Here is a 60,948-nt window from a genome sequence, read left to right as displayed (position 1 = left end):
ATAAACATTTATTTATCTTGTTGTTGTGGCTTCATTGAGTTAGCTCACATGGGAGAAACAGCGCCCCCCTGTGTTGAAACGGCTGGTAAATGTTAGTTTCTGTGTGGTCAAACATGGAACTGCAGCCTGAACTGACTAAATGATCATGACCCCACATGAGAAAGTTACTGACTCACTGTTTGAATGAAAGTATGAAAGGATAAAAAAGAAAAGAGGGAAAAAGAAAAAGAGCAAATAGGAAGGGGGGGGGGCAGATTGAAAACAAGTTTGAGAAACTTTTTTGAGGTTTTTGTTTAAAATAATAGAACTGAGAGAAATCCTCCAGAGAAGAAGAAACAGAGGAGACCAGAATGCACTGGGGCATCTCCTGCCCCCTCTTTGGTTTTCAGTGAAAGGCATTCTGGGAAGCAGAGGGACTCTTTAAGGAGGCATCCTGCAAGGATTTCCTGTCACATCACTCCTTTCCTCCCTCCTTGTGCGGCACCTCCACAGACAGCATCTCCTCGCCTTCCTGTCGCGGCGTCATCCTGATGACCACGGAGCTGTCAGCTGTCTCCGCCACCGCGTCCTCTTCGTCCTTAACCAGGAAGTGAGGGACCGGAGAGCGGTGGCGCGTCGGAGAGGGAGGTGGGAGTGGAGAGATGGAGGAGGACGCCTGGGAGGGACAAAGAGGAGGAGCAGAGGGATTTGTATGTTTCTTTCTTATGTCTCTCCTTCCGTCATGATAACCACCTACCTTCAAAATGTTTTAATATTGTTATTAGATTGTTTTTATGATTGATTTTTATATTTTGTGACAATGTCCTCGGAAATATTGAAGCTGCAGCTGGTTAGCTTTGCTTAGCTTAGCATAAAGACTGTGGGCACTTTAAGTTTGAGTTCTGACTTTATATTTGCTCACGTAAGTGGTGGAAAAACAAAGAAGCTGTAGAGCAACTGGTTTGTCTCTGGCTGCTGTGGTGCGACCACTGTGGCCATAGACGTTGCCACTGGGTCTCACAGGTTACTTGCTTTTCAGCTTGGCTCAGTCTCTCAGAGTGTCTTCGTGTCCCACGTGTGTGTCCTCGTGTCTCCCTCTGGCAGCTCTGTAGGTCATCAGCTAACAGCCCTCTGCACTAATTAATCCTCTGGTGCAGGTGGAGGTGATCTCCTACCACCTCCGTGCACTCAGTTATATAATCTACAATCCAGCACCTCGGAAAATCACTTCTTCACGTTTATATTTGATTTATGTGCAAAACAATATGTTGTCGTTTCTATACTTTATTAAAAATCTAAAGAAATAAATGTTTATTTATTAAAATGTATTGTTATCACTGAAGCAAAACATATAAATAAAAAGGAATAAAGACTAAAACGTCCCTTTAAGTGAACTAAAAACCCAACTGGTGCAGCGTGTGGTACCTCTGTGGTCAGAGATGCTTTGTAGGACTTCTTCAGTTTGACGAAGGTTCCCTCTATTCCCGCCTGCTCCGCCACCTTCAGCGCCGCCTTGAACATCTGGGGGGTGTCCGGTCGGGGTGGGATGACCTCCACCGCCCCTTTACCTCCCTCCTTCTCATCCGGCTTCGTGTCCTTCGTCAACATCTTCCTGCACAGACGCAGAGAAACAATGTTAGAGGAACAGCACAGAGTTCACTGACACGTTTTTCAACACAAACAGATGAACAACCACGAATAAAAAAAAAAGAAGCTGACCTACAAACATTAAATCTAGCGAGACGTCATACCAACACCTACAGCACCTCCAGCACATCCAGCCGCTCTGCTGCAGCACCATGATCTGACTGAGGACATGAAGCTGAGCGGCAGGACGGCTGCACTGATCCGACCGATTCCCCGACTGTCTGCACCAAGAAGTAGAACCATGAGCAGCTTAGAGACTAATCCTGTTCAGGACAGAGGAGACAGATCAGGTGGACGACGGCCGGGGAGGCGGAGACGGACGGTGAGCAGAGGGCGGAGCCTCAGCCAAACGTGAAGCAGTGAACTGACTTTATTATCATTTATATTCAATAATATTAGAAGCCAAAATTCTGCTGCTAATCCGTCCCAGTGGTAACTCCTGGTACTGCAGCCAAAACTATACAAAAAAAAACATTCACTGGCCTTTGAATTTTTTTATCCATGAACGTTTTATGTAAACAAAACCTATAGATTGAGGATCTGCAGCTGGACCAATCAACTCATTAAGATGGTGCATTGATCATCTATATAAACAGTCACTGATGGTGTTTGATGTTATGTCTGATTGTTGATCATCCCTGGGACGGGGCGTCGTCTCACTTCGCCTTCTTGCGGAGCAGCTTCTGGGACTCTGGGTAGTGAACCAGGATCTCCGCCAGGTCTTTCTTATCCAGGATGAAGAGGTTAGCGAATCCGTGAGCTTTCACGTTGGCCGTTCGTCTGTTCCCTCCACCTCCCGCCAACAGACTGACCAATGAGAGAGAGAATAAGTTATTGTGTATATATAAACTATCTGTCTATATGTACAGATAGTACATTTGCAACCTGACGTCTCAAATTTTTATTTAAACTCAAACTCCTGATAAAGTCAAGGTTTAGATGTTTGCTGGTTCATCACCATGTTACTATGTTTCACCACAACTCATTAGAATTAAGTTAAACTAGGTGCAGATACACATTTTTGTTAAACACATCATTGACTTGAATGAAGCACCTGACGCTGTCCCACAGGAAGATAAGTGGTTAATAGGATGACAGGTGACAGGAAGCAGCTCTGACCTGATCTCTCCGAACACCGAGCCGGCTCTGATGGTGACAAACACAATCTCTAGGTCAGGACCGCCCACCACCTGGACCTCCCCCTGTTTAATGATGTACATCTCCCTGCCGATCTCCCCCTGCAACACACACACACACACACACACACACACACACACACACACACAGTCAGCTCAATCACAGGGTTACCCCCCCCCCTCACCTGGCCCAGGTGTCTTCTCACCTTTTTACAGACAAAGTCTCCGGGCAGGTAAACGACAGACTTGAGCCTCGTCAGCATGTCGAACACCATCTGCCTGTCACAGCCCTGAGAGACACACAACAGACAAACAGCAAGAGATAAGCAACAAAAAGACACACAACAACAGATACACAGAGGTGAAGACACAAACTAATAGAGACACACAAAAACAGAGACGAAAACCTAGGCTCACAGCAAGAGACACACAACCACAGAGACCATTTTTCACCTTAAGTATTAGACAAATTGCTAAACATCTACATTCTGAGCTGAATGTTTAAGTGTGTTGTTTGTGTTTATGTTTGTGTGTTGGTGTGTGTTGTGTGTCTGACCTGAAAAAGGGCGACTTTACTGACGATGGCATAGTTGACGTCCACAGCGATGTCCATTCTCATCTTAGTAGGAAGTTGAATCAACAGCTCCTGTTCGTCTTTAAAGAGACAGAACACGTGTTTCATTATCTCATCACAAACACTTTAATTAACTTAAACTAGTTCAACTTTGTTCTAATGAGTTGTAGTGACTCAGTCACATTGTGGTCACCCAACAAACACTTCAAAGTTGAAAAAAAGTTTAAATCGCATCTAAAGATTGACAGGTTGAAACTAAAATGAACATTTAACTGACATCAAGTCACAACATCAATATTTCCTCAACGTGCATTAAATTTCACTCAACAACTGATGTCCTGAAGCATATGTATATATCTCTTACATCTCTAACACAACTGAGCTCAACCTCTACTGGGAAGATGCAGAGAAACTTTAACTTCCACTGATGGAAAAAGAGGAAATCAAGTAACTTATTTGGTTTTATTCCTCCACCAACCAGAGCTGGTCAGTCTACATACATTTGACCTTCCATTGAAGTGTTCTTGAGATATCGTGTTGACAAGGATGGGACAGAACCTAAAAACACAATCCATGAATTAGCAGACTTCCCAGCATGCACTCTGCATCGACGTCTCTTCTGTATGTCTTCTCACGACGGTCTTTTCAGTGTTGGTTGTTGGTTACAGATTTAAAGCCACACAGCTGCGTCCAGCGCCTCTTCCTTACCCAGCATGCCCTGGATCTTCCAGGTGTAGTCGTACCAGGTCTTGATGCGGTTCTGGACCTCTCGGGGGATGTGGTACGAGTTCATATACTGAACGGTGCTGTCCATACAGGCCCGGTAATAGTTCTCACCGGCCGTCGCTGCTCCCACCACGTCTCTCATCTGAGTCCACAAACACCAACAAGGTCAAGTTAGTTAGCTAGTTTGTGAGAGTGTTCGTTAGTAAGTTTGTAAGTCGACCAAACTATATGTTTTTAACTCACCTGACCGATCATGATAGAAAAAGCAAAGACGCCAACAAAGTAGTTAATGAGCTGGAAGCAGATCTCGAAGACGGTGGTGGGGTCGGGCAGACCTCCGATGGTGATCAGCGTCTTCACGGCAAAGTAGTAACAACGGATGTACCTGGAAACAAATATATAAACACATGTCGGAGGTCTGCTGTAAGTTAAGGCCAGTTTTGAATTATTTTGTACGAGGTAGAAGAATTTCAGAATGCAAAGATATCGGATATATTCGAGTATGGTCAGAGTGTCGGACGTATTTCTTACGCATTTCCTTTTCCATTATAAACCCATTTGGTGGATCCCAATCCCTCGTAGTCCGAGCCCCAGTAGAAGAGACAGGCGTTTATGTGCAGAGAGTACAACAGGTACATGGAGGTTCGGATCACCCTGACACACACACATACACACACACATACACACACACACACACACAAACACAACTGTTAAAATATTATCAAGTGGGATTCCTCAGGGATCAATTCTAGGACCACCTTGTTTTTTTAAATCCTGTTTTCAGATGTTTCCTGTTTCTTGATATAGAAAGTGCACACAACTTTCTAAACTTCCACCAGATTGAAACAAAAAATGGATCATTGATTCAAATCCTATGAGAGAGAACGTTTTCCCATCTCTGCTGGTGCCCGTGCGCTAATGTGCGCCCAGGCAATGCGCTAATTTTGTTCATTGTAAAACTTTAGCACAAAGCATATCTTGACGTTTTGGTATATTAAGCGGTTTTCATAAAGTCTGAGGACGGACGTGTGGTCACGAGCAAACGTTGCCACCGCTGGTAGCTACTCTGACGTCCTCACCTGTAGATGTAGGCTTTCTTCATCACAGCTTCCATTCTGTCGTTGAACTCAAAGAAAACCATGTACTGAGAGAAAAAACACAAAGAGCCGGTTTCAGAAACGTTCAGCAGCACCAACGAAAGTCTGAGGGGAAAACGTCCTGACCTTCAACAGACGAGGGAACCTCAGCAGAGAGTTCACGCCTGTGAAGTAGTAAAATATCTCCATAGGAAACAGACTGATGACGTCCATCTGTAACACAACACACATTGTAACACAATGTTAAACACAATAAGCAGAAAAACGATAGAAACCCAGATGGTTCATTACAAAGTCTTTTCTCTTCCTCTCCGATCGCTTCTCACCTTAAATCTTTCGGTCGTCATGTAGTTTTCTCTCATGTCCTTTTTATCACACTGTAAAGAATAATATTCAACGGTATTTTTTTTCCGATGTACTGAGTTAAACATTTTAAATATATTATTTATTCTCTGATGACATCACTGACCACGATGTCTCCTCCACGGACGAACTGCAGTCTGGGCTGGAACACGAGGATGTCTGTGATGTAGATGAGGTCGCAGGTGTAGTCGACCAGCAGCCACAGGTGGATGTTCTCGGGGGTTTGGTAGGGGAACGCCCAGCGGACTGGAATCAGCCACATGTTCCAGTTCCACGCTGCCACCACGAAGAACAGCCAGATCACATAGATCAGGTCTGAGGAGACACAGAACAGCTTCATTCAGTTTATCACTTACGACAGAACATCGATTTTATTATTCTCTAAGATCTCAGAATTTGTATTTGTCGCCAGTCAAATCAGAGGAAAGGTTCCCCCCCCCCAAAATTGGGGCGGGGTCATAATCTCATCTCCAGTTGAGCTGTTTCTAAACCCACCGGTGAACTGGTCAATGCTGGAGGGGAAGCGGTACTCCACGATGGCTCGGAGCCAGTAAGGCATCGGGGGAAGTTTGAGCAATTTGGGAATTTGTACTGGGAGTCCCAGAAGTTTAAACTGGAACAATGCCTCTTCTTCTTCTTCGTCTTCTTCTTCTTCTTTTTCTGGTGCCCCTTCTTCCTTCTTCTCCTCTGCTGGAGGAGGGGGAGGTGGAGCTTTGCTCGGGGCTGCAGAGATCAGACAAACGTTATCAGATGATTCGGTCCATGGTTCTATACCAGAACCCAAACCACACAAAGGTACAACCAGTATTCAGTGCTGTTAAATGTCTCTACTCAAATTGTCCATGGATTTTACTTTGTCTTTAAGACACCTCGTCCACGCTGGACTCAAAGCTGAGCTCCGCAACAAATACGTTGACCTTTAGACATGATTGGTTCTCAAATTAAATTTTCTGTAAACATTTGTTAATTTAATTGAATCAACATTTTTTTAATAATTTTGAAAGGGAACAATTTGAGTTGTTTGATTCCCCGAGGTACATTTTGGTAGTTTTTGTAGAAGACTTTTACAAATACAGACATAATGAACGCAGAGTACAGCTTCGTCTTTTTTCATATAGTATCTAACATTGAGCATAAATGAGCAATATGCTGTTTAAAATCAGATTATTGATTATTCTGAGTATAATGTTATTCAATTTAAGTTAATCCTAAAATGCTGTTTATATGACAGTGTCTTATTCAGGTTAATATCTGAATGTCTGCTATGCCTCTAATTCATTTGTGTCTAAAACTTGACCACGTGACAAAAACCCTGACATAAAAGATAAAAGATAAAAACTGTTCAGGAGCAGAAGCGTCTGAAACCAGGGGGCGGCTCTTACAGGCTGTTGGACTTTCTCCCTCCGACTCGTCCTGGTCCACCAGTCGCTCTTTCTGATGCTCGGTTCGACCTCTGAATAGCTTGACAAGTTCGCTCAGACGATCCTGGATCACGACGCTGCCGACGCTGGCAGCTGACAGAGGACGCATCCTGATGGACAACAACAACAGGACAGTAAACGAGGGCAAGGACAGGGGTCGAGGACAGAGAGGGAGGACGGACTGTTTGTGTCACTTCTCTCACTCGTCATCTGCGGTCAGTAGATCGCCCTGACCGGGCCAGGTCCTGAGATCAGTCCTCATCAGCTCATCATCATTCTCATCTGCAGAACTGAGAGGACACAGCAGAAAGACACAAGGACATGAGACGGAGACAAAAGATAAAACATGAGGGAAACATGAGGCAATAACTTAAGTCCGGACATGTTCCTGAAATGTTCTGGAGGTTCTGTATGTGAGAACACAAATGTCAGTTTGTTGTTCTGGACATTTCCCAGAACTTTTTCTAGCCTCCGAGTTAAATGTTAGAAAATTTGAAAAAATAAGGAAAATGTTGAGTAGACGTGTTGATGAGGTTTCTTACACGTAACCGACGTGAAACTGGAACAACACAAATATCTCAGGATGAAAAAAGAGGATCATGCCTCCAAGGTTTTAAGGTGTTGAAATATCTATGGCGCCACCACTGGGTCAGTGATCAGTAGTGTAGATGGTTTACGAGGACTCTGTTACCTGAGGTTGGACAGGGGCACGTTGGGGACACTCAGAGCAGTGGACTCTGGTTCTAGGGTTGTCATAATATGGGGGATGTTCAGGCCTTTTCCCTGCCTCACATCCTGATCCACATCCTCCACTTCCAGCGTCGGGGCTTCACCCAAACCGTGACCACGGACCAGAAGACAAGTGCAGAAACACAACTGTGTGATGTTTGTCAACTAATTCTAACAAACACTTAAATTTAACCAGAGGAAGAAACACAGCAAAGGAGCAAAGGGTCCACAGCACATGGGTCCACGTCTCTTAAGATCACCTGGAGTGTGGTTAGCTGTAGAGCTGTGGAGCATCATGGAAGTGATGTCAGGGAGGGGGGAGGATGTTAGGGGACACCTCCAGACACAAAGGTTTGTTTGGCACTGTCATGGTTTGGATCTACACAAAATTAAACATCTAAGAGGTTTCTCTACATGTCTGCAGGAGGAGGGTGGGGCTTAAGGCTGCGGAGGATGCTGGGAGAAAACGCGGCTGAGGTGGCTGACGATGAACTGTTGCGCCTCCTTGCGGAATTGCGACAGCTCCTGGGTCAGCTGGGCGAGCTCCGGCGGTGGGGTCGGCATGGATAGCTTAGGAAGGAGGAGGTAATTGTCATGCATCAGCTTTCTGCAGCTCCTCAGACACTCGGCAGCGCGAGGGATTCGAAGCAGTAAGCTCTGTACTGGAGAGCAAAGGTCAGGAACTGGGCGGAGAAACAGGGACAAGATGAAAACTTCACAAGATCCTGGTGGATCTGATTATAATGGAATTACAGAGATCGTTTCTAGAAATAAGATTAAAGAGTTTTATTTCTTATTTTATACATTGATTTATGTTGCTCATTCCGTTGATGCTCAAATTAACTTAAAACATTTTCAGCTCTCACCTCCACACCCCCCTTCGTCTGCTGCTGCTGCTGCTTGGCTGCCCTGAAAGAAGAAGTAAGTTCTTAGTGATGTCTAATCGTCATAGAACTTTATTGTATATATTCTAATACTTTTTCAATCCTCAATCCTGGGCAACCAGTATCATTTATGAACCAACGATTTTTGTTACAAGCCTTTGAGAAGATGACATCATTTAGGACAGAGTTTAATATCAAATGGAACTTTACCTGAGGAGCTTGTGGCTGTGGCTGCTGGGTGACTGGCTGTGGGACAGGACTCTCCAGGTCTCTCCTCTTCGATGCTGGTTCCACATCTGTCGATGATGGAGTCTTTTCCTCCGGTAGTTTGTATTCGGTGGGCGGTTGGATTGTCTTTGCAGCAGCCTCAGCTTTGTCCAGTGCAGTCGTAGCCTCAGCATCATCTTGAGCTGGACAGACGACCATCATGCACCTGGTGAAGAAGGTCAAGGTGTCATGAACGGCCAGGAAGCAAGAAGATCCGTACACTGGTCAGTTCACAGGTGGAGACACATTTGAATTCCCTGTTTAAATGTTAGTGACTGTTCACACAAACAGAGGATGTGCAAATTCATGCTAAGTCATGAAGAAGATGAAGCTGGAAGTCAACACGGGATCAAAAAGACAGGGGATACATTTCTCAAAACTCAATTAACATCATATCTGTAATAATTTAAGAGCAATAATTAGATTAAGATGCAGTTATTTGTCCCAAACACATGCACAGACACACTCATGCAGGTAGGGAAATTTAACCTCTGCTTTTAACCCATCTGGTGAAGGACACACAGAGCAGTGAGCGACCATGTACGGCGCCCGGGGAGCAGATGTTGGGGGAGTAAGGTGCCTTGCTCAGGGGCACTAGACAGGGTAGGGAGAATCCTCTTGGATTTTTGGACAGATCAATCCAGGTTCGTCTTTTGTTGTTTCTCCGTGGAGTCGAACCAGAGATGAACCAGAGACCTTTCTGACCATAGTCCAAGTTTCTGCCACTAGTCCACCGCCTCTCAAGTGGACTGCCACGTTTCTACAGTAACCCAGAAGAGAGAAATCAAACACAGACTCTGGAGAAGAACTTGTATTTTTATGTATTTATTTTTGCAAACTTTGGGCCAATCCATCAAAATATATCTCCAGATAATTGAAAACATTGAACTACCATAAGCATAGAAGAAGAGTATCACCAGTCCGTACAATTTTCCTATTGGAGGCATTACAATCTACGGAATCTCTACGAATTCATTTCTAGATTTGTCAAGATATTTATGGTGTTGGTCAATGTGGTAGAGCGACTGAGGACTGAGGCTAAACATTATAGCCCCACCGTGGGAAAAATTGCTATTGAACAGGATTTGGTGAAATTATATTCTGTCTGGAGAGGACGTTGTTACCGATCGTAAATTTCCAACCAACCTTTTGATGTCTGTCCTGATTCACAGAGGAAATAATGCCATCACGATGAAACACTTTGGATATAAAAGTCCTGCCCTGGCTAAACCAAAGTTAAGAGAGCAAAGCGAGGATAATGGAATTCTGAGGCAGAGCTGGACAATGAAATTGAATCACTCTGCAGACCCAGACCACCTCTTTTGGGCGTTTTTCATACCTGTTATTTGAGTTCAGACTTCAGAACAAAGTCCAAAGGTCCGGCCCAAACAAGGTGGTCTGGATAGGGTCCTTAGAGTTCGGTACAGATCTTTACAAAAGGTCTGAGGGATAGCTCATCTAACTCATAAATGCTATTGGAGACCACCACCATCATCTAGCTTGGACAGACCTAAACATGCCTGAGCTTACTCATCAGGTTTTTTCTCTTCCTCAGCAGTGTCTCTGATAAATTCCTCCATTACTTTAATTTCCACAGGACTCCTATTGTTTATGCTGTCGTCACTTTCCTCCTGCAGGTTCTGCAACCTGAACATGCAGCACAGGACAAACAAGACAGAGACCCCCTGTCAGACAAATCTGATTGCTTTCCACGGAGAAATTTAGTTGCTGGAGCATCAGCAGCAGAGCTTGACGTGAGGCTGATGTAAAGCAGTAGAAGGTCCAGATGTTCAGCTCTAACTTTGCAGCAGAGGATGCTCACACTCAGAAAGTGCAGTGGAAGATGCAGTGAATGGGAGTTTCACAGCAAATCACTAAAAGATGGACTTACTCAGGGTCTTCCTCATTTTCCTCCTCCAGGATGTTGGGCAGTCTGTTGAGAGCAAACAGCACAACAGTTACTGAAGAACATCTCAGGTCAGGTTGTGCTGTTTGTCTGTGGGAACCTTTGAAGCATCTGTTTTTATAACTAGTACAAACACTGTGCTTCTTAAAGAATTTGTTCCATCTAAGTGTGTGAGGAGATCCTGTTCCTGACAGTTTGGTGATGCCGGACTTTGACTGAAGAGAGTTCACATTTAAACACATGCTGTGAGGTTTTATGTGACTTACTCGTTGGACTCTGGCAGGGTTTCTATCAGAATCTTAGCTGAATGCTCCACCTCCAGCTGGCGGACTGCCTCCTCCGCTGCCTTCCTGGCGATGTCCTCTGCGACCCGGGCCACCTCCAGACGCTCCTGCTGCACTCTGTTCAACAAGAAAGAGCTCAGACATTCAGGATGAATGTACAATGCAAGTACAGAAGCCCTGCTCGTGTCCTGTAGATGCTGCAGAGATGAGACGGCTGACTCTGGACCAAAGGGTTGGACAGAGAGACAGTTGCAGTGAGAGTTGCTGCTAACCTTTCATCCATGTGAGCGAGAACTGCTTCTCCTGCCTCCTCCTTGATGCTGGAAGTTGGTTGATCCACCTGCTTCTCTACATCCTCTTTCTGCAGCCAATCACATGGAATAATAATAATATCACAACACAATTATCACCATGGTCTTAGTGGACGAATGGCGGAGTCTCGGTAGCCTCACCAAGGAGATTAATATATGACTAACATATTACACAAACAAGTCTAACTGTGGTTAAACCATAGTAACCATTGATGCACCACGGTTCCTTCTCTAGTTAGCAGTTTACCATACATGCTAACAGCAGTTAGATATACAAACGCTACCATTAGCATGTTTGCAAATCCTTGCAGGCACCAAAGTAGAGGAGCTACTACCACAGACTGTATAAAAACACAGACATGTTAGCTTGTACAAGTAAAGCGAAAGTGTCTTGATCGCCACCTGATGGCTGGGTGCAGAACAGGTCATAAAACCTGCTTCCTCCATGTTAGCAGATGGTAGATGTTAAATAAATGTTTCTCAAATGTGTTTTCAAGTGTTTCTGATCAGTTTGGTTTTAAATAGTTATTTGATGATTTAAAAACGGTCTGATACGTCATGATTGACAGCTGAGACCAACTCGTTAACGTTCAACCCCATGTGTGGGCGGGACCTAGAAATTGCACAGACTCTGACTGCATACCGCAGAGTTCGTATCTGAGGCTTTTGGCTTCATTTCTGGACAGTGGGAGGAAGCTGAGACACGTCCGTGGTTAGTTCAACAAGATGATTGAGACTCACCTTCGTCTTCTCTTCGTTCTTCGCCTCTGCGTCCTCGTCTTGTCCTACGTCCTCCAGCACCAGGTCTGTCCTCTGCTGCACGATGCTAACTGAACATCACGAGGGAGAAGAGCAGGGCTGAGGATTATCTGTGTATAGTTCTTTATGTGTCTTATATGTTTGGACAGTAACTGTTTGAGAGACCCTTGATTGATTGATTGATTGATTGATTGATTGATTGATTGATTGATTGATTGATTGATTGATTGATTGATTCCTACTCCTTGCACTGTCAAGTTTGCAAACCGATGTAAGAAACAAAACGCGGAGGCACTTTTTTAAAATGAAAGTCTTTATTTTCACAAATACAGAGCAAAATGCTTTAATCAGCTGCAATGTCTGCACGGAGGTAGCTGCCTTTGTATCATCACCAAAAGCTTTTAAACTGCAATAAACTGAACTATTGATGGTCGCCATTCTAGATCTAATGTTAAGAGCTTATGTGATTTTCCATTATGAAGAAGCACCAGTGGCAGAGTAATAAGCTGAGCTGTTACCAGTTAGTTTTTTTATGCATTGTAGATGTGCAATAACTGGAACATGTCACTGTCCAAAAAACTGTGTGTGTGTGTGTGTGTGTGTGTGTGTGTGTGTGTGTGTGATTGTGTGTTCGTGGTTCAATCAGTTAAAGTGAGTCTGCTGCTGTCAGTGTCAGGGTGAGCGACTCTGTCCCTCTCGTCCTTCTCCTTTTATTTTAAAGGGCTCTCGCTGCCTTTCCCCCCTGAAACAGAAGGAGAAGAGCAGCCGGGTTAGAGTCCGCCTCGTCACTGACACCTGCCCCTGCCAATCAATCAACCGACCAATCAACCAATCAATCAACCGATCAATCAACCGATCAATCAACCGATCAATCAACCGATCAATCAACCGATCAACCAACCGATCAACCAACCGCTCAATCAACCGATCAACCAACCGATCAATCAACCGATCAACCAACCGATCAATCAACCGACCAACCAACCGATCAACCAACCGATCAACCAACCGATCAACCAACCGATCAATCAACCGACCAATCAACCAATCAATCAACCGGTCAACCAACCGATCAACCAACCGATCAATCAACCGGTCAACCAACCGGTCAACCAACCGATCAACCAACCGATCAACCAACCGATCAACCAACCGATCAATCAACCGATCAACCAACCGATCAACCAACCGATCAATCAACCGATCAATCAACCGATCAACCAACCGATCAACCAACCGATCAATCAACCGATCAACCAACCGGTCAACCAACCGATCAACCAACCGATCAACCAACCGATCAATCAACCGATCAATCAACCAATCAATCAACCGGTCAACCAACCGATCAACCAACCGATCAACCAACCGATCAATCAACCGATCAACCAACCGGTCAACCAACCGATCAACCAACCGATCAACCAACCGATCAATCAACCGATCAACCAACCGATCAACCAACCGATCAATCAACCGATCAATCAACCGATCAACCAACCGATCAACCAACCGATCAATCAACCGATCAACCAACCGGTCAACCAACCGATCAACCAACCGATCAACCAACCGATCAATCAACCGATCAACCAACCGATCAATCAACCGATCAATCAACCTATCAACCAACCGATCAACCAACCGATCAACCAGCCGATCAACCAACCGATCAACCAACCGATCAACCAACCGATCAACCAACCGGTCAACCAACCGATCAACCAACCGATCAACCAACCGATCAATCAACCGATCAACCAACCGATCAACCAACCGATCAATCAACCGATCAATCAACCGATCAACCAACCGATCAACCAACCGATCAACCAGCCGATCAACCAACCGATCAACCAACCGATCAACCAACCGATCAACCAACCGATCAATCAATGCATTTTGTTGAGTAACTCAGCGCCAGTCTGAAAATTGTCCTTTAACAGAAGTTTCCCCTGTGACCTCAGTCATGGTGGACTAGCTTATCAGCTGCTCTTTAACCACTAGAGGTCAGCAAACTCAAGTCATGTCACTGTTATTTTTTAAGATTCTGCTTCTTATCCAAGTTGAAGAACTTGACCAGACATACAAACCAACAAAGTCAGTCGTCAACTTTAAAGTCTTCTCTCGTAAAAATGAAACAAAGTTTACAAGCACATCTGATGAAGCAGATTCCAGTCACTATTATTAGATTACATTGACATTGACAGTTGGTTAGTTTGGAACCCGGAGTTTTCAAACTAAAACAAGGACTCTGGCTTCACATGACGTCACCTCTCACGCAGATCGTGAGAGGAAGTGGAGACGTGTCGTCCCTTTTTATTTGCATTCATTCATCTAAACGTAATCTGATGAATCTGATCTGATTGTCCCTTCTTATTCCGACCAGATCCATTTTCAGTCCGCACGCGACAGTGACGTGTATCCTGGTGTCATGTATGTAACATGACGTTGTTATGTTACTAAACGTTTGCTATCAGAAGCTGACAACTGTGTGGAATTAGCCCTAAAACACCCCGGCAGTGTGATGTGATTGTAGCGTGTTCATGTGTTCACAAGTGGTGCTGTGGACATTGTGTACTCACTGTTCTGCACTTCACAGCCTGTGTCCTGCGAGAGGAGAACACATATGGAAACTATGACGCACTGCTGCTTTCACTGGGATTTATATTCATGAGGGATCATAAATATAACTCACTGCTCAACTCACCTGCTTCTGTACAGGCTGAGGAATCATGCGACCGATGCCACTGAAGATCCAGCCCATCATACTGTCAACACACAAACAACACGTCATAAACGCTATAAAAACACTGGTGGCCCTTGAGATAACTGCAGGCCACAGGAGGAGAGCACATGACGTTAGCTAGCATTGCACACTGGAGTAAACGTCAACATCCTTTTTGGAGGGTTTTTCCTTCACATGAGATGTCGATACAGACAACTGAAGAATTCTTGGGAGGCTTTATTTGTTAAGTTAAAAAAACAACACAAAAGTTTAAAGTTATAATCTGTTCACACTTTAAAAAAACGTGAAAACGTGACTAAATGTGAACTGTTTATCAGGCTAACATTTAAAATACATATACATAAGTATCAAAGTAAAAGTTGGTTCTGCGGTAAATATTTTCTGTACATAACATGACGACTAGTAGATCAGATTTTTTTAGGCTGTGAGCTCTGATGCTAACATGATCTTCCACCTACTTAGGCTGCTGCTCTGCTTCTTTGGACGACCTGAGAGGACAGAAGAAAACAGAGTTGACCCCAGTCACTTGATCCAGTACAATAATCTACTTCCTGTAGTTAGCGCCTGTGTGTGATGACTTTAGCTCGAGGTGTGATACGCAACACTGATACATGGTGTTTGAGACAGAGGCTGAAAAGGGGAGCTGCAGCAATGGACAGTCTGAGGACAGTGATTTGTGAACCTTAGAGCATGAAAACATTTTCAAGTATTGAAAAACGTTTCCACCTACTCAGGCTGCTGCTCTGCTTCTTTGGACGACCTGAGTGGACAAAAGAAAACAGTGTTTAACTAGTAGTTTACTGGTTATGTCCTTTACTAGGTCCATTATATAGATTCCTGCCTATAGGGGTCGTCTCGATCAAAACAACAAGTAAAGACAGAGGTTGGTGTCACGTTGAAGATCATGGAAGTTGTCGTCAGATAGATTTTACTCACTTTGCAGTGTCAACTGGTGGTTTTGAGGGAGGTGGTGGTTCTTGAGGTGGAGCTTCAGGTGTTTGAAGGTGTAGGAGATACTCAGATTAGTAATATAATAATAATAATATTAAACAAATGTGTTATGGTGATTTAAGGTTAACCTTTACATCTGAAGGTACCTTCAGTGGAAGCAGGAGCTTCAGTCTTGAGGTTGCTGTCTGTCTTTGAGTAAACACTGATCTCTGGCTGAGGAACCACCTTCTCTATACCCTGTTTTATCCAGTCCATCATACTGTCAGTCGCACAAACACAAGATGGAAAATATTAAAATATCACACATGGATTATTGACAAATCTATCACACACACACACACACACACACACACACACACACACACACACACACACACACACACACCTAGGTGGGAAAGGCTTGTTGTCAGTTGTGTCGTCTCTGTCTTGTCGCACATCAACCTGAAGCTCTGCTGCAGAAAGAGGAGAAAACGATAGAGTCACGTCTGAGCTGAGCTGATCTTTGTTAACAGGAACATTCAGGTGTGTCCTCACCTGGAGCAGCTGCTGCCTGATGCACCTGAGGACAAACAGACGTAGAGGTCATGCATCAGAGGTCACAGAGATTCTAAGGGAGTACGTTTTGCTGTAACGTGGGCAGGCCAGACGCTCGGTGCTGGTGTCAAAACAGCACCAACCAATCACCAATCTGTCATGGCCGACTTTGTAAAGAGCTTTGTGCACAAGCTGATTGTTTCCCAGTGAAAATAGGATCCTCCACCACAATAATCTACATCTCCTGCATGATGATGTTTAATATCTTTGTGTGAGTGACGGACATTAAAGGAGCATCACAACGTTTTGTACAGCTCAGCCTGTGGAAACAGTTTGTAACGTGTGGTCACAGCAGGATCTGGTCTCATGTGGTCCGGCCCACATTGCTAAATAGTCTTGGCCCAGATTTGGCCGACACACACAGCCGCAGTGTCATCCAGCCCACATACAGTGTTGAATGATGGAATTAGGGAGGTCCACTCCTATTATCCAGACCTGGGCCACAAAATAAGCCAAAGCAACACCTAACATCAACCACAGTTGGCCATATTCACTATTTAGCACGTGGATCACTTTGTGTTCACAACCAGATTTCACCTTGCCGACAGCACCGCATGTTTACCAAAAAAGATCTGTGTCTGTTTTGGGATATTTGTGCCAGAAGTGGCCCACATCTGTATCAGTCCCGGGTCCAACACTGTGGATCGGGTGAAGTTAGGCCAGGGTTCCATTGGATGAGAATTGCAACCAAGAATGAAGACAATTAAGATTCTAATCAGTTCACTGAGGACAGAGAAGTGGTTGCTCTGGCTTTGGATCTGTCTGCAGGAGGCTGGTATGGGTTCAGCTCAGGAGGACATCTGGACTATTAATCTGCTAAGGGACGTCCTGTAGAAACTGTCCTACCTCAGCAGAGTCTTTGTTCTTCAAATCAGGCTGAGGAACAACTTTCTCCAAACCCTGAGCGAACCACGCCAACATCCCCTTCCTGCCAGAAAACAACAACAGTGAATATGAAGTCAGAGTCTTTTTAAAATGGAAGTTCACAAGTTTCAGGTTCATGTTTCCAGCAGCAACATCTGCACACAGAATTAAAGAAAGAGGTGAGCTCACTATTTGGCACCTGCTTATAGGTTGACGTATAAAGCAGCTCAGTATTTGGCAATGAGCCTGTTTTGCAAATATATACAACAGCTCAGTATTTGGCAGCAGGCCTGTTAGTGGATGTATAAAGCAGCCCAGTTTTTGGCAGTAGGCCTGTTAGTGGATGTGTACAGAAGCTCAGTATTTGGCAGCAGGCCCGTTAGTGGATCTATAAAGCAGCTCAGTATTTGGCAGTAGGCCTTTTAGTGGATGTATGAAGCAGCTCAGTTTTTGGCAGTCGGAGCTTCCTGTCATTGTTACTCACTCATCGTCAGGTTTACTGTCGTCCACAGAGCAGAGAGAACACAGAGAGAACATCAGGTAATTTGACTCTGACACACACACACACACAGAGACACACACACACACACAAACACACACACACTGTATTTACCTGGCTGTTGGGTTTTCCTCCTGTAAATAGATGAAAAGGAACCAAACAGGAAACATTATTACAACATGAAGACGAGTTGAACTGAGACTCAGAGTTTCTCTGTTAGAACCTGAGCCTCACCGTGGCAGGGGGTGTGGTGGAGGTCGTGGTGGAGGTCGTGGTGTCCTGGCTCAGTTTAGGTGAGGCTGCAGGTTGAGGCAGAGCTCCACTGATCCACGTCAACACGCCGGGCTGAGAGCTAGACGCCATGATGACATTTTGCTGGGTCATCAAGTGAAACTGAAAAATACTATATTCCCCTAGTAAACAAAACTAAATATAATGAATTAGTTTTAATGTGGAGACAATAGAGAATGAAATTTATACTGTAATAACTGGTTCTCGTCGTATCTCAGTTGTTGTCACGTGTGATGTCACGTGTGATGTCACGTGTGATGTCACCTGTGATGTCACCTGTGATGTCACCTGTGATGTCACCTGTGATGTCACGTGTGATGTCACGTGTGATGTCGTTACTCACCCGTTGCCCTCGGCCGTCTCTGCTTCCTGTTTGGATTTACTCTCATCCTGAAACGTCACTTTCTTCTCCTGTTCAAAGCACAAATTCACGTCATCTTACACAAACGGAATATTTACAAAGAATACACAGGAAAACAATATTACATTCATGCTTTATTAATTTCTTTAGATAACATATTTGCGTGTCCGTAAACTTTAAATAACTAATAAAAAAACTACTGCAAACAGAAATGGGCGTGGCTTACTGGTGCAGGTCTTGTAGATACAGCAGGAGGAGGAGCTGTGACTTGGGGAGGGGCCTGTACTGGGGGCGGGGCTGCGGCTGGTTCCTCCTCCTTCTTCTCATAGACTTTTTTGGAAGGAGGCTCAGGCGGCTGCGGAACGACTTTAACCACCCAGCTCAACATCCTCCACACACACAAACACACACACACACACACACACACACACACACACATACACACACACCATTATTACCTCAACCAAGTAGGTTGTGTGTTCGACTACGTTTCTTAGTTTGCAAGACTACACGAAAACTAGTGAACCAATTTTCATGAACTTTGGTGACATGAAGAGCCCATTCAATTTTGGAGCAGATAAATGAGTGGATTTCTTTTCTCTTTGCAGTGTTTCAGAATCAATTCCATTTATGGCAGTAGCGGGGGGGGGGGGGCATGTATGTGCAAGAAGGTAACTCTCATGCACAGATTCTGAGTGACAGGTACTATGACGTCTGAATGTTTGGATGGACACTAAAAACTTTACGGATGAAAGTGCTGCACAGAGCTATACAAAGCAGTAAGGGAGCAAAACACCAAGATCTCTTCAGTTATTATGAGAAGTTGACAAATTAGAATATGGCTACGGCCAAAGTCTGGATAATTAATTAGAAAAACTGCGTTGCCTTGGAGTGATAATATATCAGCCTTGGTGACGCCCTTCTATTTCTATATTAAGTTTCTGTATTGTTTTTATTTTGAAATGACTATGATAATCTTTCTTTTTACTTCATTTCCCCCCAAAATATATCCTGTCGATATTTAACAAAGCAGCTTCACACATTTCATTAGCACATTAGTAACTTTAAGGAACACGTCATGAAACATTTGTCAAATTTTCTGAAATACTGAAATTTAAATTCCAGTGAATTTGCCGAGTAAAATCTTGAAATAATCCTTTGGGAGGAAATTAATCCGAAGTCTCAACCTCAAAATAATAAGACATGTTGACTCCTGGGTTTAAATAATAATTATCTGTGTCTCCTCTGAGTTCAGTACCGACCAGCTTCCCTCTGCTCTGTGCTTAATGGTGTTTGGATTATGTCTGGCTGAGTGTCGGCCTCAATTAGAGCTGACTGATCACGACCCTAATCCGCCGCTGGAGGCCTGGCAGCAGGAAACAGCTCCAGCCGCCGTTTCAATGGGGTCCAGCTCCTCACTTACACTTTCCAGGAAGGGATTTAAGCATTTAGTCTGTTTTCCAGTGTTCAGGCAGGTAACTAACTAGGAAGTTTATGGTCAGCCAATCAGCAGGTTAGCGCTGGTTAGATGGACAGATAGATAGAGAGATAGAGGGTTATAGATAGTTAACAAATCAACCCGCTGTATGATGGTTAGCTTGTTGTTAGGTTGACTAGTTTAACCAGTTAGCCAGGCAGTTCTTTGGCCAGTTAGCTAGTTAGTGAATGAACCACTTAGTTAACCAGTGCAGCCAGTTGTGAGTGTCGGCACACTTGGCTTGTTCCACTAGCGCAGGACCAAACATGATCTGTCGCTGGCCCGTATACTGCATACTGTATAATACTAGCGCCCCCTAGCTGCAGTTTAAATAAAGGGTTAACTCGTGTGTTGTTCTGTGTTTAAGCATCAGGATGACTGGTTTCTTGGGGATGATTGGATCCAGGTGCTGGAGGTTCTATCATGTGCCCGTCCGGTCTCCACTCAAGATAATGCAATTTGCCTCTGAGACGTAAAGAGCTTGGTTAGTCTGTGACTTGGCGAGGTCGTTACCGTCGGCCTCGTGTCTCTGATGTTTCCTGGTGGACATCAGATGTTGTCGGACACAGACTAAACTGCTCACATCGATCGTCTGGGCTGAGATTTGATAACTCGGAGCAGTTGGTGAGGTTTTGTTTTCATCTTCGTTTTCTTTTTATTTACAGCTTCATATCTCTGTTTTTCCTCTTTGGTTATATTTGTTTCTTTGTTTTAATTTTATCTATTTTATTTGTTCCCACACTCAGATACGGTTGAAGAAGCTCACAAAAACCACATCGTTTCAGTTTCCTGTAAATCAATGAACAAACCTGTTTCCTAGACTGGAAGTGAGTTACATTAGTGAAATTGATTTTGCTGCTAAGAATATTCAACGTCTACATTGTTTTGTTAACGTCTTGTTTAGGCAACCAAAAGATTCCGGATGAGGCATCGACAGCAACTGCTCAGTTCTTCACAAGAACATGAAGAACCACAATTAAATATGTGAATCTGACTCAGCTCATCTCTTTAAATCAATCAGTTTAACTTAAACACAACATATTAGTCACTGCACATTTTAAATGAACCAGATAAAATGAGGCTGGACTAATAATTCAGCTCAGAACCAAACACAGAGTGAGGGTGAGTGGTCTATCTGCTGGGGGGGTCTCGTCCTACCTGAGTCGTTCAAACGGGTCCAGCAGTTTCCCCGAGAGCTGTGCTGAAGAGGCTGTGAAGACCTGCAGGGATCTGAGCTCTGAGGGAGGATTAGAACAGAGAAACTCTGCTAACAGGATTACAGAGTTAGACAGGAACAGACCAGAGCAGAGAGGGACAGAGCGGGACAGACCAGGACAGACAAGGACAGACCAGGACAGACTGGGACAAACAAGGACAGACCAGGAAAGACAAGGACAGATTGGAACCGACCAGGACAGACCAGGACAGACAATGACAGAACAGGACAGACTGGGACAAACCAAGTGAGACCAGGAGTGGGGCTCAAAACCTGATAACACAAAACTCTCTCAGATCAAATCGGTTTTCTCCAGAGTCAGTGAGATGATGGACTAACACTCAAATTGATTCTGGAAGCTTTGATTTGATGTTTTGTTCTTTCAGCAGTGACAATAATCACACACAACACTGACATCATCACCTTTTCAAGTTGATATTGTCGAACAGCTGATTGTTTCCACGTCATCGGTCTCAGTCCAGTGTTTCCTCTCTTTTGTCTCCATGTTTGGTCTCCACCACCTTCTCTTCAGCAGCTAAATGCTCCACATGTTCACCAGCTGCTCCCTGTCTGCAGCTGGCTGTTAGTGGACTGGATCTGTTTGCAGATGTAAACAGCTGCTTACCATGCTGTTGTATAGTGTTGTTGTACAGTGTTGTGTTGTGTTTGGGTGTTGTTGTTGTGTTGTGCATCTGCGAGCATATTGCTTCGGCTCCAGGTTAAAGCTGTTAACGTGGCCCTGACGAGGATAATCTGATAACGAGGTTAAATCCAGCGTCAGTGAAACTGAGGATTGAAACAAACTGAGCCAGAGAGGAACCTTCACCGAAGAACCGTCACAGAGGAACCTTCAGTGAGGATCACCACAGAGGAACCTTCATAGAGGAAGAATCACTGAGGAACCTTCACCGAAGAACCGTCACAGAGGAACCTTCAGTGAGGAATCACAACAGAGGAACCGTCACTGAGGAACCGTCACAGAGGAATCACCACAGAGGAACCTTCATAGAGGAAGAATCACTGAGGAACCTTCACTGAGGAACCACCACAGAGGAACCACTGAGAGCTAAAGATGATGATAATAATAATAAGAAATGAAAGAAAGAAAGAAAGAAAAATAGGAAATGAAAGGAGACACCTGAGACATACAGAAGATTTATCACGCTACTTTTTACAGTGTAGCAAATAAGTAACAAACATGTTAACAACCCATAATCAGTCTGTATCCACGGTTACCATATCCACAGTAATTGCATCCAGACATGAACTCGACCTTTGAGACCGAACGATAACGTCGTCAGTTAAGCTTCAGTCACAAACGATTTTCGGGAAATTGATCCTGAGTCTGAAATGTAATAGATTTAAATTAGTAAATAGTTAGATAGTTTGATCCATGTCCCATTGGCTAACATGGAGGAGTTATTGACTTATACTTCAGCCAGCCACCAGGGGAGCTGACATGTTGTCTTCATGTATAGTCTCTGGGACATGGTGTCAAACTACAGGTCTGAATTCTGTCTCTTTAAATGTTGCTGAGTCTCAGTCTGTTTCTGAAACGCTGCCAGAAGTCACTTGAACAGAATCCAACGTGTGGATCCGACCGGCAGAGCCTGACTTCCTGTTTTTCTCTGATCCACAGACTGAGCTGAGGTTTGTCTTGTGTGGACCGATCGAGTCCATCTGGGATCCACTGTCTCACCTTCACATGTCAGAGTCCACCGGGGTTTCAGTTGAACTCTGATGTGCTCGCAGGACGTTTAATCACTGATTGTCATCGCCCCAGGCAGTGATAAAGCAGGTGTGACAGGGTGTGGGGGAGGGGGGGGGGCGTTTATGGATCTGACAAAGTTCAATCAGTTACAGGAAGACCTCACCTAGTGTGCAGGTGAATCACAGGGGGGGGGGCTTTGATAAGGGTTAGTGAGAAATGGGGGTTTGACTTTAGAGCACTAACGTCATCCAGACCCATATATCGTCACTTTCCTACATGCACTGAACTCTGCAGATCCCCAGAATGTTCTCTGGAGACGCTGTGCTCTATGCTCACACCTGGTAAATGTTAAAACGTCTGTATTTATAAAGCGTTTTTCTAGTTTTGCCCTTCACCCATTCACAAGGAGTCTGCGTGCCAAAGTAAGGGATCAATCTGCTGATCTTCTGGTTTGTGGACAACCCACTCTACCACCTGAGCCACAGACACCAACACATGAGCCTCACAAACTGGGGCCACTTCAACACAGCCCCTGTTCATCATCAGAATGTTAGTTTGTTTATCACATCACTTCCTCTGCTGAACATAAACCAAGAGCTGCAGGTTCGACTGAACTGATCCACTTCGGTTCGGGAAGCACTCAAATCACAGATTAATCGTGATGTGACATAACATAATATAATATATGAATATAACATAATATGAGGCATTGATTCGGTTGCTTTTGATACGTGCAGTTTATTAAACTGGACATTTGAGGCTGAGAGGAGGTGAGGAAGTCCGAACCTCAGTGAGGAATTTATGTCCATGTGTTTGGCACTGAATCCTCAAGGCTGCGAGAGATATGAGTGTGTGTGTGGGTGTGTGTGTGTGAGTGAGAGAGGGAGTGTGTGTTTGTGTGTGTGAGAGAGTGTGAGAGAGTGTGTTTGTGTGTGAGTGTGAGGGTGTGTGTGTGTGTGTGTGTGTGTGTGTGTGTGTGTGTGTGAGTCAGCTGGTATTTAAACGCCCCACCCTGTTCTGTCCAGGTTCATAACGGAGCTCCTGCTGCTGCTGCTGCTGCTTCACTGAAGGTAAGAAAACATGAAAACTAGATTAACTGTTTCTCTGTGTGAGTGGATGAATGACTGAATGTTCACCCTGTCAACTTTATCACTACACAAGGTATTAAGTATTTTTTGTCAGTGGTGTTTTAACTGCAGCAAACATCTGTCGAACGAGTCATTAAGTGTCTGTGAAGAATCTATTAAAAGAAGAAACGTGGCTCAGGAGACTCGTGTGAACAGTTTGAGAAGTGATAACAAGCGGCTGGTCGCTGGGTGCGGCCGCCAAAGTCTTCCCCTCGGACCCACTGGGTTCTCTGCCCGCCTGTAATTACCACAGTCTCATGTTCATGTCATTAGCTGAGGGAGGATCACACAGAGGTGGGGATGAGAGGAGTCAGAAGTTTATTTCTCCTTTTCTCTGGAGTTTCTTATCAGCATCACACGTTAAAACCAGATCTGTGCGTTAACGCGCTGGAATCAGATAAAAAGAGGCTTTTATTTTGAAGCTGGAACTGCAGGGAGATGAGTCATCCAGAGGAGTTTTGTTTGGCTGCTTGAAACTAAACACTCACATTCAAAGATTATGTTTCTGGAAAGAATTTCCACGAGAGGCTGAACAGCAGAAAGTGAAGACAGCTGCATACATCCTGGAGACAAACACAGGAAGGCAACTCTATGAACTGTTTAACAGCACAGGTGACCGAGGCAGAAGAAGACAACAAGACGAGAAGACGTGAGAGGAACAACTGGACGGTGCAGAGGACAGAGGAAGATGAACTTTATTTAAAATCTTCAGGTTCAGAAGTCGTGTGAATTCACAGAAACACCTGGAGCCTCATTTATTAATTTCTCTGGTTTTCTTCTGCTTAGCAGGAGAACGACTTCAGAACCCGACGCCTTGATCCCACTACGTCTGAACGTCAGGTGACCCGGGGACCTTTCTTTAGATGGTTTTACTCTTGAAAACAAAGGCTGTGGCACCTTGTTATAATCTAATAGTCAAATTGTGATTTGTGAATATGGGCTACACAGATAAGCTTTGATTGATTGATTGATTCAAACTGCTGCGTATCATGACTCTATGGTTACGTAGCGTTCACACCACTCTGGAGTTTTGGGAAACGCAGAGCGCCTCGTTTGAGTTTAAAAACTCCGGGGTTGTGTTTCAGCCTCAGACGACCACGTTCTCTTCCTGATTGGTTCTTATCAGTCACATGATTTGACTTCTAGCTGTGAATACAAAACGTTGCTAACACTTCCTGTCAGTAATAGGAAAATAAATCCCTGCTCTTATTTTTCACCGTCACTGTTACTCGTTCATATTTTCTGTAACTGAACAACCAACTGCAGTGGAGACAATCTACTTCCTGTTTACACCACATGACCAGTGTACGTGAACAGTCATGCGACGTGTGTACGAAGATACGCTCACATCACTGTGGATGTAGCTAAAGTCAAATGAGCCCAGTAGCTGTTTTCCTCTGACCCTCCACAGGGGCCCGACCCCCATGTTGAGAACCACTGGACTAAACCACTACATGTATATAAAGTATCAGAAGTTTTACAGTGTAGATATATGAATTACCTTTATTAGAGGCGTTGCCTTTAAATCTGTTTGTACCAGTCGTTGCTAAGCAACAAACCCTCACTGACCCTCATTCACTTCCTGTTAACGTTTTGGATGAAGACCAAGGGTCGAGAGTTTACAGCTTAGATTCAGACAGAGTGTGTGTGTATCTGTGTGAGTGTGTGTGTGTGTCTGTGTGAGTGTGTGTGTGTGTGTGTGTGTGTGTGAGTGTGTGTGTGTGTGTGTGTGTTACATAACCGGCTCTTGCATTTCTTCAGATCTGTTTGCTCACCATCCACAGTCCTTATCTGCAGACACACCCTCTGGTATGTCCTGGTCAATAAATCAAACACACCTCACACCGGTGTTTACGGCCTGCTGGACGTGGACTATTGTTTTATCAAATCAAAGGAGCGGTTTGAAGGGGCGGAGTCACTGACCCTGGTTATAAAGTCGTCCGGTGTCGTGTCAGTTTTCTGAAACACCTCGACGCTGTGGTTCCTGCACCTTCTTCTTCTTCTACTGTTGAAGAGGCGTCCAGTCCGGCTGCTGCTCACGATAACTGACTCCACCTGCAGGAGACAACAAACAGGAAGTGGATTCCTCTCTGTTACTAAAGACACAGAAAAAACAACATGTGGGTCGGAAAATAATTAGCCATCAAAGAACAAACTGTGAAGGTTTAATGATAATTACTACTCTCTTATAAAGTGGACTTGAAGTATCCCACAATGCATTGTGGAAAGTAGAGCACGACCAGTGGTCACTAAAGAGTTTATGACCTGTACTGCAGCCAGCCACCAGGGGGTGTTCCAGATGTTTTAGCTTTAGGATTTGTCTTTATCTTCAAACGTCACAGCAGTGAACCCGACAGAACGTTACAGATGTTTCCGATGTTTCGCTTGAGTCGTGGTTGTACGTGTTTCCTCCTCTGGTGATGTCACAGCGACGCTCTGTCTGTGTCCCTGCAGGTTAACTCATCATGTCGATGGTGTCGGAGTTTCTGGGTCAGCTGACGCTGTCATACGGGGCGGTGAGTCACCTGCAACACGTGGCTTCACATTACACCTGCTCTCATCACCCACACAGCAGGACTCAGTTACTTCACTTAGCAAAGGCTCCAGACCCGAACTTCACCCAACTAGATCCGTCAGGTTCTCCATCGCAGCGGGAGAAGCTTCCCTGTGGGTTGTGATGTTTCAGGTATCTTAAGGTTTTATCGAGAGTCAGACTCTGAGCGAGCATGTGTCTCTGTCCTCTGCAGGAAGAGGAGCCCACTTTTCCCACCGTGGTGCCGGTAAGAGACTTTGACCCGGCCAAAGATGCTGCCAGGATTGAGACGGCCATCAAAACTAAAGGTGAGTGAGTCCAGTATCACACCAACACGACTCTGAGGCTCGTTACTGGGATCCGACTCCAGCACTGAGGACGGATAACTCATCAGGAAGTTGTTGTGGCTGTAATGCACTCTACGGCCTCCAGGGTTATCGTGCGTTTATGTGAACTCACTAAAATCATGGTTCCTGTTAAAGGTTTATATTAAATCCACAACCTCTAGGGGGCTCCAAACATTTTCCTGACCGTGTTGTACTTTTCTAATGTGCTCTGACATGAACTTCCTCCTCTGACTGAAGAAGTGAAAACGAGAAATGAAATCTGTTCCCTGCAGGCGTAGACGAGCAGACGCTCATCGACATCCTGACCCGACGAAGCTCCGAGCAGCGCAAAGAGATCGCCTTCGAATATGAACGACTCGCCAAGAAGGTTAGAGACGTTTGACACGATGAACTTTAACATGTTGGTCTGAACCAGTAGATGATTCAAATATGAATAGATCTATTCCCAAAGGTTTACTTCGTGAACTTTACAAGGCGTGTTTTTAAAAATACTGTGTATTTCCAGGATCTGCCCACAGCCCTGAAGGGGGCGCTGTCTGGCCCTCTGGAGGCTCTGATGCTGGGTCTGATAAAGGGCACAGCTGAGTACGACGCCTCCGAGCTCAAAGCTTCCATGAAGGTCAGTGACACTTCAGATGTGTGAAGGTGGGGACTGCAGGGGGCGCTCTACAGTCGCACTGATTTGAAGTTATAAACTTTTCAATGACCTGTTAATGCAGTGTGAAACGTGCAGTCTGACCTGTAGGGGGCGTTTGTGTGCAGGGGCTGGGAACAGACGAGGAGACGCTCATCGAGATCGTCTGCTCCCGGAGCAACGAAGAGATGCTGGCGATAAAGAGGGTTTACAAAGACAGTAAGATGTTCCGTCAACATGCCCCCTGGTGGCCGGCTGCAGAATAGGTCGTAAGCCCTGCCTCCTCCATGTTAGCAAATGGGACATTGATCAGACCCAGAACAAATCTGTAGAAGTTAAGTATATGTTGGTAAAAGATGGTTTCTTCATGCTTCCGATAAGAAATAAAAAAAATTTATTAAAAAAAGCCATAGTTACGTTTCACTGGCGGGCGACCTCTAGTGGAGGTAGTAGTTATGACAGGAGCAAAGGAGGAGGCCAGGTGATGTAGAACAAAGGACAAACCAAAAAATGAAAAAGCTGCGATACAAGTTTCTTTCGTGTTACGTCTGTTTTTCATCGTTTTTCATGTTTGTCTCTTCAGTGTTTAAGAAGGAGCTTGAAAAGGACGTGGCAGGAGACACGTCCGGAGACTTCCTGAAACTGCTGCTCGCTCTGGTTCAGGTCGGTCAAATACTTTAATGTTGTAAACTTTTAAATGTGATTTAGACATTTTAAGTTGCATTTTGACAAAAACACCTGCTGCTGTTAACAGCTTTAAAATTTCTCTGCTGACTTTTTATATTTCTTATTTTGCAGACAAAGAGAGATGAGCCTTCGAACGTTGTCGACTATGAGAAGATCGATGATGACGCCAGAGTGAGTCAAGTTTTCTTATTTAAATTATAAATATACTTGATTCCCTCTGTAGCTAACGATAAAATGTCCCACAAGCCTCTGTCCCCTGTGACGATTCTGTCCCGTGTTCTGTCCCGCTGTGTGAACCTCTCAGTCTCTGTATGAAGCTGGAGTGAAGAGGAAGGGCACCGACGTGACGACCTGGATCTCCATCATGGCTCAGAGGAGCGTCCCCCATCTGCGGAAAGGTGAACTACACCTGCAGGCCTGAAAACACACAGCTAACGTCTGCATGTCCAGAATCAACCTCACAGATCAACACACAAAATCAACGACTGTTTCACTTTCAACGTCAAGAATAGTTTTTTTTTCATATATTATTTATTTATTTATATATATTTTACAGTCTTTTATTTTCAATGCATATTTCTTTTGCATTAAATTTGATTTAATTTGTATAGTGCCGAATCCAAACATAGATAATATCAATGGAAATTTTTTCTTTTCAATGATCAGTGCTGGTTGCTTTGACGTTCAATTAAAACTTTTTAAAACTAGTTTGATCACTTTTAAATGACATTATTTTATTCAACTGCAACATTTTCTTTCTCTTAATAGCATATTTTCTTCTTTTCTATATCCAATGGAAATTCTGTCTATTTTTTGTATTTAATCCTTTCATTTTTTTCTTGTTTTCTCTTCCAATCCATTTTTTTTATTTTATTTCACATTCAGTACAGATGTTTCTTTCTTTTGTTTTTTTAAATGAATCTACATTCATCCTCTGTTGAGTGTCATATCGAGACATTGGGTAAAGCAGCAGCTTCTGACTCGTTGTCCTGACGTGTTTGTCACCGTCAGTGTTTGACAGATATAAGAGCTACAGTCCCTACGACATGAAGGAGAGCATCAGGAAGGAGGTGAAGGGAGATCTGGAGAAGTCCTTCCTCACTCTGGGTACGTCCAACAGTCCTTATCACTACCAGACTGAGACTTTTTAGTCCTCATCCATCTCCTGTAATTAATTAAAGACATATTTTACATTTAAATTCACGGTGTTGTAATTTTATGATCTTGAATAAAATCCAGAGCCAATCGGAATCTAAAGTTTCAAGATAACTTAGTGAACCTGGTTTTCAGAACAAATCACAACAAGTGTTAAATATTTGTTATCATTAACTCAGTTTTGTATTTCAGTGAAATAAACTACAGCAGTTTTAACGTTGTACGAGCTGAGAGCCACAGATGTTGTTTATAGATTATATAGATGAACGTCTGACAGGTCATTTAACAGTGAGGATAATAAGACCCGGTGTGTCTCCTCACAGTGGAGTGCTTTGAAAACCGGCAGCTGTACTTCGCCAACAGACTCAATGAAGCCATGAAGGTAAAGTTCAGAAAACAGATGAGATGAGAATTCAGAAGATGAGACACACTGACCCCCCCCCCCCCCCCCCCCCCCCCGCAGGGTAAAGGAGCCAAAGAGAAGGTGGTGACCAGGATCCTAGTTTCACGCTGCGAGGTCGACCTGATGAAGATCAGAACAGAATTCAAGAGGGAGCACAAACGATCACTGTACCAGACCATCGCTGTGAGTATCTGTGTGTGTGTGTGTGTGTGTGTGTGTGTGTGTGTTTGTGTATGTGTGAGACGCAAATCACTGGAGTGTCCCACACAAGCAAAGGTCAGTGTTGTAAGTTACTGAACTTTGTCTTTTAGTCTTTAGTCTTTTATTGGTAGAATTTTTAGTTTCGTTGACCTGCAACACAAAACATAGCGTTATTTGTTGTAATGTGTTTCAGTGAGAATTTAAAAATAAAATAAATTTGATGATTGAATCAGACAGTTTGACAGGAATAAGAACTCAAGTAAAAATTTCAGTATTTAGTTTAATTAAATCCATTATGGATCAAACGTAATAATTAATTAATTAAGTCAAATAACACACATTTTTTTTAGCGACTAAAAAAGTACAGTGAGTAGAAATAACTAAGGAAATTTTCTCAAGTGCTGGACGGGTGTAAACAGTAGTATATCATATTAAACATTCTAATAAACTGTAATACATGAACTTCTCGTGTACATTTGATGATAGTCAATAAAGAGATTTCATTGATATTACTGTGTGTGTGTGTTTGTGTGATTCAGGAACACACTAAAGGAGATTACCAGATGGCTCTGCTCAGTCTGTGTGGAGGAGACGACTGAGACCTGGGATCAGTCAGGACTCCGTTTCCCAGAAGGCCTCTGGGTTCGACCTGTTAGCTGAAGACCTGCTCAACGTCAGAGTTTTCATCTGAAACATCTTGTGGAATAAAAATTTACTTTTCACATGTTTGTGTTTGCGTGCTGTTTTAAAGGAGTGACCACCAGGGGGCAGCAGAGACACACAGATAAACTCTGCTGAGCTGTACCTGCTCTGTACACGTTCTTATAGTACACACATGTACATATACACACGTGTACATGTAAATATATATTTACGGGGTCATTGAGAGTCTTTACTACAGTTTGTGGAGGAGGGGTCATCACCTGTCAATCACAGGGCCGATACACACAGACAGACACACACAGACAGACACACACACACACACTCACACACACACACACATACACACACAGGACAGTTTGTGTATCTGGAGCACATAGTATCTGGAGTCGATTATCAGACGTCCTTTAAAGTTATAAATTATATATTTATATTAAATTTATAAAAGATTCCTGCTCCAGGTTGAATCCTGTAGCAACAGTTCTTTTATCTCTTATTAATCTACAATATAAAAAACAGTTGATACAAATACTTCGTACACCACATGAAGACATAGAAAATAAAAAGATTATTAAAGAGTTAAAAGAATAAACAATTAAAACCTGGATTAGAGAAAAAACTTAGAAATAATGAAAACTTCAAGTTCTGAATAAAATTTTCTCTCCTCGGTTATTGCAGCCCAAAAATGTGTAAATAAAAATGGTTTTGAATCAACTTCATATTTAACTATGTTAATTGTGTGTTTCATCTATTTTTTGGACAAATGAATTAAACAAATTTCAGAAAAACGGAAACTTGTAGTAAACGTTTCTTCACAGAAAGAAAGACAAATCATTTAAGAGACATCTGTGATAAATACTGATTATGATTAAATGATAAATGTGTCATTAACCTGAGATCAAAATATATTTTATAAAGATCGATACATCACGACGCTCCTGAAACTAAACTGAGTCTCTGATCCACACACACACACACACACACACACACACATACAGACACACACACACACACACACACACACACACACACACACACACACAGGACGAAACGTCTTCTCACTTTGTCTCAGTTTGTTTTTGTTGAAATGAAAAGTCGAAGTGATGATGAAACAGAAGTTTGACTCTTCTGAGCGTCTCGTCTCTCCTGAGGATGAACCAGTGTTTGTTGGATCAAAGTCGGTATTTGATGTGAAAATATTGGTTCTTAATGACGCCCCAGCAGACTCACATCACTGTTGTGTGTTTGTGTAATCTCACATTAATTCATGTTTGATCATTAGATCAGATGAAAAGATTCCGCTGCTGCTCCTTCAGGTTGTTTTTCCTTTAATCGTTCGTAGGTTTTCGTTTTGTTTGTTTGCTGCTAATTTTTTAATTAAAGTTGCTGATTTTACCTCAAGCAACAGTCGCAGCTCATTTGCATGTTTCCTGCTGCAGAAGAAAAACAGCTGAGAGGAGGAGGAGGAGGAGGAGGAGGAGGAGGAGGAGAAGGAAGAAGAGTAGAGATTACAGTTATAATCAATATCTTTGTATTAATCAATAACGGATGAAATGAATCTGTAACAGTGATCAACTGTGAACATTTGTGGTTGAGGAAAAGACGTCTGATTGGTCCAAATTCTCATCGGTCGACAGTCTACAATAAAACACCACATCTACATCCTCCCTGTATTAGCCCCGCCCCCTCACAGGCACTGCTTGAACTTGGGGATTCAAACAAATTAGTAAACATTTTGCTCATATCGCGATAATACGTCCGGTCGCTGACATCCTCCAGTGTAACGACCCGGCCAGCAGCGAATCACAACGCAGCTCTGTACTGAGACCTAGTCCTGATTACAGGCGACATCGCCACATGTGTGTAGTTAATGTTCAGGTAAAGCAAGAGCACAGGCCGACATTGACCAATCACAACTCAGCGTTCCAGCTGGCCAATCAGAGCAGACTGGGCTTCATCAGGAGGGGGGTCTTAAAGAGACAGGCGCTTAAACCAAGAGTTTGAGACAGAGGCTGAAAAGAGGAGCTGCAGCGATGGACAGTCTGAGGAAAGTGATTCTGAACATTAGAGCATGAAAACATTTACAGTTATGATACTAAATAAATAATATCACCCTGAATATCAACAGAATATGTCTCCTTTAATAGACTCTGATGTCCGGGTGCAACACAACAACACTGTTTGATCCCGAGAGGAAACTTCCGATCTTCAGATTTACTGTCACTTGGTCGTGATGTTGACGAGAACTTTTTCCTCCTGAGCTGCTTCCTGTTCAGCACCAATAAAAGATTCAACATGATGTGAAGACAGAAGAGGGAGATTTACGACTGCATAGTTAAAACTGATGATCATACAGAGGAGAGGGGCAAAGCATGCTGGGAAGGCACCAGTGAAGGGCTAGGAGAAGGTGATGATGACAACGGACCAATCACAGACCAGAGATCAGATATACAAATTAAAAATCAAGTTCGGCCCGTGACCCGTTTTTCCTTTTACTACTTTCAATCTGAGCAAAAAATCCAAACTACGAACAATAAACTTGTTTTTAGATTTTTCCGATTTTGGTTTTCTAATTTAATATGAAAATAGCGAATGAAACACGGATTAGAGGCGATGGTGATTTCAAGAATCAATTTTTTTAAGTCTTGTGAACACGATGTCTTAAGAACACCTTAGAGAAATGTTCACTTCACAGATTAACTGATTTGATTTTGGTGGTTAAGGGTCAAAGGTCACTGTGGCCTCACACAACATGTTTTTAGCATCTTGAACTTAGTATCTCAAGTTTGTATTCAGGGAAAATCTTCACAGTTTGACCACTTTTCACTTGGACTCAAAGATGAACTGATGAGATTTTAGAGGTCAAAGGTCACAATGACCTCATATGAGTCTGGACATTAAATAGACTGAATCTGCAGTGATTGGTGGAGGCAAACATCCACAGGGTCACATTGGTCTTTTTTTATAAAATCATTTTTGCTTCACTGATTCTTCTTCCTACGATTCTTTCTTCTCCGGTCACAAATGTTTTATCATGGGAGAGAGAAAGATGAAGTCAGCAGCTCTTCTTCTTCTGTTGATCTGATGACCTGCGCGAGTGTTATTTGTTTAAAGCTGAGCTAATCTTCAACTGTCACGCTCCCATAATCCCATCGCCAGGAGAACCCCCATCCCACACCCATAGACACACACACACACACACACACACACACACACACACACACACACAAACGCACACACACACACACCAAGCCCTCAGATGAAGAAGAAATCACCACGACAGCCACTTCACCATGAACCAAATGTCAGCCTCTCCTGCGTTGTCGAGCTGCACACGCACAAAGATAATTACCACCGCCGCCGCCGTCCCCCTCCTCGTCCTCTTCCTCTTCCTCGTCCTCGTCCTCTTCCTCTTCCTCGTCCTCTTCCTCGTCCTCTTCCTCTTCCTCGTCCTCTTCCTCGTCCTCTGACCGCCGCCACTGGGACAGAAAACACCACATGAGACGGAACAGGATCCGTCAAGCAGCAGAAGAGAGACCTGAGTTTAACATGAATCATCTGAACTTCACGTCAAGTCTTTAAAAAAGAACAGGTGACCTTTGACTTTGGAGTTTTCTGCTGTCGTGTGTGATCACGCTGCTGGATAATTAACCTCCGAGACGCTCTGAGTTCACACGTCAGCAAAGACTCATAAAGAAGTCAAGTCCAGGTTCAGACGGAGGTCCTGGTTTTAACCATACACTATAAAACATAACGGATGACAAAATCACCTGTATCTCCCCCTGGTGGCAGTATAGGTCATAAACCCCGCCTCCCCCATGTTAGCAGATGGGACGTGAACCAAAAGTACATGTTAAATAAACAAAGATGGTCCCTGTCCCTGGGGGCCACAGGGGGTCTGTGGTGTACAGACGTTAAAGAAACCAAAAGTAAATGAGTAAATCAATTCTGAAATAAAGTCGTAAAACCCCAGTCACTGTACATATGTGTGAATGAATCAGGTCACACAATCAGTTGTGTGTCTGAGGTCATTTAAAATTGTCGTCTGTCAGATGATTTTAAATAAATAAAATAAACAAATGCGTGAAAAGAATCAAACATCTTCAAATTTAAAATAATAAATCTGTTTCCTGTTTGTTGTTGTTCCAGTAAATCCTCACAGATCATTGTTAAAACTGAAACATTACCCAGAAGCCCCCTCTGGAGAACCGCCCCCTCCTGCCCCCCCGGTTCCTCGCGCTCTCCGTCCCGCCTCAGGTCACCGGCTCTCAGTGGAGTCAGAGGACCAGAGGTCTCGTCTCCGCCAGAGAATCGAACTCGTCTCGTCTGTCTCTTGTCTCTGGTTTGGACGACGTCACAGGCCAGAGAGCGGAAGATCCACCAGTCAGAGATTTGATCTGATTGACTCGGAGCAGATCACTGATCCAGAAGTTTCAGGCCTCTTCGCAGAGCAGATGAAGATCTCGTCTCACGGCTGTTGATTTTCAGGACGAATCCGTTTCTCTAAAATCCAGAAGAAAGACGACGACAACAAATCGTTCATGTTTAATTCACAACAACAGATTTCACTGAGACCATTTAGAGGCTTTTCAGCTCAAATCACGGCTTCAAGTCATGAATTCTGATGAGAGCAGCCGGCTGCCACAACCCCCCCCCCCCCCCCCCCGCACCCTCCGATCTGTAAAATGAACAATTAGGACGCGAGACGCTAATTAAGCTCAGAGATCAAGCGTCTTTCTCTCTTCACCCTGAAGGAGGTTTCTCCATCGGGCCTTTGATGAAAGCGACGCCCGAGGATCGAGCCCCGCGACGACACGTTTCCTCTGGCTAAACGCACACACACACACACACGCACACACACACACACACACACACACACACACATCCACACACACACACACACACGTACCCACACCACTGAGTTTTTCAGGAAACTAAAAATCGACTCAGGCAGATTTCACAACAAACAGGATCCATATTGAATCATCATTACACACATGAAGAAGAAGTGTTTGAGTCAAAACAAAGACGAGTGTTTCTCTGGTTCCTCTCCGTGTCTCCGTCTCCGCAAAGACGAATGCAAATGAAGCCGGGATATGGAAGTTTAAAATTTTTATTTATGCCCGCCTACTGAGCTGCACATGTTTAATCTTCCCATTTCTTCCCCTTCTTCTTCTCCTGCTCCTGAATATGCAAAGTGTATCAGGCCTGCATCCTGACTTTCATGTGAGGCCTCGGCTTCTTGACTGAGACTGTGACAGACGCTGAAAGAGATTGAGGAGTCAGGTAGAAGCAGAGTTCGCCCTCAGGCTGGAATCAGCGCCCTGACATGCGGTGTCTCTTAATGCAGCGTGACGTGCTCCTGATGCCAGCCCTTCATTAGAAACATTCTGAGAGGGGCTCCGACCTCTGCGCGCCGCGGCCGGGACCCGAGCGCTGTGAGTCTTTGATTCCTGCTCCTCCGCGGGTTCCAGGCTCCTCGTGATGACAGCGCCGCCTGACAGCTCCTCGTCACGCGCCTCTTGTCGTCTTTTGTGGGAAGTTTTGCAACAATTAGCATAAATATTTCATCTCCTTCCGCCCTGCGTCGCCCTGCTGGTGCAGCTGAGACAGGATCCGGATCAGAGATGTCACCGAGCGCTGCCGGAAAACGACAAACCTTTGTAAAGTGTACTTTTCTCCCCATGAAGGTGTGAAGATGAAGCAGGAGAAGCAAACAGCCAAACACATGTCGCCTTTGTGGAATCTTTTATTGAACAGATTTGGGAGCAAAGAGAGCAGAGTTTGATTACGAGGCCAAAAGCCGACATGACGACGTGCGGCAGATCTCCAGATAAACTTGTACACATGATTTATTTCACACCAACTTATTTACATTCTAGAGTGAAAGTGATCTGCAGGAAGTTTACTGAGGGGGGGGTCGCTCAGCACGACTGCTGACGAGTGGAGGAAAGTCAAGAAACTTTCAGGTGAGTGGAGCAGAGACCTCACACAGCAGCAAACTTTCATTCCAGTCACATCTCACTCTGCAGATAATGAAGGAGCAGTAACATTATAAGGGCACATAGCGCTGTGCCAATTAATCTGAGTCTGCGTGCGCCTGCAGCCATCCAGCAGCAAAATTAAATATATACTTGCATCTGATTTCAAAGGAGTTGTAAACCCTCCCTGGCTCCTGCGCCCACTGTGGAAGACTTTACTTAAGCTTGAGGAAGAGCATCATTAAAATTAAAGCGAACGAAGGGAAGCAGAGAATCTCGCCACGGCCGCCTCCGGCTGCTGCTCAGCACTTCAAAACAAACTACACGGGCAAACTGACTCCAGAGCTGCAGTGGAACGCTGCTCGTTCACCATCTGATGCTGTTTGCAGGCGCAGAGCTGATCAGCCAATGAGGATCCAGACGACACGGAGAGGAAGTGACCCCAACAGGGAATGTTCGTGAATCAAAAAGAGGACGTAGGCTGCAGTCTGATGAAGACTCTGGTCCTTTAGTAATTATTCAATCAGACATTCAGAGTGTTAAAGCAGCCACTGAACCACGTTTAGGTTTCAGCTAATGACATGAAGTATGAACTCTGCTGTGGAAAGATCAGTGTTGTTGTTTACAGCTCGTCCACACCGGGGTCGGCCCTCATCACCAGAAGATCTGGAATCTCCTCGTGTTTCCAAGTGGATGTCTTCATCTTCTTCTTCATCCTGAGATCTTTGTGTTCTTCTAGTTTCATGTCCGTCACGTGTTAGAAACCCGTCCACTCACTCACTCTGACATTTTCAAGACAGGGCAGCAGGAAAATTCCAGAAAACATCCGGAGGAACTGACCTGGAGATTTGTGTTCTTAAATACAGAACATTTCCGGAACATGTGCAGAATTAAGTTTACGTCTGAAAACAACGAAGAAAAATTAAGATTTAAAAACTGCTGAGTTCTGAAAGTGTTTTTTATTTCTTTCTACATCTTTAGTTTATATCTACATAGATGTGTCAGTGTATATATAATTTCCCCCCCAGGTTCATATCTGAAAACAGCTTTTGTGTGCGTGTGTATGTGTGTGTGTGTGTGTGTGTGTGTGTGTGTGTGTGTGTGTGCGTGCGTGCGTGTGTGTGTGTGTGTGTACTCTGTTCTCCGTGGATTCTCCTCCTGCTGAGTCTCTCGGCCTCAGTGACTTATTATTACATCCTGTAGAATATGCAAATTGCCGCGGCTCGACGGTGTGTGTTTTTGATGGAAGAATACAAATCACCGCAGACATGACACTTTTCTAATTTTCCTGATGAATGTAATGCTTCAGAAAGAGGAAGGATTGATGACGGGGCGTAATGAACTCTTTAGCAGAGCGACTCTGAGGCTTTTCATTATTCTGTCCTGTGTGAAGACGCTCGTCCACAAATCTGTCTCTGTCTCTGCCTGAACCGTCCTGCTCAGGTGAAGACTCACTGTGGTCACGTGCATGGAAGTAATCTGATTACTAGTTACTCCAGTAAATGTGTTTCTGAACTTAAAAAAATAAAGAAAATTGTTCTTTTAGAAAAGGTACAAAAAAATATTCTGGTTGCTGCTGCTCCTCTTTTCAGCCTCTGTCTCAAACACATGGTTCTAGCTCCTGTCTCTTTAAGAGCCCCCTCCTAAAGCCCAGTCTGCTCTGATTGGCCAGCAGGTCCACTCTGATGTGATTGGTCAACTGCTTCCATCACCCTGTCACTGATCATCTTTATATACAGTCGTGTGGATCAGTGACCTCTGACCTCTCAAGTCTTAGTGTTTCTCTTTGTTGTGACTGAATGTTAAACACTCTTCCCTCGGACCTTTGATGAGAAACCCTGTGTGTGTGAGTGTGTGTGTGAGTGTGTGTGTGTGTGTGTGTGTGTGTGTGTGTGTGTGTGTGCGTGTGCGTGTGGGGTGTGTGTCTGTGTGTGGTTTAAACACAGTAATGGCCTCCATTCATTATGAGGCCGGTTGATTTTCATTTTACTCTCTCGGCTCCGACAATTAAAGGGAGCAGCTGAGGAGGTGATGGAGGGACTGGGACGCTCAGAGGTCGCTCACCACTTTACGTGATAAATTAAATACTATTACCAAGACTCCTCCCCCACCTCAAACACAAGCACACACACACACACCTCTATCTTAGTGAGGACACTCATAAAGCGCCTCATCTAACCGACACAAACCTAAACCGGATTCTAACCTGAACCCTCAAACTGACACGTGACGATGTGGGGACCAGACAAAATGTCCTCACTGCGTCTGTAGCTGGTCCTCACTTAGATAGCAATACAAGTACGTACACAAACAGCCATAAAAAGATGTGACACGTAAAGCGACAACTCAGCTTGAAATTCTGCGAATAATAAAATATAAAAACAAATATATTCTTCCTTTATATACAGTCGCTTCTACAGATTGCCTTAAATATTTTCTGCTACAACTTCTACATGATTGTTTGATCATCATAAAATCATATTTAATTTCTCTAAAAATATAAAGTTATATATATTTGGATTGAACTTTTTCCTTTTCTGTAAGAACCGATCCACAGTTTTCATCTGAATCAATTAAACTGAATTAATAAACGAAAGCACATTCTCAGGTTTTTCTTGATCACCTGACATCATCCTTTGCTTCTGTCATACTCAGTACGGCCACTAGAGGTCACTTGAAAATAAAACTGAACCACGTGACGATAGCTCATATTGTTATTGTTGTTTTCCTATTTCATTTTTTTTTATACTTTCGGACTTTAGTTGAACTTCAGCTTGTAAAAGAAGATTAAGGAAAGAATGTGGTAGAAAATAAAATGTTCTTTTCAAATCCCATGTAGATAAAGTCATTGTCCCCGTCCTCTCGAAGCGTCCCTCCTGTCCTCTCATGTTATCTCTGTTGTCCTATTACCATTTTCATAGAGCTGAGACATCTCATGTCCACCTCTCCATCTCTTGTTGTCTCTGTTGTCTTCTGTCTGTTTATCCCTCGCATCTTGTTGTCTTGTCCTCTCTGACGTCTTATGTTGTCTTTGTCATAACGTCCCTCAGTGGCGCCACCATCTTTTATCTCTTGGCATTACCTGGACTCGACGTCTTTGTTGACTTGTGTGTCCTCCTCTCAATCATCTTGTGCTGTCTCGGTTGTCTCCTCTCGTATTGTCTTCTTGTCCTCTCAGGTTTTTTTTGTTGTCCTCTCAACATCTTTACTGAGCTGAGACATCTCATGTCCTCCCCATCTTGTCTTGGCCATATTGTCTCGTTCCTTCTCATCCTCTTGTCTCTATTGTCGTCCCTCTCTTATTGTCTTCTCGTCCTCCTCCCTCTCTTATTGTCCTCTCGTCCTCCTCCCTCTGTTCCCTCCGTCCTCTCAGGTTTTGTGTTTGCGTGTCCAGCGGAGCCTCGTCCACAACAAAACACATATTAGCATTAGAGAGCAAACTAACATATTAGTGTTCAGTTCATCTGACGGGACGGGCGGCGCGGGACAATTAGTCATCCGGGGGGGGGGACAAACACAATTACAGAGAAGCAATAACCGAGAGCAGAGGAGAAAAAAGAGAAACTCCTGACCTCTGCATCTCGGCTCCATTTAAATGTTTGATGTCTCATTGAATTAGTATCACAGTGTGAAAGACAAAGCTAATGGAAATGAGGCAGAGACAGGCAATACTGCTGATTGGGCCTGATATAATTAGAATAATATCACGTCCGGCGTTAATAACAGGGAGAGGAAATAAATAACGGGGAGATCAGTTAATAGGCGCCGCACTAAAATGGCTGCGTTTTAAATCTGCCGAGGCCAGCGCTTCTTTCTGTTTACTCATGGGCCGCTGATCGTCTGAATATTGATGTGGCGGAGCGATCGTCGGTGAAGGATCCTCGGCTCCCAGCGCCGAGGAGAGAGGGAGGGGGGGGGGGGTTCATCTTGATTATTCATCTTGATAAATACATAAGGACGGACAAAATTATGGCTGTTTTTCAGGCGGTGCAGGTTTGTACTGGGGGGGGGGGGAATTAGCTGCTGATAAATGAGAGAAGTGAGTCTGAGCGGCGGCGGCGCGATACCTTCCTCCTCTAACGCTGGTTCATCTCAGGATCCACAAATATTAATTTACATCCCGACAGTAACAAAGAGGAGTTTTCATTTTTCCTCCCAAAGAAATTATGAGAAAAATTGAGCCACGGTAAATAAAACCTGACTCTTTTAATCTCGTTGGAAAAATGTTCTAGTTGATCTCCAGTTTCTGATGGGATGTGTTTTAATGCGCGTTGAAGCAATTTCCTCTCAAATTAAAAAAACTGTAAAATTTAAAAACAGATTCTCTGGTTCTGGATAATGTGTTTTTAATGTTTCTTCAAATATTTTTTTCATATTAAGATGCTTTAAAGCTACAATTTTAGACAAAAGTGGAAACCACCACGCCCATCAACGCATTCATGTCCCGACCAATCAGGACACATTACTCATTAGCACATAATTGTATAAATATTATATAAATATATAATATAATAATCCTGAGGCACTTTTGTCCATCCTAAATTAGAGGACAATATATTTTACAGTATCTGTTAAAACCACTGTCTGATTTTATTGAAGTCAGTTATTGTTTAAGTTGATTTAGTTTCATTAAATCAACAAAACAAAACATAAAATGTATTATATCAAAATCTAGGAAAGTCATTTTAAATCTGCTTTCTCAATAAAGGTATATATATCTATGAATCTGTGCTGAATTTCATGTTTTGGAGAAAGTGAAGTCTGGTCGATTCTCGTGGCCTTTATTTTATTCTGAAGATCCACAGAGCGTAAAAGAAAACACGCGAGAGGAAACTCATTAATGTCACATCAGCAACGACAACACGACTTCACCTGAGGAAACAAGCAGCAGATCGGCACAGAGGCACTCTGGGTAATAAAAAGAGGAAGCATGGGGAGGGAACGTGAACATCCATCGCACTTCAAATATTATCTCAGGGCGTCAGGACTGATGGAGCGCCGGGCCTCGATGAACGCTCCCGTCATCCATCTGCTGAGCGGACGAGGTCTGAGACTCCATTACTGTAAATCTACTCCTGCTTCCCTGATCCAACACGTTTGAATCAATCAACAGAGTCTGATCACAGCGTCATGGATTATGAAGAGCGAAGGTTGGCGAGCAGAGAAGCGGAGAACGTCCACGGCCTCAGATAATAACTCCTCTCTGATTCTGCTCTGTGGGATTAAATCAGGGAGAGACGCCGCCCGCTCGACCACTTCCTGTTAATAATATTCCTGTACGCTGAGACGGCAGCGATCTCGAATTGTTCCGCTCGGCGTCGGCGTCGCCTGAATTAACCCCCCCCTCCTCAGAGCGCTGCTGGAGCCGACCTGGTGGGATTAGAGCGGCAGCGGCAGGATTCTCCATCATGATGATGTTTCAGTAATAAAGTCACAGAATGAGCGACTCAGAGAATCAAACCTTCATCACGTGAAGCTGCTGCTTCCACAACAACAAACTTCTGATGGAACCATTTTGACTTTTCTTTGTTCAGATATTTGATCGTTTTTAGTTTTTCCACAGAAAATCTTTTCTGATGCTTCACATCAACATCATGTTCAGTTCCTGAGTCTCTGTGCAAAAAGATTAAAGTCTCAGTGTCGCATTGGTTCTGCAGCAGGAACATGGAGCCTCACTGAAAAAGACCCTGGACATGTTACTGACATGTTCCTGTGACATGTTCCTGACGTGTTCCTGACGTGTTCCTGACGTGTTCCTGACGTGTTCTGGAGATGTTCTGTATGTGAGAATTGCTAGAGGAACTGATCTTTTTCCATGATAACAACATTTATAGATTCACCTCCTCTTCAAAGTAAAAGCACAACATTTATTTTGTTACGGCAAAGTATTCGTATCTAGCTGAACTACAGAGCTTTTATTTTGAAAAGCTGTGAATTTGGCATATTCAGTACATTTTTGGGAAAACATTGACTTTAAAATCTTCCGTGCAGATCAACCAGGTAGGATGGACACAAAGTTGTGTAACTTCACTCTACACACTGTTTATAAAAAGCTGAAGAGAATTTCTGTCCTGGTTCAGAAACGCAGCTTCAGCACAAACTGAATCAAGTCCAGAAGAAAAGTTATCCATCTTGATCTTTAACCTTCGTTCCCTCAGAAATTGTATTTATAAAGTCAAAATAATAATAGTAATATTAAAAATCTGAGTTTTCTTCAGCTGCTATTTACATGTGAACTGAGACAAGAACCCGGAGGAGGCAGCGATTTCACTTCCAGGAACTACGAGAGATTAAAGAGATAAAACTGAAGCACTTTGCTAATTAGCGTCGCAGCAGCGGAGACGCGTGAAGACGGTCTGTTAAATGGAGTCAGAATAAAACACGGGACTGAAAACAACGACCCCCCCGAGGGCCGAGGGTCGTTCATTACATGTCGATGGAAATGATGCAAGAAGCTGCACACTGATCTGCACTGTAAAAAAAAACAGTCATTTCTGTTCAGAGTTATTAGACTCATATTACCTCAGCGTCCAATTAACTGTCGAGTTTAATTTAAGAGACGAGTCAAACACAACAAACTTCTTTCATGAGCTGATTAGAAAACAAATAAATCACCTAAACTCTTCATTATGAGCAGAGAAAAGTCTTAAAATCTGTCACTTTCTGGAAGTTTCCTCCAGACTGGAAAGAATCGGAATGAGTCGATGTGAGAATACAGCAGGAAAATGTTTATTCACAGCGAGCGAGTTGGTTTCTAACACGGGACGGACGTGAAACTGGAAGAATCTAAATATCTCAGGGTGAAGAAGAGGAGCCGTACAGGTAAAAGATGAAGATGTCACACTCCTGCTGCGCTATGGTCCATGATGTTGTTACCGTCCACGCAGACCGTCTGACCTCATGGTTCCAGCAGCACTCGAGCTCACGGTAGAACTTATCTTTCACTTTTCTATCTTTGTCCCCCTCACTCAGATTCTGTTGCACGTGAGCGTGACCTCTGACCCCTGAACCCTAACCACCAGAGATTGAATTAATTTGCTGTTGACTTTAATGAGGTGAATCCTCAGCTGCCGAACTCTGGGGCGTTTTGCTGAATCAATTTTCCTGAAGCTCAAACACAAAACACCTTCAGACTCAATCGACCTCTGGCTCCTGCAGATGAGGGCGGGGCCTCTGACCTGTCGGCGATAGGAGGACGATCTGATTTGACTCGTTGTCCTGATTTTACATTGCTCCTGTGTTTTCCACGTCGCTCAGTGCGGGTCCCGGCGCCTCCCGGTGACACGAGCGCTCGGCTGCAGCTCAGCAGAAGAAGAAGAGGCAGCGGCACATGTTTAATTCATCAACCTGCACGTCCCTCAAGTTAATTCCACCGCGGGCCGTGTTTATTTCTGCTTTGTTCTTTTGTTTAAAGCCAGTTGTTGACAACTCTTGAACATGTCAAACTATCACCGCTAATAATTGCTTAAGGAGCTGGAACTTTCTGCAAATGTTGGTTCCAGCACAAAACCCTCCTCTCGCTCTCTCTCTCTCCCTCCGGTTCTCTCTATGTCTCTCTCTCTCTCTCTGAAAGTCTCTCAGATGAATTTTTGATTTCCCCCTCTCCAGCTTCTGACTCTCAGCAGAAACGTTCCCTCTGTAATTCAAAGCTGCGAGAGGAAGGAGACAGAATAAAAAAGAATAATGTAGCTGCTCCTGCTGCTGCTTTCTCTTTTTTGTTCGGTGGAAGTAAAAAAAAACTGTCAAGTTCTGCTCTTTTCTTTCTTTTTTGATTAGTTGAGTTTCTTTCCTCCGTCTCCGGCTTTTTGTTCTTGACCCAGCTCTCCTAAAGAGGCTCCTTCTTCTTCTGTGGTGGAGTTGGGAATAATAATGTTGTGCTGAGGAAGATGAATCGGTACCAGCGGCGGCCCCGGGGCGGTGCACACCTTCTCTCTTTGGGTCAATGCCATTTCTCTTCAGATCGCGACGCCGCCACTCAACTGGAGCTGCCAGTTGATTAATCCCAATTAGGTGGGCTGTCACTTTCCTGCAGAGAGAGGGAGGGAGGGAGGACGCTGACGTTTCCTCTCCTGCACGCCGCTGACGGAGGCAGAGCCGGGACAGGAAACTGGGTTCTTCCACATGTGATCCGGGTTTCTCATCACAGACGGAGGAATAATGAGTTTCTCCGTCTGAGACATGAGACTCTGGATGAGACAGGAAACATCCACAGCAGCTCACAGGAAGCAGACGCCACAGAGTGTTGGTTAATAACTGAACAGTAGAAACAGGAAACGTTGAGGCCTCAGCTCAGTTCACGCAGTTTTTTGTTGTATGATCTGAAATCTGAGGCTGTTCTTCATCTTTTTAATCTTTAGTTACACAATTAGCTACAGGTTGTTCACACTCGTTTGTTTTGTTCCAATATACAACAACAATTAAAATTCTCTCAAGTTAACTGGAAATTCAGAACATGGTCGAGTCGTGACAAATTAATATCAGGTAAAAAAATAAAAATGAATCAAGAATCAACGTTTTTTAACATTATTTTGAATGCTATATGTTTTCCACTATTGAGTTTTTCACAGTCTTTCTCTCTATAACCTTCATGAAACCTGCCTTCAAACAGTATTTAGCTGAGTCACCGTTCAATGTAAAGATGGACGACATGACAGCTCCCGAAAGTGAAGCCAAAGCATGTTGACTGCCCCCTGGTGGCCGAGCCTTCAGGAGGTCCTGCCCCCGACCGGCCGGAGTCCCTCCGTCTGTGTTGATTCCACTGAAGCACCCGAGTGCCACCACGTCAAAATTTGACCCCATTGTTGACCACTGCTGTCGTTTATCTGAGGACCTAGAAGAAGACACACTGCCCCCCCACTGGTATATATTATATATTATAATATTGAAGGTATCACATGGAAATCACTGCACTTCTAATGTGGATCAGATGAACGGATTGTGATCCACACGCAGTTTCCTGAAGGAACCTTTTAACCTCCACACGTCGACTCGTTCTGTCGCTGCTCTATTTGCTCTGTTGTCTCTCACTTCTCTGTTGTCTCTCTCTTCTCTGTTGTCTCTCTCTTCTCTGTTGTCTCTCTCTTCTCTGTTGTCTCTCTCTTCTCTGTTGTCTCTCACTTCTTCGTCTCTAATCAACTGACACACTCTGTTGTTTTTCTGTTTTCCGCAGGCTGTAAACAACTCCACGTCTTTCTGAGCGCATGAATTATTCATGAAGCTTCTTCTGTGACTCAAGTGTCAACAGAGTATTTGTTCTCTAACGACGACGATATGACAAATATTTAAAACACGTGTTTACAAGGAAAATGTTTCACTGTCAGGAGGAATGCACGGGAGGGATGATAGATATATAGATAGATAGATAGATAGACAGACAGACATATAGAGAGACAAACAGATATATAGATAGATAGATAGATAGATAGATAGATAGATAGATAGATATATAGATAGATAGATAGATAGATAGATAGATATATAGATATACAGATAGTTAGATGGATAGATGGATAGATAGATAGATAGATAGATAGATAGATAGATAGATAGATAGATAGATAGAGAGATAGATGACTAGACTAAGGAAAAGTCAAAGCTTATTCAGTTGTGAGATGTTCAACGAATAAAGATAAAGTTTTGCGTCATCTGTTTGTAAGAATCTTTTAAAACTTTTCCTTGTTTGTTAAATATTAATAATTCGTCTATGTCTTCTTCAGATTAACTAAATATGCTAATGATCATTTTTAACTCAGACAGCGGCTGAGTGTTGTGGACATGTGGAGGATTCAGATTCAGAGATAAAACTCATTACACTGATCAGTAAAGTGTTTGTGTGCAAGTAACACAACTGAGAGAAGATCCTACACAAATAAAACGATCTAAACAACTTCCTCAAACAATCTGTCCAGAAGGAAGCATGAAGAAGTTCAAGCTTCTTTCAGAACTGAACCAAACTCCTGGAATCATCTGGAGTTTCTCTGGAGCTTCTCCTTCCAGCCCCCAGTGAAATGTGAGCTCACGTGAGATTGTCGGGAGGATTCACAGCGAGTGGACGTGTTGATGACACAAATATCAAATATCTCAGGATGAAGAAGAGGAGCCGTACGAGTAGATGACCTCAGCTCCTTTCTCCATCTCAACGTTCCCACATGTTCCTGTTGTTGAGAACGAGTCTGACGATCTCCTGCTGCTGCTTCTCAGGAGAAACACAAACCACACAAAGTGTTTTCCAGAGTTCACGTCTGAAACCGGCTGCAGTCTCCTCTCTCTCCTGTTTCTCCCGTTGTTCCGTCTAAACTGTTGCTGCAGGATATAAATAAAATCTTTTGCGTGTCACCAACTTATAAATATTAGAAGAAGATCTTAACCTTTGCTCATTAACTTCCCGTGTGATTGAACACATGGTGACCTCTCAGCTTGGTCCCGTGACCTCTGCAGGGAGCCAGCAGGTAAACGTCTGTGCATCACATCCTGTCTGAGGCCGAGCAGCGCGGCTTCATCCCTGAGAACAAACAGCACTTTAGGAGACGAGGCGCCGTCTCTGATGAATCTGCGGCAGCGGCCAGACGGCTCGTTGTGGCGGCGCTGGCCCGGCGTTATGGCCGCCATCATCAGATTAATAACCTCCACTCTGGACCGGTGCGGCGATTCAGCCACGGGTTAATTAAACATTTACATATAGATGCTCGCCTATCTATTGTAACAAGACGTAATTTATACCATCAATATGCGCTTTAATCAGAAGCTGCGGGGGGGCGTGTGTTGGCGTGCTCCGTGCTAATTGGCGCCACGCTGGCTGCTGTTTGCAGCTCAGAGACAAAGTGAGTTCACACTCGACTCTCAGCGGCTCCTCTCTAATGTGCTGCTCTTTCCTTGACTTCCTCCAGATCTGTGCTCTTATTCTGACGGGACTCTCTTCATCGCCCACATGGCCCCTGAATGAACCAAAACACGGCTGCTCTAATGCGCTAACTGTCTTAATTTCTTCATTAAATCCAGATGAATTCTTTATTAAACAGCTAAGGCGGAATATCAAAACGTTTATAAGGGATTTCTTTATGGAGCTTCTATTAATTAAGGGATTTTTTTTGTGGTAATTAATGTGAATGAGCCCCGACTGCTTTGATAATTAAAACTATTCAGTTACTTTTATGAGTCTGTTTATAGTTTTATTTAACCTCTGTAAGAGAAATAACAGATTTCATCATGAGGACACTTTTCTGTCTCAGTTTCAGGTTCAGTTATTAGACTCACTGAGTTTTATTAAACATGATTCATGGTTTATATTTTTTAAATCTGTGGGTCCATGTTGTTTATCTCATGCAGGATTTTACATCTTTTTATTTTAATGTCTTTTCTCAGGGTTTAAATGGCATCAACAGAAATATCTTTGAAAGTTTCAAGAGTAAAATTCCTATTAATGCAAATTATGACAATTTAAACTGCTTCCAGATTAAACTCTGAATAATCTGTGAACGATGCGTGAAGACACATGTCTCCGAGTCGAGGCTCCGGACGGATCCCTAAAAACTCTGCAGACACATAACTTGATCTCAGAATGAATACGTGAAATCCTGCCTCTGCCCCCCCCCCCCCCCACCTGAACTAACCGTGCAGAAAACACTGTAGAAATACTTAAAGTAGTAAAGTAAAAGTACCTCAAACTGCACAGAGATGGAGTAGAACTAAGTACATTTCCTCAAGTTACTTAAGTGTGTGTGTGTGTGTGTGTGTGTGTGTGTGTGTGTGTGTGTGTGTGTGTGTGTGTGTGTGTGTGTGTGTGTGTGTGTGTGTGTGTGAGTGTGTGTTTGAGCTCTGGGAACAATGAAGATGAATCAGATTTAAAGCTGCCGTGTTCGTCCCTCCACAGTCTGCTGCCTCCATCACTCCCTGGAGGAGGAGTCCCGACAAACAAAACTAAACAATACACACCCCCAACACACACACACACACACTCCCCCCCCTCCATCTCCTCGCCACTCCTCCACCGGGACCTGAAAACAAACACATCAACACCACGACACAAACTTTTAAATCACAACGCTCGTAATGTGAAGGAGCCGAGCAGGAAGAGAAACACACAAATAAATAAAACACATAAAGTGCGTAAACACTTTTTTCAACCTGCAGAGAAGTGAGATCATTGTTGAGCCGTCTTGTCCTCGTTTTTTTATGAACTTTAATGGATTAATGTTCGGAAACAAAGACGCTTTCTCAAGATTCGATCAGATCTTAAACAGACCTGTATTTTTACAGTGTAGTATCCTTACTTTAAAAAAAGTAGAGGATTGTGTACTTGTAAGTTTTCACACACTTCTGTATGAAGTGTTATTTCATCAAACCTGTGTAGTTACACTTTTCTCTCCAGTCTGTGCTCGTGGAGCTTCAGGGTCGAACAGAAGAGGCCCGAGGACGGAGCCTTGTGGAACTCCACAGTCCTGGTTGAAGGAAACGAGTCCTATTTTTATATATTTATTGAAAACCTAAATTGTGTATGTTCATCTACATAAACTACTAAAATACATAAAATACATGATATAAATATTTGAGTGATCTATACAATATCTTCAGTTATATGTCAATATGATAATGAGGCAGTCTGCTTCATGATTTATAAATCAAAAAAATCACTGAACCCACTGAGAACTACATTGTGCTAGAAGATTACTCACAATTAGAAGACGTCATAATGAATGAATGAAGATAACTCTTTTCTCCTTTTGTCTCTCCGTCTCTTTGGCAGCAGTGGTCCTCCGTACAGGTCAACACAAACCCAGCAGTGAAACTTTGTTCCTCCAGTCAACAACCTCAATAAGACAAACTGCTTGAGAAGCTGCTTGCTGTTAATTTATGGAGCTCAACAGATATTTAATGTAGCATGTTATGGTGCTTGGGCTTTTATTACGGCTCTTAATTGCTTTTTCGTCCTTTGTTTTCTTTACAGAGTCGTCAGCAGGAAACACCCTCTGCAAATATCAAGTGAGGATTCATCGTGACTGCTGGACGGAGGAGGAGGAGGAGGAGGATCACGTGAGCAGAGACGAAGATGAGGAAGATGAAACATCATTACTGCAGTTTAAAGCAACACGATGAGAGTTTTACTGAGCAGCAGCGCCCCCTGCAGCCACACTTGGTATTTAATTCTGTGTCCAAGCGATGACGTGGTCCGACTGAACTGAAGCACAACTGAACCCTGGATATTACCCACAATCCTCTGCTTCCTGAACCTGAATTCTACCATGTTTTCAAAGTTTCCTGCTGAATATTGGAGATAAACTCAGTTTCTTTATAACTTCTGAGTGTTTTTAACTGATCTCAGTTCAGCTCCACTCTTCAACTCGCTGGAGCTGATTCTGGTGATTGAAGCTGTGACTCTCAGGATGAGAATGAAAGAGGAAACATCAAACTCATTTTGATCAAACAACTGTTTCAACATAGAAAGGTTAAACAGTGCTTATTCATTTATTCATTATTTGGGGCATTTATATTAATTCATATTAGCTGATGACAAAGGAAACATCTTCTGTATCTTGTTCATCATGTTTGAACTTCAGGTTAAACTCTAGCTGAAAACTTGTGACCAATCAGACGCGTCTAAAGCCAGAGTCGTCTTTCAAGAACAAAACGAGCAGAAATAAAAACTAATGTCTGTGTGTGTCTTTTATGACCAAATGAAAACCTCTCATGTTCCGTCCTCAGTCTGTGGCTATAAAGCTTCGATGTTAACTCCGGCTCCCAGGGTGCACTGGGACAAGACGCGTCCACTCACAGATTTTCAAACTTTCTTTTTTTAACCATAAAGAGACGCAAGAAACAAAATATGATGATGACGCTGCAGCTTTCATTCAGACTGAAGGCAGGGCGTGGGGGGGCGGGGGATGGTTGTGTGTGTCTCTGTGGTGTTGTTTGTCACACTCAGCTTTAATTAAGATTAATTGTGTACCTGTGAGGAGTCCTCCGGCAGTGTTTAGCCTGGACGCCGCCGGATAAATGCTGTCACACCACGACGGCTCCGCTTGTCAAAACACCGGCGGCGGGTGAGGGGGTGGGGGGGGGGGTAACAGTGATGAGGGGCCTTTTTCTATTCCGCTTTTTTTTAAAGATGAAATTAAAAACAGTAAACAGATTTATTTTGTGGTTATATGTTAATAAATTTGAGCCAAATCCCAGGAGAAAGCAGCTGTTTTGATCGTTAGATGAATCTTCTAATTGCCTTTGAGGCGAATTGTGATTTGTGAATTTTACACAAGTAAATTTGATTGAATTGATTAACTGAGTCTTTTTTTTCCCACCAAGTAAAACAATTAATTTTCTATTCATATTTGATGATAAAAGAAGATTTTTGAATGCATCACTGTTCGTTCTCTTTAGACTTGGTCAAAATAAAACACATTTCACTATAAAGATGATATTTTCTTACATTTCAAAGACCATCACATGATCACTGGGTTCACAGCAAACAGGAGCTGATCACAGTCACTTCAGTTCATCAACACTTTACCTCTTGTCTAATAATTCTGGGAAGAGTGGTTCGTAAAGTATAAAATGAATAATGAGACAGTAAAACAATAAATAAATGGAAATATAATATACCATACTATAATGTCCTGAGGAAGATGCTCAAAAATAGATTTTAAAGAAAATTCTAAAACATTTTTACGATGACTGTGTGTTGCATCATATAACATTCATATTTTTTTATCCTTTGACAAAAGCATTGAACTTGTTTTTGGTGATAAATCAGTTCCTTGCGTCTCCTTCCCCTGAGTGAGCCGTCATTTCCCATCGAGAGTAAACGGGTGGGCGATGGAACATTTCCCATGAGTCCGTCTGTCTGTCACGGATGGAGCGGCGGCTCTCGGCAGACCCGTCCCATCTTAATCTGTTCTGCATGCTAAGCAGAGGAGCCCCCCCCCCCCCCCCCGCCCACTTCAGATTGTTATAAATGCTGTTTATGGTCTTGCTATGACAACTGTGAAGGGCACGGCGCAGGATTTATCACAGGATTATCTCCTCAACCAATGAATAGATGGGACGGGTTGTAAATGACCCTGCAGGGTAATAAAAGGAGACGCTGCTCTGCCGGGACAATAAGAGGAGGAGGACGTATTATTAATAATAATAATAATAATAATAATACCTCAGATAAACTCGCTTTGATTCACTCCTGTTGGTTTTTCTTCTTTTCTTCATGTTTTTATTGATTTTAAAGAAATGTTTGTTCAAGAGAAGATGTGGAAATTAAAGACTGAGTTAAAACAGACTGAGGCTGTAATAAATAAAAATAAAATACAAACATGTCACATTTACTAGAGACTGAAACTTTGTCAAGATTTATTGAGTCCAAAAGAAAAATATGTTTTAATACATTGTGAATATGATAGATTATAGATCTTTCAAATTTATAATTAATCTTTGCATAAATTATTTCAAATTTTGATCTTATTGATTTTGGATTCTGTGTTTGTTTCTGTTTCCCTGTTCACCGCTGCTTTTTTGTGCTGTTGTGTCAAATCCACTTCCCCTTCAGGGAATCAATGACTTTTATTTTATCTTCGTGCAGACGGATGAACCAGAATCAGAATCACAGCTTCACACTGTTTCATTATGTCTGGATGGTTTTTCCTTTAACTTGTCACCATCAGTGGATCTCGTGAAAAACTAAATCAACAAACCATTAATCAACATCCACAGATGTGAGAAGGACCTTCAGGTTATCGGATCATCTGAGGAGCTGCTGTCCGTCAGTGGTCCGTCGGCATGTGATTGGTCCCTGATGTGGAGGAGGGTGAATAATGCAGAGTCAGCGTCTGTCGCTCTGTTCAGTCACAGTGTGGAAGTGAGACGTTCGCTGAGAAGCCTCCTCTCTGGAAAATAGGTCAGGACAACAGAGCGCTGTCTCCTGCCAAATGTCCAACATCTTAATGAGCCAAGAAAAGAGTCCCGTGTTTGACTTGGTATCCCGAGCATATGGCGGCTGGAAGGCGTGGCCCCGCAGTCCCCCAATACTAACGGCCCCCGGCCCCCGAGACCCCCGGGGTGTCAGTTTTTAGAGTTCTGCCACAACAAAGACAGCAGGACTGCCAGTCACATGTGAACCACTCTGTTTAACTAGGTTCAAGTCCACACATGCAAACACCAAAACCTGCCAGCCCAGAGGCCATGGCAGCACTTCAGATCTCTGAGAGAAAATCACTTCACCACCGGGTCCACCAATCACAGACCGGCCAAGATTTCATCGCTGCCGGCAGCTTCTGTGACTTTATCCACATTTACGCTGAGAACTCTGCTCTCTTTACTTTCACAGTGGGTTAGGGTAAGTCTACACATCTACAGCATTCAAGAACCAACCTGAGAACCCAAGAACCAATCAGAGAACCCACGAACCAACCAGAGAACCAACTAGAGAAGCTATGAACCAACCAGAGAACCCAAGAACCAACCAGAGAACCCAAGAACCAACCAGCGTACCAGAGAACCAACTAGAGAAGCTAAGAACCAACCAGAGAACCCAAGAACCAACCAGATAACCCACGAACCAACCAGAGAACCAACTAGAGAAGCTATGAACCAACCAGAGAACCCATTAACCAACGTAGGCGTCTCCAGAATTTCCTCAAGGAGCCTTCTTGTCTATTTGTAACCTTGTTTAGATAAGTGCTATACAAATAAAGTTAATATTTAAAGTCTTGCGGGCTTTACTAATAATGCTAAATAAAAGTTCAAACCAGTGATTGACAGATTCAATCAACGAGTTTATATTTTTATGGTTTTTATTGTGTATTTAGTCATTTTACTATTTATTTCAGTGTTGCCTTTACAATGAGTGGAATGAAGTAAAAATAATAAATCTTAAACCAAGGGTTAGGGTGAGAAAAGTTACATATGTATATATATATATATATATATATATATATATATATATATATATATACACCCTAACCCTACATGCATGTAGTTAACACAATGTGTCCCTCAGCAGCTTTCAGAGGAAACCGTCTCGTGAGTGAGGAACAGAAGATGTAAAGTGCAGATTAAACAGACAGACTGTAAACCTGCAGCCGAGCAGAGAAACAATGCAGCTTCTCCCTGGAGGCTGCAGCCTAATCCCAGAAAACGCTTAAACCCCCCCATTAAATATTTAATGAGCACAAAGAGGGAAGCGACTGTGGAACGTGAAAAAACACTGAGACGGCAGCAGTGTCCAGGTTAAACAGAGACGGGAGCAGCAGAGATGGGACGTCCCACGAGACCCAGACGAGTGTGTGACAGCAGGCAGACAGGGGGCGCTGTGGAGCAACGGTAAGTGGAGTGACGGTGAAGCTTAATTTCAATTTACCAACTCACATTTAAGAAACAGCTTAAATCTGAAGCCAAAGACTAAGTCAGGGTGCCGGATCCCCCCCCCCCCCCCCCCGATGGCTGGCTTCAGTATAGGTCATAGACTCTGCCTCCTCCATGTTAACAAATGAGACATGGACCACATCACAGCCTATATTTATATCAACTAATTAAAACCAATCTTGTCAGAAACATGAACATTTGAACAAACATAAGAGTGAGAAGAACATCCTGAATTTACAGAAACGATATTTGACAAACATTTATTTATCGCTTTTCTGGTCCATGTCCCATCTGCGAACATGGAGGAGGCGGTGTTAATGACCTATACTGCAGTCGACCACCAGGGGGGAAGAAAGATGCTCCACTTGTGGAAGTTGTCATGTCGTCCATCTTTATTTACAGTCTGTGGTTTGGACGGTGAAAACAAAAAGAGGCTGAACAGAGAAATGAAACCTGATCTGAACTGTCGATTGTTTTCAGATGAACAAATAAAGAAAAACACTTTGAGCGTCTTTGTTCTGGTCTTTGAATTTTTATTTGATTTTCTGCGTCAGTCAAGGATTTTGTTATTTTCCTTCAAATCAAGCTGTGTGATAATTACAGATGATTGAAAACATCATTTTTCTAAGATCACGGAGTCGACATTTCCTTTAAAGAAAAGGTTCCCGGTGAAAAGTGTCTGTCTGAGGTGGAGCTCTACATGTTTTGATGTCATGGCACTTACCTCTGGAGCGTCTGGTCTGAATCCTGCAGCTCCACGTGGTCCATCTTACTTTGAGGCGTTCAGCGGCGACCCGTGCTTCCCCGTGTCACACGCTGCATGCTTTACAGCCGACAGTAAAACATTTTAGTGCCACAGAAATTGGGCTGTTATTAAAATAGCGAGCCCGTATCTGTCACAGGGAGACGTACAGTTATCTTTTTGTGACGCCGAGACATATTTTATCATAATCTGCCGAGGCCGAGCGGGGCCTTGTACACATCATTGGCTTTTCCTGCTCGGTTAGATTGTGAAGGTCAGAGTTCCCGCAGCCTTTTATGGCTGTTTAACTTTTAAGAATGATTGTGAGGCAGCAGCCGAGCCCATTTATTTCACCTCCGTCACTCGTCCGGCTGTCAGATTCCCCACAGTCTGTCATGTTTGGAAGGAAAAGGAGGAGAATATAAAACATAATAAGATCTCCGTCCCATCAATCAGTCCGTCCCCAGAATGTCTCCGAGCAGGAGTGAGTCAGGCCGAGGTAAATTCAGGGAAATCAATCTGATCTTCATCGACACAGACTCTGACGTCTGAAACTGAAAAGTACGTGAATGATAGAAACTACATTGTGTATTTATGAGTTTAATGCTCCAGCTGAAATAATCCCAGAGGGAACGTCCTTACTTTACCTCATGAAAAATAAGGGGGCGGGGCCGGGGGGGGAACTGTTTATCTTGTGTATTGTTATTGGTCATGGGAGGTGCAGTGCTGAATTTGGACATGCAATACATCCGTTGTTAATAAAACTTGAATAAACAGGCAGATAAGATCTTATTTAGAAATTTCCTTTGTAATTCTCTGTTGTCAACAGGAACATATTTCTGTGTTTATGCAGCTAACTCACAGTTACACTTTAAAAAGAGGTTTTGTTCTTTTAGCTGCTGATGTGTCTGACTGACACAGGAAGTGATGTCACGTTTGCAGGTGTGTTCTCCCTTCGACCTGAATAAGAAACCAGCGTGTGATGGGATCAGTCACCGTTCGTTTCATTATATCATTTAAATGTATGGAGCATTATTTGCACTTCAGTTGGTAAAACCCACAGGTTTGGTTCTTGGGTCTCCTGACCGGTCACAAACGGTTCCCTGTGGACGGTGAATGAACAATGAGAACACTCACTGAGCTGTGGCCTCCGCACACACAGATACGAGTGTTGGGTAGTTTCGACCTGAAAGACAAAAAGGGGACATTGACATTGTCCAACAACACTCGACAGCTTTTACACTCACGCTTGAAATTTGTTTGGAAGTCCTTGAGGGTAAAAAGCTGCCGGAGAGAAAAGACCTGCGGCTGCGAATAGTCTCACCCTCCCCAAAAGCCAAGAAGAAGAATTACCCCGGCATGGAGAACATGGAGCGTGTGTGGTCCCTTCAGTCGCCAGGCGATGTGGTGGGGAAGCTGTCAGCCGGCTGGACGCTGGCTGAATCCCGGCCAGCGGAGCAGGAGGAGGAGGAGGGCGAGGCATTCTTCAGCCCTGACACTCCCATTGAGAGTCGGGGCAGCCGTGAAATAAAAGCCGCGAGGAGGCTAAAAGAAAGAAAAGACAGCTCCGGTAGTTTATTTTGTCGAAACAAAACGTGAGCTCCACTTGTGGAAGAAAGTGATTGAACCGTGTTTTGTGTCGAGCTGAATGAGTGCGAGCAAATACGGCTGGAAGAGCTCTGTTAGTTTTACTGATTTAAAGTGTGGAGAGTGTAAAGAGAAGTGAACTGAACTTCAGAGCTGAGGGGCCACTGAGATCATTCCCCCACATTCAACAGTTCCTCCACAGAACACAAAACGGACCAACGTCACTGAAACAGCTTCTAATGGAACAAGTGAGCGACTGAGACTCGTTCTCTTGTTTCAACTCATCTCACGTCCAACTTTCACTTCAGCTGCCTCCATGAACTGAACTCCAGATAATCTCCTGAAACGTTCTGGAGGTTCTGTACCTGAGAACATTAAAGTCCAAACCAGTGTCTGCAGACATTGAGTCAAAAACTCTGGAGAATAAAGAAGGAAAATACAGATCAAGATTGGTTCGGTTTTATTTATAACTTGATTCTGCTATGTTAATCTGTTTGAGCGCGCTCACTTATTTAAACATGTTTATTTAAGTTAAATATACATTACATGTCATTTGGCTCTAAATATACTTTAAACTGAATACAGTTTTTATATTAATGTTCTTATCTTCGGTTCTGGCTCATACAAATGGAACAAATGTCTGAGTCAGTGTCTCTGAACTTTTCCTGCTTCCCCCTGATGTCTGGAAACGTCCCAGTGGAGAGCGGACGTGTTGATGAGGTTTCTAACACTTTCTAACGCTCTGGAGGTTTTTCAGTTGTTGTTCATCTATAAGGAGAATCTCCTGCTGTGCTCTTCATAGGTGAAAGACAAAGTCAGCTGATAGTTCGGACATTCTCGGTTTAAGCGACTCTTAAACTCCAGAGTGGTGAGGACGCAGGTTTAGCTGAAGCCCAGTTTATGCCTTATAAACCAAAAAATGGTTTTGGCATTTGATGTTTGTCTATTTCAGGTGGCATCATAAAAGTTGCTTAAAGTCCGGAATCCACCTTTAGCCTCACACCTCAAATGGACCATCAGATTGTAAATGTGAACTTCTGTTGTTTCTGTCTCTTGTCAGCAGAAGTTGATCAGTAGAACAAACATCATCCAGAGCAGGTTGGAGATGTTCGAGTGTTCAAAGCTCTTGTTTCAATGACACCTTCAAAAAGACGGTGTCATTAAAAAGCTACACTCAGACCATTCGAATGCAAACGGACACAAAGAAAAGAGTCTGACGAGTGCATTAAGAGGAATCAGTGGTGGATCCGAAACACAATGGGCTCTGTTCTCTCTCCTCCCTCTTTCTTTTCCCTCTCCGCTCTGCCTTTCAGCCTCCTTTCACATCTTCCTCCCTCCCTCCCTCCCTCCCTCCCTCCCCTCGTCCCGGCTCGGCCTCAGCACAGAGACAAGAGCCTGAATTGGGTCTAATCTTCTCCGTGTAGCTGAGGATGTGATCGTCCTCTCCGCCGGATGAAAAGACTCCAGGTGCAGGATGAGGCTCGTAAAAAACAAAACAAAGTGCGGAGAGAAGAAAGGAGGTCGGAGCTCCTCCTTAACAACTGCACCCCCCCCCCCCCCCCCCCACCCGAAAAAACACCATCACCACCATCCCACCTCAAACCAGCAGCGCCTGGATACCTGGCGATGGAGGTCAGGAGAATTTTATATATTTGGAAAAACGACGAGTGTTTGAGGAACGATTCACTAATGACAAGAATAACTCTGAAGGATCAAGAGAGGACAAGAGAACACAACATGACTAATCAACTTCAAACTTAAACTTTGATTAGAATAAAAACTTTAACTGGCTTTTTTTAACATCTTGAAGAAAACAATGCGAATCCTCGATGTTTCATCTTTCTCTGTAAAAGATCGGACAGATGGATGTTGAGGATGAGGAGCAGCTTCGTCACATGACAGGTAAATTGATCGCTGGCCTGCGAGGGAACTCCGACCTGTCGACCCGCAAGTTTCTCAAAAACAAACATCAAAGCAGCCATGAGTAATCGAACTTCAAAGTCGACAGAGACGCTGCTGATTGGTTCTGCCAGAAACTGGATTGACTGATGCGTCTGGCTGTGATCTGATTGGATGTTGAATCGCTTCAGTTCCAGTTGTTTGGTTTGAGGTGTGAAACACGAGAGGTGACAGGGGGACGACAGAGAAGAGATTTAAAGTTGAAGAGTGAAAGTTTGTTTGACTCTGACTCAGAGTGAAAAACAAACAGACTCATTCCACAGGTCAGTCTGTGTGTGTAGAACACACACCTCACATATACGTTCATCCTCTCAGCTTCACATCAGGTATCTGAACTGTTTCTGGTCCACAGGAATTCAGTGAATCATTCAAACTTGCATAGAAACCACACACGTGAACAGTTTAAAGAAAATACCTTTTTGGTTGATGAAACTATAACGACTATAAAACCTTCAGTGCAGATGAACCAGGTAGGATGAACACAAACCAGATGAGAAACATTTTGTCATCCCTGTTCTGACAGCGACACGTTTTAGTTTCGGTCGAATGAAACCGAGCGAGACGAGATTCAGGTCGAAAATATCAAAACAATTCAACTGAACCATCAGCTGACGTCCGGCGTCCTCGTGTTGAGCTGCAATTAATCACCAGCTCCTCGCTGTCGTTAGCGAGCGTTAATTAGAGACTTCAGGAGACGTGAGGCAGCGTCTGAACGTTAATTAACCAACAGCCTCCTCTTCACAGACGAGTGTGTGGAGAGGGAACAAGGAGCAGAGAAGAAGAAGAAGAAGAAGAAGATGAAGATGATGATGATGATGCCGGCGACACACAGGTGCACAGAGCGCCCCCCCGCTGTCAAACCACACATTTGTTATTTATTTACAGCAGAGAAAAAAATTCAGCAGATGATGAAACGCTGTGAAAGAAGCTGCAGTTTTTTACTGTCATCAATAAAACATGAAGAAGAGACAGAAACAGGAAGTGTCTTATTAACAGTTTCTTTTAAACCAGGAGACGTTTAAATGTTTATTGAAGTTAAACAGTTTGAAGGTTTTATAGTTGTTTTGTTCATTTGAAAGAGATCAATCTAATTTTCAGTTTTCAAATTTTTAATTCAAAATAAAGAGTATCAGAGGGTCGAAGTGTTGATGAGGTTTCTAACACGTGACGTGAAACTGGAAGAACACAAAGATCTCAGGATGAAGAAGAGGAGCCGGACACGTAGAAGAGGAAGACGTCCACCTGGAAACATGAGGAGGTTCCAGATCTTCTGGTGATGAGGGCCGACCCCGGTGTGGACGAGCTGTAAACAACAACACTGATCTGTCCACAGCAGAGTTTATACGTCATGTCCCGCCTCCTGCTGCTCTACAGGCTCCGCCTCCTGCTGCTCTACAGGCTCCGCCCCTCGCCTGGATGTTCCCCAAGTGTTCCTGTTGGTGTGAACGAGTCGGACCCGACAACCTGGTGCTGCTGCTTCACATGAGAAACACTGACTTCAGAGAACCAGTCAGATCTTGGTGATGATCTGGGTCAGTACCTGCTGACGGTTCCTGCTGGAGGCTGATGGACCTCCTCTCTTCATGTGGAAGCTGCTGGACCTCCTCTCTTCATGTGGAAGCTGCTGGACCTCCACTATTCATGTGGAAGCTGATGGACCTCCTCTCTTCATGTTGAAGCTGCTGGACCTCATCTCTTCATGTGGAAGCTGCTGGACCTCCTCTCTTCATGTGGAAGCTGATGGACCTCCTCTCTTCATGTGGAAGCTGATGGACCTCCACTCTTCATGTGGAGGCTGATGGACCCTCCTCTCTTCATGTGGAAGCTGCTGGACCTCCTCTCTTCATGTGGAAGCTGATGGACCCTCCTCTCTTCATGTGGAAGCTGCTGGACCTCCACTCTTCATGTGGAGGCTGATGGACCCTCCTCTCTTCATGTTGAAGCTGCTGGACCTCATCTCTTCATGTGGAAGCTGCTGGACCTCCTCTCTTCATGTGGAAGCTGATGGACCTCCTCTCTTCATCTGGAAGCTGATGGACCTCCTCTCTTCATGTGGAAGCTGATGGACCTCCTCTCTTCATCTGGAAGCTGCTGGACCTCCTCTCTTCATGTGGAAGATGATGGACCTCCTCTCTTCATCTGGAAGCTGATGGACCTCCTCTCTTCATGTGGAAGCTGCTGGACCTCCTCTCTTCATGTGGAAGCTGATGGACCTCCTCTCTTCATGTGGAAGCTGATGGACCTCCTCTCTTCATGTGGAAGCTGCTGGACCTCCTCTCTTCATGTGGAGGCTGATGGACCTCCTCTCTTCATGTGGAGGCTGATGGACCTCCTCTCTTCATGTGGAAGCTGCTGGACCTCCTCTCTTCATGTGGAGGCTGATGGACCTCCTCTCTTCATGTGGAGGCTGCTGGACCTCCTCTCTTCATGTGGAAGCTGATGGACCTCCTCTCTTCATGTGGAAGCTGATGGACCTCCTCTCTTCATGTGGAAGCTGCTGGACCTCCTCTCTTCATGTGGAAGCTGATGGACCTCCTCTCTTCATGTGGAAGCTGATGGACCTCCTCTCTTCATGTGGAAGCTGCTGGACCTCCTCTCTTCATGTGGAAGCTGCTGGACCTCCTCTCTTCATGTGGAAGCTGATGGACCTCCTCTCTTCATGTGGAAGCTGATGGACCTCCTCTCTTCATGTGGAAGCTGCTGGACCTCCTCTCTTCATGTGGAAGCTGCTGGACCTCCTCTCTTCATGTGGAAGCTGCTGGACCTCCTCTCTTCATGTGGAAGCTGCTGGAC

The 60,948-nt window shown here is 43.8% G+C and overlaps 2 protein-coding genes across 2 annotated transcripts; one reads left to right on the top strand and one right to left on the bottom strand.

Moving 5' to 3' along the window:
* Positions 1-454: 454 nt before the first annotated feature.
* On the bottom strand, positions 455-18,780 carry cngb1a (cyclic nucleotide gated channel subunit beta 1a). The gene is made up of 33 exons (XM_053414558.1): positions 18,619-18,780; positions 18,375-18,442; positions 17,975-18,092; positions 17,855-17,874; positions 17,224-17,305; positions 15,930-16,020; positions 15,769-15,820; positions 15,291-15,320; positions 14,794-14,854; positions 14,669-14,693; positions 12,030-12,154; positions 11,286-11,374; positions 10,996-11,130; positions 10,715-10,756; positions 8,762-8,989; positions 8,539-8,600; positions 7,635-7,770; positions 7,147-7,233; positions 6,905-7,053; positions 6,018-6,245; positions 5,629-5,837; positions 5,486-5,536; positions 5,286-5,372; positions 5,142-5,206; positions 4,594-4,716; positions 4,306-4,447; positions 4,045-4,204; positions 3,319-3,416; positions 2,969-3,052; positions 2,746-2,864; positions 2,287-2,433; positions 1,405-1,591; positions 455-655 (listed from the first exon to the last, which is right to left on the bottom strand). The coding sequence occupies exons 1-33, from the start codon at positions 18,778-18,780 to the stop codon at positions 455-457; spliced, it is 3,663 nt and encodes a 1,220-aa protein (XP_053270533.1).
* Positions 18,781-22,727: 3,947 nt separating this feature from the next.
* LOC128443186 (annexin A2-B) lies at positions 22,728-30,605 on the top strand. Its single transcript, XM_053425961.1, has 14 exons — positions 22,728-22,883; positions 23,822-23,866; positions 26,378-26,439; positions 26,671-26,764; positions 27,076-27,170; positions 27,309-27,422; positions 27,566-27,656; positions 28,021-28,100; positions 28,236-28,295; positions 28,429-28,522; positions 29,136-29,231; positions 29,603-29,661; positions 29,743-29,865; positions 30,423-30,605. Exons 3-14 carry the CDS (start codon positions 26,389-26,391, stop codon positions 30,480-30,482), a joined length of 1,017 nt encoding a protein of 338 aa, XP_053281936.1. The 5' UTR covers positions 22,728-22,883; positions 23,822-23,866; positions 26,378-26,388; the 3' UTR covers positions 30,483-30,605.
* The last annotated feature ends 30,343 nt before the right edge of the window (positions 30,606-60,948 follow it).

This window comes from Pleuronectes platessa, chromosome 1, assembly GCF_947347685.1.
Source record: "Pleuronectes platessa chromosome 1, fPlePla1.1, whole genome shotgun sequence".
In the NCBI taxonomy this organism is placed as follows: Eukaryota; Metazoa; Chordata; class Actinopteri; order Pleuronectiformes; family Pleuronectidae; genus Pleuronectes; species Pleuronectes platessa.
This window is presented reverse-complemented; position numbering and strand designations above follow the sequence as displayed.

Bases quoted from the DNA above. Each gene is read 5' to 3' on its own strand.
- LOC128443186 (XM_053425961.1), top strand. From the start codon at position 26,389: ATGTCGATGGTGTCGGAGTTTCTGGGTCAGCTGACGCTGTCATACGGG. The intron at 27,171-27,308 runs GTTAGAGACGTT...GTGTATTTCCAG, and splicing joins ATGAACGACTCGCCAAGAAG to GATCTGCCCACAGCCCTGAA. The intron at 28,296-28,428 runs GTGAGTCAAGTT...TGAACCTCTCAG, and splicing joins AGATCGATGATGACGCCAGA to TCTCTGTATGAAGCTGGAGT.
- cngb1a (XM_053414558.1), bottom strand. From the start codon at position 18,780: ATGTTGAGCTGGGTGGTTAAAGTCGTTCCGCAGCCGCCTGAGCCTCCT. The intron at 14,694-14,793 runs GTGAGTTGAGCA...CTCCTCTCGCAG, and splicing joins CTCAGCCTGTACAGAAGCAG to GACACAGGCTGTGAAGTGCA. The intron at 11,131-11,285 runs GTTAGCAGCAAC...CTTGTTGAACAG, and splicing joins CTCGCTCACATGGATGAAAG to AGTGCAGCAGGAGCGTCTGG.